The sequence below is a fragment of the Zingiber officinale genome, chromosome 3B (genome assembly GCF_018446385.1).
Source record: "Zingiber officinale cultivar Zhangliang chromosome 3B, Zo_v1.1, whole genome shotgun sequence".
Classification (NCBI taxonomy): domain Eukaryota; kingdom Viridiplantae; phylum Streptophyta; class Magnoliopsida; order Zingiberales; family Zingiberaceae; genus Zingiber; species Zingiber officinale.
Window position 1 is genome coordinate 12,509,745 of NC_055991.1, and position 72,089 is coordinate 12,581,833.

The 72,089-nt window shown below is 35.4% G+C and overlaps 5 protein-coding genes across 5 annotated transcripts; 1 reads left to right on the forward strand and 4 right to left on the reverse strand.

Annotated features, from left to right (window-relative positions):
* Positions 1 to 11,635: 11,635 nt before the first annotated feature.
* On the reverse strand, positions 11,636 to 22,110 carry LOC122055924 (probable protein phosphatase 2C 60). Its single transcript, XM_042617615.1, has 5 exons — positions 21,788 to 22,110; positions 20,865 to 21,266; positions 20,165 to 20,532; positions 13,698 to 13,934; positions 11,636 to 12,192 (listed from the first exon to the last, which is right to left on the reverse strand). Exons 2-5 carry the CDS (start codon positions 21,175 to 21,177, stop codon positions 11,938 to 11,940), a joined length of 1,173 nt encoding a protein of 390 aa, XP_042473549.1. The 5' UTR covers positions 21,178 to 21,266; positions 21,788 to 22,110; the 3' UTR covers positions 11,636 to 11,937.
* Positions 22,111 to 30,482: 8,372 nt separating this feature from the next.
* Positions 30,483 to 32,701, forward strand: LOC122054688 (aspartyl protease family protein 1-like). Its single transcript, XM_042616128.1, has 8 exons — positions 30,483 to 30,817; positions 30,902 to 31,468; positions 31,546 to 31,681; positions 31,789 to 31,862; positions 31,946 to 32,045; positions 32,146 to 32,215; positions 32,299 to 32,370; positions 32,447 to 32,701. Exons 1-8 carry the CDS (start codon positions 30,483 to 30,485, stop codon positions 32,674 to 32,676), a joined length of 1,584 nt encoding a protein of 527 aa, XP_042472062.1. The 3' UTR covers positions 32,677 to 32,701.
* Positions 32,702 to 40,814: 8,113 nt separating this feature from the next.
* Positions 40,815 to 45,143, reverse strand: LOC122055925. The gene is made up of 2 exons (XM_042617616.1): positions 44,793 to 45,143; positions 40,815 to 41,807 (listed from the first exon to the last, which is right to left on the reverse strand). The coding sequence occupies exons 1-2, from the start codon at positions 45,069 to 45,071 to the stop codon at positions 41,004 to 41,006; spliced, it is 1,083 nt and encodes a 360-aa protein (XP_042473550.1). The 5' UTR covers positions 45,072 to 45,143; the 3' UTR covers positions 40,815 to 41,003.
* Positions 45,144 to 47,209: 2,066 nt separating this feature from the next.
* LOC122055926 lies at positions 47,210 to 53,470 on the reverse strand. Its single transcript, XM_042617617.1, has 6 exons — positions 53,168 to 53,470; positions 52,900 to 53,054; positions 52,756 to 52,814; positions 50,901 to 52,676; positions 48,196 to 48,295; positions 47,210 to 48,116 (listed from the first exon to the last, which is right to left on the reverse strand). The coding sequence occupies exons 2-6, from the start codon at positions 52,988 to 52,990 to the stop codon at positions 47,503 to 47,505; spliced, it is 2,640 nt and encodes an 879-aa protein (XP_042473551.1). The 5' UTR covers positions 52,991 to 53,054; positions 53,168 to 53,470; the 3' UTR covers positions 47,210 to 47,502.
* A 9,326-nt stretch (positions 53,471 to 62,796) lies between these two features.
* LOC122055927 lies at positions 62,797 to 65,070 on the reverse strand. The gene is made up of 3 exons (XM_042617618.1): positions 64,683 to 65,070; positions 64,542 to 64,581; positions 62,797 to 64,426 (listed from the first exon to the last, which is right to left on the reverse strand). Exons 1-3 carry the CDS (start codon positions 64,970 to 64,972, stop codon positions 62,996 to 62,998), a joined length of 1,761 nt encoding a protein of 586 aa, XP_042473552.1. The 5' UTR covers positions 64,973 to 65,070; the 3' UTR covers positions 62,797 to 62,995.
* Between the last annotated feature and the right edge of the window lie 7,019 nt (positions 65,071 to 72,089).

The following is a 72,089-nucleotide window of genomic DNA, read 5'->3' on the forward strand; positions in this document are numbered from 1 at the left end:
TCTGAACCCGAATCGAGCCACGAGTCCGTACTCATTTCCGAAGGTTCCGAAGAGGTATTCCTAACCTTAAACCGAAAGTTTTTTAAAATTATTTCTTGCTTAAATAATAAGTTAGTTAAATTAAAAAATGAAAACAAATTGCTCCTGGAGGAAAATCAAATCCTCAAGGAACAAGTTGTAAATAATAAACCAACTCAAGATCTAACACTTAAGGAGGAGAATTCATCATTAAAATTAGAAATTAATAATTTAAAAAATATGTTAGAAAAATTTACTACCAAATCAAAAAATTTAGACTTAATCCTAAATAATCAAAAAGCATGTTATAATAAAACCGGACTCGGATATAAGTCGAGCTCAAATAAAACTTTTAAATCATTAATAACCCAATACAAATCAACGAATAAAGCCTGGGTTCCGAAAGCGTGTTTAACCACGCAAATAGGACTTAACCAATATTATATCCCGAAAGATAAAATATATTACGCAAAGTCAAATAAACCAAATCAAAAACTAGAATACAAACCTAAACCAAAAAATTTAAAATCTAAATATATTAGAACTCAACAAAACTTAAATTATCACCAAGTAAAATATAATTATAAAAGAAATAGACATAAACCTAGAACTAAAAATTAAATTAATGACCATTAATTCAGGGGGAGACTCCAGAATAGTTGGCACCTTCAAAATTAACCTACCCGGCAGGGTAACCCTAACCAACCTACCCGACAGGGCAATTAGGACCAGTTAAAAAGGGTTCAAGTTTAACTTGAAAAATGGTACTGGTGAAATTTTGGATGATAGTACGTTAAGGAAGCTTAGTCTATGCATGTCTAGGAAGATATGGCTTCGACCTGGTGCATTTGGCTAAGTGAAACTGACCGAAGCTACCCTTTATGGATCCTAACCAGTTAGACCAAGGTTTTGTACTAAGTCCAGTGGATAGGATTATTTGGAAAACCTCGAAGGCATGGTTACTCTAATGATGTCCAAGTGACTCATCATAGCTCAGAAGTTTATCCAGAGAACGCCTATTTGCTGAACCCAAAGCTAAACCTGAATCTAACACAAGTTAAAAACAAACCCTAAAATTGAACTTAATTCATCTCACAGAATTATAGGATTCCCTGATTGAAAATATAGATCGGGTGAGATGACTAAGGACTAAAATTAAAATTAAATTAAATTAAATTAAATTAAATTAAAATTAAAATTAAAATTAAAATTAAAATTAAATTAACTTTTTTTAACTTAAAATTTTATTTTAAAAATTAAACTTAAAATTTTTTTTAACTTAAAAATTTATTTTAAAAATTAAACTTATATTTTTTAAAACTTAAAATTTATTTTAAAAATTAAACTCAAATTTTTTTAAAATTAAAAATTATTTTAAAAATTGAACTTAAATTTTTTGAACTTAAAAATTTATTTTAAAAATTAAACTTAAATTTCTTTTTACTTAAAAATGTATTTTAAAAATTAAACTTAATTTTTTTTTAAACTTAAAATTTATTTTGAAAATTAAACTTAAATTTTTTAAAACTTAAAATTTATTTTAAAAATTAAACACAATTTTTTTTTAAACTTAAAAATTATTTTAAAAATTGAACTTAAATTTTTTGAACTTAAAATTTTATTTTAAAAATTAAAGTTAAATTTCTTTTTACTTAAAAATTTATTTTAAAAATTAAACTTAAATTTTTTTTAAACTTAAAATTTATTTTAAAAATTAAACTCAAATTTTTTTAAACTTAAAAATTATTTTAAAAATTGAACTTAAAATTTTTTAACTTAAAAATTTATTTTAAAAATTAAACTTAAATTTCTTTTTATTTAAAAATTTATATTAAAAATTAAACTTAATTTTTTTTAACTTAAAAAATTATTTTAAAAATTAAACTTAATTTTTTTTCAACTTAAAAATTTATTTTTTTTAACTTAAAAATTTATTTTAAAAATTAAACTTAATTTTTTAAAAAAATTTATTTTAAAAATTAAACTTAATTTTTTTTACTTAAAAATTTATTTTAAAAATTAAACTTGAATTTTTTTTCAACTTAAAAATTTATGTTAAAAATTAAACTTAAATTTTTTTACTTAAAAATTTATTTTAAAAATTAAATTTAATTTTTTTTTAACTGAAAAATTTATCTTAAAAATTAAAATTAAAAATTTTTTAACTTAAAAATTTCTTTCAAAATTAAACCTAAGTTTTAATTTTAAAAAAAAAATCGGAGTCAAAAACCAAGGGCGGGCGCCCCTAGTATACTGACCAGGGCGCCCGGAAGGGACTCCGGGCGCCCCGCCCCACTTGACCCCGGGCGCCCGGAATGGATCCGGGCGCCCGGAATGGATCCGGGCGCCCGGAACCCCCTATATATAGGGGGCAGGGGCGCCCCCTCCTTTCACACAACATATTTCTCACTTTCGTCAAGGCTCCTTCCGAGCTTTATTACGAGAGTGATTAAAATTAAAATTTTACTTCGTTCTGCGGTTAATACGATGTGCGAATAAACCGGGGTCGTCATTTCTAAATATATTCTACGATGACTCCTCGTTAAAATTCTTGTTTTCTAGTTAAATGCTTTTAAAATTGTTGCATGTCTGTTCTTTTAATTAGTATGTACTGTTGCTTTATAATTTAGGAAACGTTCTAAATCTGGTGCTGGACCCTCCACTCCTAGCATTGACCCTAGGTTTCCCATTGACGAGCTTAGGATTAAGTTTGAGTCGACCATCTACATGGCCATTAGGACTAAATGTGTAGATAGAGCGTTCTTTTTACGCTATTGCGTTCCAGCTATAGAGGCTATAAACCACTATAACTTGCAAAACCTTGTTGAATGTACTAGTCCAATAAACATAAGTTTGTGTGCCGAATTTTATAACAACCTAGTGAAAGTAGACGACCTTACATATACTACTAGGGCAGCTGGCACTGATATCACGCTATCCCCTACTACCATCCGGGACTTTTTGGAGGTACAACCATCTATCTGTCCCTTTCAGTGTTATCCTCCCAGGGATCTACCATTTGGAGATCCCTACTCGCATATTACTCTTGATACGATTTATTCGTATTTTTTTTGGGGGTGAGCGAGTACCCACTGTGACCCAGTTTAGGTCAGTTGCCCTTCGAGTCCAGGACTACGCCCTTTATAAGGTCTTAGTCTTTTGCATTCTACCACTGAGCACTCGCGACATCGCGATGATGCGCCCATTCTACTCTTTTCTTCTCTATACCCTGTGTCATAGGTTAGATATTGACATTAGCCTACATATCTTTTCCACCATTATTTACTCGGCCGGATACGTGACTAGTGGGCGAGTTCATATGCCCTACTGTCACATTCTGACAGCATATATGTCCTCTTTGGACATTGATGTCACCAGAGGTGATATCCGCTATATGACTAAGTTTGACGTTATAGGAGCTAGGAACTTTTCCCTATCTAGTATTCATATAGATGGTGAGAGTATCATGACTTGGCAGAGGGGGGCACAACACCAGCCTGACCCAGATGCCCAGCAGGAGGAGGCAGAGCAGGATGAATTTTATCTCGCACTGTTTCCTGACGAGGCCACTCCTGCCCCAGTACCAGCTCGAGCACCACGTCACGCTCCTCACACTCTGGTCGATCGAGTATCCGGACTAGAGAGAGCTATGTCGAGCCTCCAGCAGGAGTCCTCCAAGTTTCATCGAGACATACGATGAGAGGTCTCCGATCTACGATAAGAGGTGCGACAGGAGGTCTCCGATTTGCGATGAGATGTGCGGCAGGAGATCTCCGACCTGCAACGAGACATACGAGAGGACGACCGGACTCGTCACACTGAGCTATTGGCACTGCTTCGGTCGTTGGGTTCCGGACCACCTCTTTCATCATCTCAGTAGTCGTGATTGTTACATAGTTCTGTTATGACTCTATTACAGCTTTTGTAGTACATCTTGATCTATTGGTTTTCATTTCAGATCTAATTGGTTCTGCTCTAATTTAACAGACTAGGGTTTTTCAAAATTCAAAAACTATTTTAAAAAATAATTGTTTTAAATTCTAGGTTAAAATTGTTTTATTTTTTTCAAAACTTTTCTACTTTTAGAATTTCAAAACAATTTTAGCCTTAGACTAGAAAAATCCCCTTAGAAATCATGTTCCCCTAGGACTAGTATTTGAGCATCTCACCAACACTCTAGGTTTACCTTGCTTGTGATTGACAAACATAGAAAGGGGTGAGATGTATAGGCCAGTTGCCTGGACTTAAGATGCTTATGTCAGTGCATCGATATAAGTCTGGGTGTTAAATACAAAACATACATTGATCAAGTTAAGTTATTCAGTTTAGTCAAACACTAACTGATTATAATGCACTTAACTTGACTAACTAAGTGAAAGCTGCTATCTTCTGATAGTCAGTAAGTACCTAATTGGTTAGACAACTATTTTGAATGTGAGGTTTAGGGGAGGGTTAAATCAACCTACTTTTAGCACCAAAACTATTTTCTTCACTTTAAAAATAATATCTTTTCTCAATTTTTTTCAGTTTTGAGTTTGAAACTAAGGTTTTGAAATTTGAAGTTTATACAAACTTAGTGCTGAAAAATCTTAATCAGTTTTGCAAAACTAGACTTTTAAAACTTAGCTTTGAAAATTTGATTTTGAAAACTTATGTTTGAATTTTTTTTTAAATTAGCTTTCATAAACTAAGTTTTTAATTGGATTTATAAACTAAGGTTTTGAAAACTGATACTTTTACAAACTTATTTTGAAAATTAAAAAAAAAATAGATTTTTCAAACTCAGCTTTGAAACTTTGATTTTGAAAACTTGTGTTTGAAAAGTGTTTCAAAATTAAAACTCATGTTTAATTTCTTGAAACCTGAAACTTAAACACTTATGTTTGAAAATTAAACCATCTAAACATCCCCAAATTTATACTTGAATATTAGCTTTTAAAAACTTTTTCTTTGAGTTTGCAAATTCATCTAATTTTATAAAAAATACTCAAAATATACTAAGTTATGTTGCTAAATTAAATAATTTTTCAAAACTTAGTTATGTTACAAAAGTTAAAGTACTATATGGTGAAATTTAAAACTCCCCCAAATTAACTTGACATCATTTCTTGTAATTTTTACTTTGTCTGTATTCCATATTTTTGATTGCTTGACTTATGTCCTTATTTGATGAATGCCAAAGGGGGAGGGATAGGTGGTTAAGTTAGAGAAACAACAAAAATGTCAGAGAAACAAAAATGTCAAAATTAAAAACTAACTTAAACCCTAAAAATCATGCTGGTTTTGTTACGTGCATACTTTTTCACTAACTTAACTAGGTTGTCATTCCATCAAAAAGAGGGAGATTGTTGGTACGGTTAGCACTAACGATCTAACTCAGGTTTTGATGAATGAAAAATTAGGTTAAGTTAGGTTTGTCGTTATCTAACACTCTGACCGAGTGTGCACACGAAGTCCAAGCGGGTCGACGGGCTGATCGGACGCTTGGCACGAAATTCAAATGGGTCGATGGGCAGACTGGACATTTGGCACAAAGTCCAAGCGGGTCGACGAGATGACCGGACGCTTGGCACGAAGTCCAGCTAGGTCGAAGGGCTGACCGGATAGCTAGCGAGAAGTCCAGACGGGTCGAAGGGCTGACCGGACGTCTGACAGGTGAGTAAAGGTAAGTCACTGGAGGGGAGTGACGGTGAGGACGCGTTCCCGGGAAGGGAACATTAGGCGTCGATCCGGCCTAGATCCATTTCAGATATCTAAGTCGAGATCGTGACTAGATTCCGGACTCGAAAAGACGGAATCTAAGTCATACTTTTTATGTTGAACTTATAAACTGTGCTAACACTTTGTTTTGCAGGATATACATTATCTATTTGCCTCGGACTAACCTTGTCCTGCAGGAAAGATGTTCCCTGGAGAAAGGTGGTCCGGGCGCCCGGAAGGGATCCGGGTGCCCGGAGGCGAATTTTATCCTGATCGCGGCGTCGACACGTGGATCTCACTGGTTGGACCTGCTACGTCACACCAGAGCGCCTGGAAGGGATCCAGGTGCCCCGAGCATCATATAAAAGAAGGATCAAGGCTGGAGTTTTAAACAACAACTCTGAATTGAAGAACTCGCTCTCCTGTGCTCCTGCGACGCTGCAAAGCTCCGACAAATGCGCTGCTTCTTTTTTTAAGTCTCTTATTTTGTCGGTATTGCTTTAATTGTTTCATTAGCATTTTCTGTACTTAGTTTGTAATATCTTTCGAACTGCTAGTGAATTGCCCATCGAAAGTACCATTGTGTGCGGGTCTTGGAGTAGGGGTCGCCAAAGGCTCCGAACCAAGTAAATCCTTGCGTTCTCTTTGGCTTGTTCTTTTCTTTTCCGCTGCGCTTATTCGCTTCAAAATTTTTGTAATCGATATTCACCCCCCTCTATCGAAATTCATGATCCAACAAGAACAATGTTGGATGCTTTCATACAAGGCTGGAAAGAATACCTTCCTGCAAGTTTGGTGTGTGTTGTTTTATTTCAATGTTGCTCGAGCTCCTGGTTTCATCGTGATAATACTCTCAGGGGGTGTTTGGTTTAGAAGAATAAGGGTAGGGGATGAGAATAGCAATAATTGATTGTCATTATTAATGTTTGGATTGCAAGAATAGAAATACAAATAAGGGAATGAATCCTTATAATTGGACAATAATTCATTCTCGTGTCCCCCCCTTAAATTAGTCATTACTCTATTTTCAACAATCAAAATATTTTCTTATTTTAAAAATACCCTTGACCTAATACTAATTTTTCCCCTTAATATCAAATATTCTCGTGCCCCCTTCATTCGCATCCCTCAGTGCCGCAACCCCATCTCCTCTGTCAGTCGGTGAAGTGGAAGCCAGTCGGACTAGCTTCGGCGAAGGAAATCCAGCCTCTGAGTCAAGTACACCATGTTGCTGCCTCCAGCAGCAACAGCCGTCACCTGCAAAGTTGTTCCTAGACGATTGATTTATATTGATTCACATGCTTTGATGATATCAACAAATGCATGGGGAGAAACTCTATCTCTCATGCGTGGGTGCGTAAGAGGGGTGCAAATATAGGACTTGCATTGCAGTGAACCAAGTTGACTCGTGTGCGAGCATAACTTGCGCGCGCCGAAGTGGAACAACCAATATTTTGCCACATAAACTTTTTTGTTGCTTGTGTAACAGATGCATTAAAGAAAGATTAATACAGTCGAGTAAAATATTGGTGTTCCACAGCTAGTGAATAATGATCATTAAACGATCATTAACGTTATCCATTGGTCTGAGCTCTTATAAAAGGAGACTGCGAGCAAAAGGCTACACACTCAGAAAGTTAAAGTTCTTCACCTACGTTCCCCTTCTCCTCTGTCGTGCATCTCTTGCTCGACGGAGTGCCCGTGATAGCAGTCAGGTACCTCTTAGTTCGTCATGACCATCAGTGCTTGGTGGGAATCACGGTTCACCATTGTATCCGGAGAAGCAGACGGTCCGAGAAAACCTCGAAGCACAGCCAAAGGTGGGGTGAATATGTTTCAAGGAAATTGCGTATCGCAGGCCTCGGTTCACACGTTCGGCCACTCGCATCTCTCGCCCGGTTGCAGCGCCCACCCGACCTCATCACTCGCCCGACCTCATAGTATCCGGAGAAACAGACGACCCGAAAAAATCTCGAAGCACAGCCAGAGGTGGGGTGAATCTGTTTCAAGGAAATTGCATATCGCAGGCCTCGGTTCACACGTTCGGCCACTCGCATCTCTCGCCCAGTTGCAGCGCCCGCCCGGCCTCAACGCCCGATCGACCTCTCGCTCGACCTATCTACTCGCCCGACCGGCCTCTTGCTCGACCTGTCTACTCACCTGACCAACCTCTTGCTCGACCTTTCTGCTCACCCAACCGACCACTAGCTCGGGACACAAGCTCGACCTATCATCCTCACTGCCCAGTTGGTTGTTCTATCCGGTCGAACTTGCTCGGTCTTACTACTCAGTAGGCCTCTCTGTTGTGCGACTCGGATGCAGGGTTGATGGGTCACCCGCTCGGTCTAACTGTCCACTCAACCTGTTTGCCCGGTTGGCCAATCTACTGCTTGCCCACCAGATCTTTCAGCCCGCTCGAACTTTGCTGCTCAGACTCAAAGTTCGGTCTACACTCAGCAATTAACATAAATCAACCCCTGCTAGTAGTCTGAGAGTATCTACTCAAGTTATCTCTATAGATAAATTAAATTTAATTTATATAATTTAAATTCGATAAAGTCCTAAATATCTCTCGCATATTATTGTTTTTAGTCTATTGAAGGATAAAAGAAAGCTATTGTTTGTTGATTGGAATATGTAGTGGATCAGACCACAACAAGAGTGAATCAAGTAATGTTCTTTTGTGTTATATGATCTGTCATTTAGAAATAAATCATGAGTTTAAGGCTCAAACGTTTTTGCAAATGGATGATTAATGAATAAGATTGAAAGATCTTATACCTCTGACAGTCTGTAGCCTAAAAGAATAACTGATGCAGCATTAGATGCAACATTGTCTTCAGCAACTCACACATCCTGCAACTATATGACAAAGTTTTGGGGAAAAAAAAGTCAAACAGGGATCTCTATGGGCAATTTCTCATTCGCATCCGTCCAAAAAAAATAAAGTTAAAATATTTCATCTCTAAAATTCATGACATATGAAATCTATAAAAAGGGCAAGTTGAACCAGGTAAATAACATAGTGAGAAAATCTAGCTTTGTCATGGCAAGCTTCGTAGTGGCGAGGCGCAGTAGGAAAAACCTAACTTCATTGTGGCAAGAGAGGAGGCTCGGTGCGGCGAGGGAGACCGTCACGGCGAGGAAGGGCACATCGAGTAGAGAGAGCAAGTTGGACAAGCCAAATAACAGAATGAAAAAACCTAATTTCGTCGCGACAACTGAGTGATGCACGAGGACGGCGAGGGAGATAGTTGCGGCAATGGAGGGAGGCTTGGTGTGGCGAGGGAGACCGTCGCAGCGAAGGAGACCGTCACAATGACGGAGTGGTGACAGGCTTTCAGCGAGGAGAATGACGTGAGGAAGAATGATATATTTAATAAATATATATTTCTTAATGCAAGTATGTATATTAACATAATTAAATGTCTGGAATAAAAAAAATCATTATGCTCATCTCACGTTCTTCTTAGTTCATTTATAGATTATAAAAGAGAGATTAATTATGAGATTAATTTAAAATCGATCATCAAATTAATTAGGGGTAAAAGAAATTTTCTTATCTTATCAAACTGTGGACACCGGACATTAAATGCCTTTACACACTTTACGCAGATAATGTATGCACATGTTTTTTTTTTTAACTTAGAAAAAGGCCATCATTAATATCTGATATTGATAAAGCTCCAACAACACAAGTACATTCATTACACTTAACTTTTTAAAGATGTATACACTGATATTTTTTGATCAAATTGTAAGTATTTAATTCATCTTTCAATATAATAAGGTAGAGATATTTGTTACATGTATATCATTATCTTATGATAGGTCAATGTTTTAGAGAATGCACATGTTGTATTATGAAAATTAGTACTTTGGCATGGCGGATAAAATATCAACAATAAAATTTACATGAAATAGTAAAAAGTAGATCACATCGTAAGTAGTTATATTAGTGTTCATATGATTAGATAAGATTCTATAAGTCTAATGGTACATTCTTTGCTATACAATATGTTGAGAGCCTAATATACGATAGACCAATTGAATTTCATTAGGGAGAGATGCGAATTCAGTTACAATCAATGACAACTGATTGACAATGTAAAAATCTAATGGTGGCATAGATAAATGTAAAAATCTAATGGATATTGTGTAAGGAAGAGTTATACTTTGATTAGAAGAAAGCTTTTTGAACTACATTTGTGTGAATAATAATACTAAATGAAATCATTAAGTGATAAATTATATTTTTGAGTTGATATAAAAAAAAAAGAATGAAAATTCTTACATAGGTTGAAATAATATTTGATCTTATCTTAAAGCTGATAAGACGGCTACTTGGGAATGTGGCTATGGTGTTAATTGGAAGAAGACTCCATGTTGACTCTGGTGCTGACTAGAAGAAGACTCCACATTATCTTGCAAAACTAAGAACGTTAGTGTCAGGCTAAGGAAAGGGTGTTCGGCATTGGCCCTCTGACGTTCAAATCAGTTTTCGGCTCAGTGGAGAAGAATAGTAGAAATGAACAATAGTTTAGAGTGTGTAGAATAATGAAGCATCGCATACCTCCACCTGTGGATGGAGACCCTTTTTATAGTGTCACTGTAGTGTTTATGCACGCATCCCAAAGCATATGCATATTTTCCCAATTGTCCTAGGAAAAGACAAGTCAAAAAGTATGTCTGACGCATTTCCTTAAGCGAGCATGTAAATCTCTAACGTAACAGAATAGAAGCTTCTAAAGTATTGTTTGCTTGCTAGACATTCTCTGTTGTCAGCGACACAAACTTCCAAAAGAGTACGGTAAAATATGTATGTGAGTCCAGCTATAGGCCGACTGAAGGTTGTTCAGCCAGGACATCACCAGTTCGATCGTACTGAATGGAGCTATTGGCCTGTTCTTCACTCAGCCTCACTGTTGTCGGAGAGGCGTATTATGTCCGATCAGACCTGAGGTCCGGTCGGCCAGGGTGGTAGACCAGATAACTTAGTATTTAGTTATTAATCTCGACTGTAAGTGCTGGGACGGCCACTCGAACGATTAAGTTGGCCTTTTATGTCCGACCGGCTCTAATGGTTCGCTAGGCCAACTTTGCCTGATTCGTACTCCATGGTCTCACAATCCATCTGACCCTATGATTTTGACCGTTTGATTTTGATCTCCACGTTAATTGATCTTCACATTTTCTTGACCCATTTTTGGAAGATTCATCTTTATCATTGTATCAATTTCCAAAAGTGAAAAAAAAATAGATATATAACTTTATAATTAAATGTATCAATATTCAAAGTGAAAAAAATAGATATATAACTTTATAATTTAAATTTAGATTGATATAACATCCAACAAAAATAATAACTTATAACTTATGTAAGTTGTGTACTTGCATTTCAACTATATGGATTTTGTAGATAACGATTATATATTTCAATATTATATAACTTATAACTTATATCAAATTTTGCATTTTTTGCCTGTAACGTAAATTTTTAGCTACTTTAATCAGAATTACTAGATGAACAGTCTTAACTAATACCAAAAAAGAAGACAGATGAATTCTAAAATCGCTCTAACATCTATCAAATTACATTTCTACGCGAGATATTTTTGCTCAAATAATTAGTTTAAGTGAATAGGCATATTCTGAGAAACCGGTAAAACAGACCAAATTCGATCAATTGTACACAATTTTACTTAATATTTTTATAAAAATTTATTTCCACACTCAAACTTGTAACCTCAATATTATACAACAATTTTATAATTGCGTCAAGATATAAAATTGCGTCCAGATTTAAAATTACTATATGAGATATTACATGTCCACTATAATAAATAAACCCTTACGACTAGGTTTACAATCATATGACACGCCAAGAATAATGAACTAACTTTATCAAAACAAATTCTAAAAATGCAAATGATTCAATCTTTATTGATAAGATAAGTTAGACAACATTTGCATCCATAGGAATGTTTGGGCTCACTCGTGTAACTAATTTACTCATGCAATTTACTTATTAAAAAGGAAAAATACAAAGTAAAAAAGAACATTTCTATGCATGATAACAACGACAAGCTATCCAATTTGCGTGTATGGAGTTAATGTTTGCTAGAACAAAGCACAAATCAAATCTCCAGTCCTCCATTTACATCACTGAGGATCACAGTGGAGTATTGTTAGGGCATAGTTTTACTATCAGGTTCCGATTTACGGGGGTATTGTATAAGGGACAAGAGAGCTGACAGGCATGGTGCCCCCACCCCCATTTATAGACAGAGAAGGGCCTCGGTGTGAGCTGGCCCTGCTAATTAGGTTGATGTCGAGGAACACGACAACAACAGTAATATCGTCGTGGAAATGCCGGCGAACACCACGGTCAATCTTCTTGAGGTCTGAGTATCTCATCTCCCTTTTCTTGGCTGCTTCATGAAGTGCAGCTTTAACGAGTCGTCGAGCACTTCCCTGCAGGAGTTTATACTAATATAAGAAGCAACTCAACTCCAATGAAACACCAGTATCTTCATGCATGATTCATGAATGAAATTACTATTATACGGTATTCACAAGTAACAATGCCAAAATATTATTAAGGTTTGTTTTCGAACAATATTCTCTTTTTCACTTGTAATCAAATGGTTGGAACAAGGGCTGAAAAAGTTGAATTTGGGTACTCACACCCCTTGAATGAAAACATGCTCACACTCTAGGACCTGGTTACAACTTACAACTTACACCGATAACAACAACACCAACCAAACTTTATCCCACTAAGTGGGGTCGGCTTTAAAATTATTAGAATGACGCTCTAACCAACTGATCTAGTAGGGAAACAAAAAATTTTTAGATGTGTTCCAATGTTTGATTTCTGATGTATCATTGACTAGCTAAGGCAAACTAGAATAAAGAATTATTGTTCCTCAATTTCAAAGATGGTATTAACAGAGTTAGTGTAGCCCAAATATTGAATTAGAGGCAAGCATTTATATGCTTATAAGATTCTTTCTACATATTCTTACCTCCTACACTTGAGATCAGAAAATTGGAATCGTTATTGGGTAGGTTCCCAACCATATGACAACTGAGGCTCATTCTAATATGTGACTTGTAACATATTTGGTGGCTGAGCACTTCTTTGAAATACCAAGATTATCGGAAGAGTGTAGCATTTGTGCACTTTATAGTCAATGGCCCTCCTTATAAACAATGCAATGAAAGAAATTGAGGATCCGACTTCAGATCAGCCTAGGCTTTTGGGTTTGAGTCAGGATCAAGCCAGCAATCACCAATAATTTAGGAAATGGACAAGTGAAACAAAAGGACAATCATGCAAGTTTAAAGACAATGTCACATGGACATTGCTAAAAATACAGAGAACAGTTTCTGAAACAACGAAGGAAGAAGAAAGGGGATTAGTAATGATATTTCAGTAGCATCACTCCTTTCATAGCCAACAGTGGTGAAGGAAATGGCGGAGGCATCAAGAGGATATTCCATATGATGTAAATCAGGAAAATTTGAAATGGCATTGGAATACTGTGACCCATCTTGATATGACTGGGATGGGTTGGTGAACATTTTTTAATTACCAAGAATATTTAAAAAATTATTCTATGCTACCTGAGTACTCAGGTCTTCCTAGAAAATCCATAATCAATAAGAACAGAACTAATTGTCCCCAAAGTCATGATGACAAATTTTACCAATTGTAACACATCCAACCGGCGTATTACATACAATTCAAGATTCACGAGGAAGAATATTTTGTTTGTTACCAACAAGATAATTTGATCAAAAAATACAAAAGTTTCTGCAATAAGACAATGACCAAAAGAGCCCAGGGCAAAAAACAAAGAAGAAATAATCATCCAAACCAGAATTTGTATCATTTAAGGGAAGCAAATCGTTGTCTTCTCCTATGTTAAATGTTTGAAACGAATGCTAATGTAATTTATGGGTAGAAAACGTACACTGTGAGGGTTATTATGAACAATATCTACAGCTTCTTGGTTGCTAAGATGTTCCCAGAGTCCATCTGATGCAAATATAAGAAAGAGATCTTGAGGTTGCAATGGATGCACTGAAATGGATGGTTCCGAGCTGAGTATAGGCTTTTTGAAAGTTTCTCTTAACCGGAACTTGGCATATAATGGCTCCCGATTAAATTCTGCCTTTTTTAGGTAGACATCACCGATTGATCTAGAAACCTATATAACAAGGGAAAAGAAAGAACACAAATAATTAACAAGAATATAATTTGCAATAAACTGTGTTGATTACATAACATAGAAGATGTGTAGAAAAAAAATGGTCAAGTCAATGATTCGTTAATTGCTCGTGACAGCAAAGAAACAATAAAAATCATGCAAATGGCATAATCGCCATCATCAAGCCATGTTACCCTCAATGACTTGTGATCAGCTAAAAAGTATTAGGTGTATCAGAATATGTGTAATATTTGAATCATTAAATTACTTTTCGTTAGTAACAATATTTAGATTAAATTAAATCATTTTTCTTTACTTTGATCTCCCTCTACAGCTCTACCACTTTCAGCTTCACTTCCAAATCCATGATTATAACGTAGAGCACTATCAAAAACATAACTTTTTTTTTTCTTTAGTTATTTCAAAATAAAATGGCACACGCCTTTCTTCTAAGGAAAAGGGGTTACTAATATTGATTATTGAATGTCCATAGTAAGAGAATGTCATTGGAAGGTATATTGCTAGGTACAAGTAATGAAGTATTATATAACAGTTAATGCAAAAAAAAAAAAAAATCGAGGAAAAGCAAGAAAAATAACCAACATTTATTCTCCTCTAGTGACAGGAACTTTCTCAGAATTAGTATAATGTAATCAAACCTAACAAATGGCAATTTATAACCATCTATCAGCCATTTAAATTCTCACGGAGATATTTGATCTAATGAAGCTTCCACAGTAGTATAATTAACAAGTTGAATATTGTGTTATTGATGACTCCAAAAAATTACACATTTACACCTTTGCAGGAAAAGATGAGTAAATGTGCGCCAAACGGTGGAGAAAGGGAAAAAAAACAAATCCACCAGAACTTCACTATAATCAGTTTTGATTAGTTCTCATAAAATACATATAAAACAGTAATAAATTATTGAAACTGACAGAAACATAGAAACTGCCACTATTCAAAGCAGGATTAAACATTGAGACAAACAGCTTGAATTCTTCCAGAATATCAAGTCCACAGTAATTTTGAAAAATAATAAAGGATGTCTAAGGGAAACCAAAGGAGTAAGCCAAACTAAGAAAGAAAAACACCAATAAGAAAAGTGGAAGTATGATATATTACCAAATCCTGGAAGTGTCCAATAATTGGATTAACTACATAAATTATTGCCGAAGTTTCAATTTCGCACATATACTTCTAGGTTCCAATCAAGTACACAAAATTACTGGAGTAAGCCAAACTAATTACTCTTCATCTAGAGACTCCTAGTATTTGGAGGCATCAGCCTACCCAAAGTTTTAGTTTCACACATATACTTTCCTGTTCTTTCTTGCCTTGACCTTGTTGATCTACTTAACCAATAGTGGGCGGAATGCTCTCTCAATGCTCAACAAGACTAATGATCAGCTCATTGATAGGAGCAGTTATAGAACTACACATCTTATCATATGCTGATACAGTTAATACTAATAAATGTAACTCCCAGGTGGTTTGTTGTTCTCAATCTCACTCATGCAAGCCATTGCATGAACACAAAAAATTGCTGTCAACTACCATTTTCTGCAATGATGTTTTAGGCTCTTAAAAAGAATTAAAGTGTTATACTTGTTGAAACATTAAATTTCCTCATAATTCATGCATTTACTACAATGGAAATGTTATCCAACTTCTAGATTTTGCAGCATGTTGTATATGGAACCTTATTTTATCCTTATTTTCATCAATGTTGATTAATCTCTAGGCAAGTCAATATTGGCTGGCTTATCCCTAGATCCAATATACACTTTTTCAAGATTCACTAAACTTGTTGAGTAGGATGTCACATTAGGTAGATACCTTGAAGTGTGCCCTTGTCTACTTTTTGATGGCTTCTCACCTAGCCAGTCATATATGCTGGTGAATTCTCTCTCATTACCTTCAGCTAATCAATAAATTGGGCGACATAAGTTGAACTTCCAGCACTTCACAAAATCATCCAATACTCCCCTAATGACCACCCTTCATATATAATACAAAAGTCTGACACACTATATGTTTTGGTCAGCAAAGAATTCAAAATCTCTAACAACATAAGAACAAGGCCAAGCAAATGGTCTGTCTACAAGAAAAGCAGTCAGTCATAACCATAGTAAAGCAATTATAACATTGATATATTGTGTAACTTCTGTCTATATGACACAAAGGTCCACCTAGAGTTACTCCAAAATCTGAATCCCAAAGCTCCTTGCACACCAACTCTTTTGATGCATGTCTCATTACTGGTTGTTATCTACAATAAGGTATGATTACTGCCAAACATCTACAAGAATGCCCTTGATAAATCCACTGTCCTAATCATGAAAAGCATGATCACTGTCATCATTCTCATCACACTCAATAATAGCCTTTTGCTATACTTTCACCATCATAATTGTCACAATCACTTAATTGTTGGGCTCAGTTGGCTACGCTTCATCCTTAATTATTCCTGGTACTTTTCCAAGAACACACCTTAAACTTACGTCAACATAAGAGAGTGAAAAATAACAAACTCCAGCGTCTCAATATTTTGTTGCCCTAATCCACTGTCCTAATCATGAAAAGCATGATCACTGTCATCATTCTCATCACACTCAATAATAGCCTTTTGCTATACTTTCACCATCATAATTGTCACAATCACTTAATTGTTGGGCTCAGTTGCTTACGCTTCATCCTTAATTATTCCCTGTACTTTTCCAAGAACATGCCTTAAACTTATGTGAACATAAGAGACTGAAAAATAACAAACTCCAGCGTCTCAATATTTTGTTCCCAACACGATCAGCAGAGAATCTTGTAGTTGCTACCACATCTGTTACAAGACGGACAGAGAATCTGCTGATGGATCCTCCTCCTTGCATAGATTCACCAATTATTCTCTCCACTCTTTATTATGCACTAGCTCATCCACAAGAATGGATAAAGTATTAATCAAAGGTATGCTATTTTAATACAAACTTATTCACATAAAGTAGTAACCCTTGTTTAGGATCATGAAGAAAGAACTGTGGTATAATACACTATGGTTAGAACTTTGTGCAAAATTGAATGAAACTAAAATAAAAAAGAAACCAAAAACCTGAGTTTACAATCAGTTCCAGCATGCCATTTTGTGCATCCGCATGAGTTTGCTCATAATATTATATTGAGTGAGGCTAACTTGTCAAACAAATTTCAAAGAAACAGAAAGCTTGCAGCAATATAACTTCAGAGGATATTTTTATTGAAGTTTAAAGGAGCTCAAAAGAAAAAGTATAATTTAGTTAACTAAGCTGTTCAGAAAATTTTAAGAATTAAAAATATACCCGAAGAATGAAGGAAAAACCTTTTTTTATTCATTAAAGTTCTAGCAAAGAAATAAATATCTAGGCTGATGGAAATGTAATATAGGATTTTTAATGACTAGTGCTGCAACAACTAAAGTGTGACAACTGATGTTCCTATAATTATTCGATCTACATCAGGTGTCAGCAGCATTTATCTTTGTGCATTAGTATTGAAGTAACCTATTCTATTTTAAGATATATCTTCTTGATGCGTGTTATTTATTAATGATTTTCTGTCAATTGAGTGAGAAATTTTTTATAAAGATTTCAAGTTAGTAGAACTAAAGCTACATATGAAATATTGTTTCAACAAGAAAAGAATCAAAAGAATAATTAAGATGAATAGGCTGTTAGTAATAGTTTTAGATATCTTAAATATATTATTTAATAAGGAGATATTCGTGAAGATATCATTAATACGATAAGAAAATAATGTTTGAAATGGAGAGGAGCATCTAGAGTTTTGTGTAATCGTCGTATGGTGCTTAGTCTAAAAGAAAATTTTTATAGCACACACTTCATATTTTATAGATAGATTCTTGGGCCGTTAGAAGCAAACACATAAAAAAATGAGTATAATAGAGATGAGAGATTGGGATTACACCAATAGGCTTTGGTCTGAGTCCACCAATAGGGATTATGTGTTGGTTATCTCCGCATGATTTTGTTATGTTTTATGGAACTAGTTCTCCTTAGACTATACACTTCTTCTGGACCTAAGTTACCATGATTAAGCATATCAATTTTACACATGTGCCGCTAAGAGGATAATTGTAGCTTGAGAAATAATTAATTGATTAACTACTTCATAGTAATGTTGTTTATTGATATGATTACCTTCGTGATATTGCTTTAATACTACCATTTTAATTTACATAATATAATATAATTGAAAATTATTGAAAATGGTATACATTTCTCTTATTGAAAATTTTAAAAGTAAAACAACATTTATATGTGCCGCTTTAACTCTTATTGGATTAAAAAAAAAAAAGGTTTTCAAATGAGAGAGTTATTTTTCTCAATAAAATATCAAAACCTAGTGTTGTGTGTGTGTGTGTGTGTGTGTGTTACGCAATGTCTACTCCTATCCTACCTTGGTAACTTGATAGTCACTCATCAACCGTTTTGCTAATGTCATTTTCCCTAGCATGCATTAATCTTAGATGATTAAGAGGAAACATAGGGTGAAGAAAATTTGCTAAAGGTGATAACAAAGGGATAGAGAATGCGTAAAATTCATAATTTCAAGCCCATTGAAATAAGGAAATTTAACAATCATTGATTTAGATAGTCATGTCAATAAGCTAAGGGCGAAGTTGATGCTCCATCAAGTTAAATTGACAGATGCACTTAATTGAAAGAGCCTATGTAATTTAATTATTTGACTGGAATAGAATAAAAGTTTCAAGTATGGAATTAGGATTTCAGTTATAGTTCATTTATAATTGTTTTGAATTAACCCAAAAAAAATTGGATAAATTTATCAAAATTAAAAATGAATAAGAAATAAGATTTCAAGAGTATGCAAGAGACTTGCCTAATTTCGGGAAAGATTTACCCATAAAATTTTAGTTATGAATCATATCATTAAACAAAACTCTACTAAGAGATTCCCATTTTATTTGAGAGTTAAACTCCAATTTAGATTTTCATCATCACATTGCCTATAGAATACATGTTAACAAATCATGTTAATAAGATATGATACATTAGAAATAACACAAAGAAGTATAAAACAATCACAATGATTTACATAGAAATCCCAAGATAAGAAAATATACGAGCAAGGAATAGAAAGATCCCACTACAAATGAAGATAAGCCAACAAAAAGGGTTAAACAATTGTACTCATAGAGGATGATTGTGATTCATGATAAAAGGACAAATATGTTTTCTTCACAAGAGTGCTGCATATCTATAATGTTATTCTCCTCTCTATTTGGATGAATTTTCATGTGTGGTACAAATATATATACATATACTTAAGACAGAACCCTAGCAACCTAAGGACTCAAGTTTTAATATATGCATATATTTGTGAAGTTAGTAAGTTTTCATGCATTGTTTGATAGATTTCTAGTGGTGGAAAATAAAAAATAGTTAAAAGAAATTGGTTTGAAATAAGCAAAACCAAAACCAAATCAATTGGTTCAATTGATATTGAATTCAATTTTGGTTTGAAAATTTAAGTATGAAATTTTGGTTTAGTTTGGAATTTTCCTTGCCAACCAGCAAAATTGAACCATGTTCACCCCATTGCCAACTTTATTTTTTTGGCCATCAAGTTTGTTCGATGTCTCAACTTAAAAGAATTAGAAAGGTCTTATTTGATGTATTGTTATTGTTAGATGATGTACCAGTGGCACATGCACATTAGTCGCACATAGGGGATGTGTAGGGAGATTGGGCATGCATACATGAAAGGCATGGTCCGCTCCTAGATAGCCAGTCGGTATGGATTGGGCTTTGTCTAGCTTCATAGACTAGCATAAACATAATAAGCTACAATCAAAGTCGAGGTCACCCTTTTGGGACTTGCAAGGTGAAGTTTCAACTAAGCTCACATGATAAGTACGTCTCCACACTTCTGGATTAGCATGGAGAGGGATTTCATGTTGGGTGAGATGTCACACTCATATTAGTTTAGTGTGAGCTATGCAAAGGTCATTGGTGTGGGTGAGCAAAGAAGTGTCTCTCCCAAATAGTTAACCATCGTTTAATGGATTGGTCTCCACTTTGCTTCATTGGTTATCAGGGTCGCAACAATTTAATGCAAAGATATGAAAAATGAAGAGCCTAAATGCTATGTTAAATGAAACTCATGTCAGTACTTTCAGTAAATTAATTACAAAGAGAATTTTATTATGTAAGCACCTGGATTAAGCCCTTCACGCGCCAAACATTATGCTTCAACACAACAATTTGTTTATCTTCCGGGTGCACTGACTGCAACTCTTGTCTCATGGATTCAATTGCTACATTGTGTTCGGCTGACAACTGAACAGCCAAAACTTCTCCAGTTGCTTTGACAAGTTTCCCAAGAACGACACGGGAGTCACCAAGATTGGCAATGTACAGCATGCCACCAGTGACTACACCAACTAGACAACACGAGCCAACAGCAGCAAGCTGAGGTTTTGTTGACCATTGTGAGGCAACCAATGAGATAAAGCCTTCTTCTGTAGCTAGATAAGCCTTTCGTACTACATCCACAGATATCGATTGATGTTCGGTTGCAAATCCTGAAAAAAAAAAAAAGAACTGTTCTAAGATGTCTATGCCTGTAAAAAGGCAGAAGATTTTGCAAGAGACTCTGAACATTGAATTGCAAGAGCACATAAAGTGGAAGAAAAGACTATCAGAAAACATGTTATGAAAGGATCGTCCAAGTAAATTTGTCCTTCAACTAGTTACCCCAAGGAGTAGAAGACACTCAATTTCTTTAGTAAGAAAACAACATTTTGAGTTATGTGAAACTTAGCATTCAAACATATATTAGTAATTCAACAACATTATTGAGATAGAAGTAGAAGAATCTATGCCAAAGCTTTCAAGATGAAACATTGGAACTTACTTTTAAGATTCTGAAATAGATGATCATTGATATAACGGGATGTTTCTGGTCCACCATGACCATCATATACACCAATAAAGGTGCCATAGGGACCAGATTCACTTAAGCTCAGTGACCCAGATTCAATCTGACACTGGTCCTCGAGCAAGTTGTTTGCTTGGACCACTGCCATAGAGAACTCTCCATAAACATGCTGTCCACTGTCCTTATACCATAGAAGCCCATCCTGCCTGCCTACATCCGAACCTGAATAGCCATATCGATCGGATGGCAGCCAACACGAACTCAGCAGGTTCATTAACGTTGCAAACATCTCTCATCTCATCCAGGCTGCCTTCCAGCTCTAACCATCTGCTAGCGATCTATCGGAACCCAACACGTCTGAAATCCAGATGTTTCCTCCTGGAATACGAATTGACATAAATCAGTAGCGACTACAAAAGAGATGGACAGCTCGAACCAGATATCCAACATCGAAGACTATCAAAAGGTCCCAACTTTCCATTCTTGAATAAAAATTACATTACTTACTTCTTTTGGGGGGCAGGTAAAAATCAGCGACTTCAGAGCGAGTAAAGTGAATAGCATAAAAATAAAAGAATAAAATTTTCTATTATCAATAGATCATCTTAAAAGAGATGAATTCATGGGAGTTGGAAATCAAACAGGTCACAGATTCATAGCTATAAACAAAATCAGAACAAAAGCTAGTGGTTGCATCTTCTAGCAAGGAGTCACAGAAGAAAAGTGACGAAATAAATCCTCTTAGTTTCTGACACGGGATAGAAGATAAAGACCAACCAGAGATTATCAACATGATCTATCTACTCATAATTCTTCAAATCGAATATTTAATCAAATCCGATCGTCCCTCATATCTTCCATCGCAAACCAGATGCGATAACAAAAAAAAGGAGCAGCACCTTTGGAACAGGATCCACTCCGATCTGAAACGTTCAGCTACTCTCGGATCTCAGATCTGGAGGCGGCGACAGGATTGTTCCCGTAAGACTTCAAGAAGGGTTGCGCTTAGCTTACAGGCCGCGGATTTGGAGTGGAGGGAGGCCCCTTTTTGGTATCCCAACGATGGTTTAACAAACAAAATCCATAGACAAAAGAAAAAGGCAAAACCAGAGACGAACAGGATCAGTGATGGGCTCCACCGCCAGCGTCACCACTACCACGCCGGCCAACCGAGAGAGAGACCGTGGCAGAAGAGGAAGGTGGGAGATCAGGCAGACTCGACAACACAGATAAGTCATGGGCAACTCATTAAAAAATATATATCTATTTATTAAACTCATTTAAAATATATATATTATTTTCTTATATATATATATATTCCCCCGTGACACATACTCGTATGGATCGGTGCGATGGATCGATCTAGCAGGTGCGAGGAGACGAAGCGGGCCAGAATCGGCCGCAACGCTAGCAGACGCAGCGCCGTCGATTCTAACCGCGATCTGGCCGGAATCCGATCGTGGCCAGATTCCGGCCAGATCGCGACCGGATTCCAGCCAAATGGCGGTCGAAATCCGGCCGTTTCGTGGCCAAAATCGACCACGACGCTATCAGACGTAGCGCTGTCGATTCTGGCCACGATTCGGCCGGAATCTAGTCGTGATCCGGCCAGAATCCGGTCGCGATTCGGTCGGAATCCGGTCGCAATCGGATTCTGACCGAATCGCGACCGGATTCTGACCGTAGGCCGATGACGATGGAAGGGCGCAATTGGCACGACGGGCGCGAGAAGACAAGCGGGGCTGAATCGATCCATTGATTGATTCAGTCCCACTGGATCGATCCAATACTAATTTTGATACGCGTCGCACCAAATCACACAGAGCATGCTGCAGCCAATATCTCAACTCTTTTGAGTTGTCATCTCTTTCTATCTTGAATGACTTTTAAAAGAAAAATAATTAGTCATATTAACTTTGGCATCAAGGCATTGCTAAACCTAGAGACATTAGCCTAAGGAAGGTTGCATCATTATATTCCAAGAACTCTTCTAAATCTAATCATATTAAAATTCACTAGATCATTTTTAATCATCAATCAATAAATTTTGATCAAACCTTATTAATAAATCCAAACAATATAAACTTATCTTAAATCTAATCACGATCGATCAATCTTTCTTGTTGTCATCCATTTCAGCCTTGAATGACTTTTGCAAAAATTAAAAAAAAATAAATAACACTTTTGACATTGTCATTGTCGGACTTAGACACATTGATTTACTTGAGAATTACACCATTATGTTCCTAAAACTCTCTTGAATATGACTATATCTAGATTTTTTTTATTCTAAATATTTTTTAACCATTAATAAGTTTTGATCAAAACTTAGGATATTCATATCAATTTTTCTATCATCATATCTAAAATTTAAAGTAAATAACTCATTTTATTAAATTTAGATAATCACTTTTCACTACACATTATATTAATTATCCTAAAATTTCTATCATCCTTAATTTTTTATTATTTTTTTTATCTTTCTTCTATTTTTTAATTATTATATTTATAGAATGAGTAGAAAGAGAGACATCAAAAAAAATAAATGGAATGAGAGAGATTAAAAAAATATTATTTTATTTTTAAGATAGAAGTTTCATTATCTAAATTTAGAGAATTGCTATTCATCAAATTTAAATTTAAAAAATAGATAGAGTAGTTGATGTAAAAAAATTTTAACTATTCTATTCAAAATTTAAAATAAAATTTTTAGATAGGATAATTGATATGGATACTTTTTAGACCATTCAAATTCAATTTAAAACTAGACTATTATATTTCTGGCACTCTAAAGTTTTACCATGCTCAAACTTTCTTGACTTATGTCCCCTTTCAACTTTTAACAACTTTTGGGAGAAAAAACTCAATCGTCTTCACTTTTGGCAAAAAGTTATTACTGGACTTAAATACATCTGATTCATTTAACGATTGCATTATTATATTTTTGGAGCTCTCTAGTTTGACTATGCTAAAAAATTAAAATTTTAAATCATTTTTAGCTATCATTGAGTTATGGATCTAAATAATTCAGATTCACCCAAAACTTGATCATTATCTCCTAACACGCTTAATCTCACCATGCTTAAACTCTCATGACCTCTTTCAATTTTAAAGGACTTTTGAAAGAAAAAATTCAACCATTTTGATTCTTTATCCCAGAGCCATTGTTGGACTCTGTACACATCTTAATATCTTATCAATGACTGCACCATTATGTTCCTAGAGCTCTCCCAAGTTGACCTGCTAAAAGTTTCTAATTCTAGACTTTTTCAATCATAAATGAGATTTGACCATGCTTGGACAATTTAGATTCACACTAAACTTGCACAATTATCTTTCTAGTACTTTCTTGAGTCTCTCTTGATTCATGACCCCTTTCAATAGTAAATGACTTTTGAGAGAAAAAAAAATCAGCCATCTTGACTTTAATCAAAATTGATGTCTAGATCCAACTTTAAACCAAAGCTTATTGGTAATCAAAATGGAATGAAAATCATGGAATTTAAGTATGGTTTAGACTCAGTTGGTGCAAATTTTGAGTGAATTTAATGAGTTTAAGTCCATCAATAACCTTTCCATAAAACCCATTAATGACTTTAAATGCGATTAATGACTTCAGTCATTGATGAACTAAAAAGAATTTGCAAAAAAAAATATGAATAAATTTAGAGAATCATTAAAAGTGATTAAATGTGATTAATGACTTTAAAAGTGTCATAAACAAATATTTGCTTTAAATGCTTCTTTATCACTTTGGATTACCTCTTGATGGTAGAAAATACAACAAGACTTTGTCGCCAAACCCTTAAGAACTAACGCCTTCAAATGATTTCGAAATCCTTTTTTTATAGGATTGCATTAAAACTAATTTCCATCTAACAATTATACCTTCACCAATCGATTATCATCGAATCCGACCATTCAAATTTACAGAACAAGTCTTTTTTCATCTTATCAATTGATTGCTAGAAGTCACCAATCAATTGCCAATGAGCAGTTGAACTTGCCAGTCAATTTCGTAATATTCTATTCGCTGCTACAGTACTACCAATCGATTGTTAGAACAAAGTAGTTGATTGGTAACCATTAGTTCAACAGACCAATTCAATTGGCCAGTTCAATTACAAGCCTTCTTTCTCACCTCAAACCCTAAATTTGGGGTTTAGGGTTAGTAATTAATTGATACTTCCTAGCAATCGATTGCTACCTTTGTTTTAGTCTTTTTAAGGCTAAACTCTCGCCTCGCCTCGCCTAGCATCTTATTGACCTCAACCTATTAGAATTTTTTTTTACCCAACATCCGATTAACCTTGACTTTTCGGGACTTCGTCATTACCTTGCATTCAATTACTCTTTACTTGCTAAGATTTTACCCATGTGCCAAGTATCCAATCCTTCATGATCCACTTGAATTTCACGTCTAGCCAATTCCTTATTGGACTTTTCCCATTGCCAAGTGTCCGGTCCTCCATGAACCACTTAGATTTTCCTCTTACCAACTTCCTATTGGACTTCCGACCAAGTGTTTAATCAATCATAATTCACTTAGATTTTCCTTTCACATGCTAAGTGTCAGGTCAACAATGACTCACTTGGACTTTTGTCATCTCTAATCACCAAATGTCCGATCAAATTTGATACACCTAGAGTTTCCTCTTCCTATCAAGTATAAGATCAACTTGACTTACTTGACTCTTTACTCAAGCATACATCATTTGCTCAACCATGCTCATCATGTCAAGCATTTAATCAACCTTGACTTATTTGACGTCTTACTTGACCACTTAACTGTTAGGACACTCCGGCAAGCTAGGGGTGATTAGCTCCAATCGCTTTGTCAATGATGAGTTGCAGTGGAAAACACTCGAAGCAATGCTAACACCTGGATTTATTTAGTATCCATCTCAACAAGGTGACTAATCCAAGGGTTCACGCAGAGTATACTCTCCACTATGAAAATACTCTTTCCCGGAGGTGGAGAAACTTCGTACAAGCTCACATACAAGAAATACAATACAAATAAGAAGAAAATACACAATATAAATAAAAATCTTGCTTGCTTTCTTATAACTTGTAAACGCCTCTTGATATGTTGGAAAGTGTAGCAACACTTGTCTTCCAAAGCTCAAGGATCGACGGTAAAGAGTGGAGAAGAAGAGTTGTGTTTGAATCTTCATAAACACCTTTATACCGCATGATATAGGGTTTCTAATTGATTAGCTTTATCTCCAATCGATTGTCACATGAGATCCGAGCGCATCTAGTCATCAAATCTCGCAACTGCTGTTTTCCTCGCCTCTCAATTGATCACCTGATTGATTAAGCTCCTCTTGATCGATCACCTAATCAATCATGCTCTCATGAGGAAGCTACTGTGTTTAATGACAAGAACACGCCTAATCGATCTCAACTCAATCGATCAGTGGATCGATCCAGAAGCTCTATATTTCTCAATCGATTACCCAATTGATTGGGTTCAAGGTCAACCAATCATCTAATCAATTCACCACACTTCTATGTGTCGCGAAGAAAACGTGCTCAATCGATCCACTGATCAATTGACACAACTCTCAATTGATCAGTGGATCGATTGAGAATGTCTCTGTGTTGCAGAGAAGTGTAGTCAATTGATCCGCTAACCGATCGGCATAGTACTCAATCAATCACTTGATCGATTTCTTAATCTAACTTGCTTAACCTAAGTCTATGGTTCCCTTGCCCAACCTCTGGTCAACCATGACCTATATTGGGACTTCTCAATCAAGTATTCGGTGAACCTTTTTACCCACTTGGAATTTGTCAACTTCCTGTTGGACTTCCGATCACCAAATGTGGTTCTCTTTATTCTACTTGGATTTCCCTCTTGCCCAACCACAGTTAGGGTTTTCCTTTGCCAACGTGCGATCCTCTTTGATCCACTTGGATTTGCTTACTTAACCGTAGTTAGAGTTTTTCTTTGCCAACGTGTGATCCTCCTTGATCCACTTAGACTTGCTTGCCTAACCATAGTTAGACTTTCCATTCTAACGTACGGTCCTCCTTAACTCACTTAGACTTCCCTTGCCAACGTGTGATCCTCCTTGACTCACTTGGACTTTCCTTGCAAGTGTACGGTCCTCCTTGACCCACTTGGACTTTCCTTGCCAACATGCGGTCGTCCTTGACCTACTTAGATTTTCCTTGCCAACGTATAGCCCTCCTTAACTCACTTGGACTTTCCTTTGCTTAATCGCAATTAGGACTTTCCTTGTCAACGTGTAGTAGTACTTGGCCGTAGTTGGGAGAAGTGCTAGAAGAGGGGATTGGACCCAGAACTTGAAGGGATGATAGTTGAAACGAAGATGTGAAGGAATATCTCCCCTTAGATCGCTCCTTGGGGCGAGAAGGAGGTAGAGGAGCCGCAGGCGATTGCTGGCTTGAGGAAGGAGGAACGGAAGCTGCGGAAGTCCCGGGCTGGCCTTCTACTCGGGAGGAGGTCTTCTCATGGAGAGGGGTAGGACAGGAGAGGAAGTCGCAACCTCCAAAGAAGCTGGAGTGCTTTCCCAAACTGGAGTTTTGGACTTGACAGACACCTGTTATAAAGGCAACCGCTGGGGGAAGATTAGACTGAAAGAGTCACGCGTCACCTCTTATGTTCAAGACACAAGGGGCGCTCAGCCGCTGGAGAGGAAATCCTCTCACTGGATGCAGCGACGATCGAAGGTTATGCGGAGGGGTGAAATTCCTCTTCAAAAACCTCATGTCCTCCCGATTGTTGGGAAGAGGCTCCTGCTAAAGCGCTGGCCAACGGAACCTCCTGGCCAACCATAATCTCTCTTCCGCGATTCCTCAGGATATTGCTGGGCATTGCGGAGGAGTCGAGGGCGAAGGCTCTGAACATGATGACTCTTATAGGTAAAAGAAAATACCTCAGTTAGTGAAGACATAAAAGGGCAGTTATTTGATCTTACCAAAAGGCGCAATCAGAGGCGTCCGGATAGGGCTCAGCCCGAACATATACAACATACTTTCTCATAGTAAGGAAGAGAGTTAGAGTTACACTCCATCCAATTTCCCATAAGCGGTGAAACAATCTGGCCGGTGCTGATGGTCACCTAACTCAATAGGAGAAAGAAGATTTGGATGCCATTCAACAGGCTAACTCACAGACTCAGGCAACTGTACGTAGAAGAAACGAGATTTCCAGCATTTATTGGAAGAATGCATCCCTTCAAAGAACTTATACCCGGTTCTAGATTGCACCATAAAAACACCCGACTCTGATAGTTTGAGAGAATAGAAATGATGAAAGATTTGATGAGTTAAGGGAATCTCGTACAGACGACGTCAAATTGATCCTATCCAAAATCTGAGTAAGACGAAGGCCGGCGGAAATGGTGTTGGTGCTGACGGAGAGGCGACTTTGACATACTTAGCGTATGTGCCACGGAAGAATGAACCCCCACGTGGAACTCAAGAACAGTGGTGAAGAAATCAGCGATACTTAGGCTCTGCACACACTCAGACAAAATCACGAGCGTTAGAGACCAAAACCTAGGGAAAAAGTCCTCGGCCAGGCCTTTTGACATTTAAGTTAGGTACTTTTTCCTCTGTATAAAGGGAAAAAATATTGTAGAAGACGTATGCGAATGTGTACGTACCTTCAAAGCCTATATGTTGTCAAAGAATGTCACATCCCCTTGACTTTTGACTGTCATGTCCCCTTGACTTTTGACTGTTCTTGACTGTTACGTCCTCTTGACTTTTGACTGTCGGACATTATCGGACCCACCTTTATACACCATATCAACTAACAACATATATTTTTATATGAATTCATGACTTGAATAGAATTTTAGTGAAACCTATGCATTGGAGGAGAGCTTGGGCTTGATATAGATGTGTTGTATTATCATTTTTACAAATTACAATGTGTTATACCATCATTTTTAAAAATTACGAGATGCTAAACCTTTAGTCCAATTAGTTTCCGAGATGGACAGTCTAATCTCATAGATCAATCATTAGATAAATTTAGAAGCATGAGCGGCTCCTCACTCAACCGCCAATGTCCCCAAATTTTTATTCTACTATAAAATAAGTCCTACAATATATTGTAGCTGAGATTTAAATAGTGAATAATTAAAAAAATTACTTGAGCATCTCGTCTATGTACCATATGAGTAATTACAAGATGGCTCTTGTAATTTGAAAGGATGTTCTATGATTTATTTTTTAAAAAAATTAATGGAATTTTGAAAGAAAAGTTTTAATGAAATTTGAAAATGTAGTACAATTTGATTTGATGTTCTCCTAACATAATGGATTTATATAATTTTTATTCACAATAACTTCTTTTTATATATTATATTATTGAATATTATTTGATGTCATTTTTATATTTATTCTTTTAAATTTATGATATATATTTTAAGGATAAAAACAAAAAAGATGCCCTAATTTTATAAACTACGAAAACAACATTCATCTTTTTTTATTTAAAAAATATTCTTATTCCAATATTATTATTATAGTAAAGCACAATTAAAATTTGCTCGCATGAATTGGTCAAATCAATTCCAACAACTTTTAATATTTTTCTAATATAAATGTTTTTAAATTTTGTTGGATTGAGTATAGGCCTCTCACGATGAGATCTTTACCCCCATATTTTAAAAAGTCATTCAACTAAAGTTTATCAAATTATTTGGGTGCCCAATGTAACAATCCTTTTCATCAAAACAGCATATAAAAAATAAATATATTTAATTCAATAAAAATTATTATATATAAAATATCATTATATTAAAATAATATTTATCAACTCATCCAACTTACTTGATAAATTTTTTTTCAACTTAATAAAAATCACTTTTAAATTATTATATCAATTATGTCATAACTACTATAATTATTGTTAAAAACTGTTATAAATTGTAACACCTAATGACGTAATAGTTATAATTGTATAATTGACAATAATTATTAGAGTAGTTATGATTTTGATAAGTTAAAGTCATTTTGATTAATTTTGAGTAATTTTAATTAAATTGGTAAAAAAATATTAAGTTTAAGCAATTTTATTTTATGATCGTAATAGTATAATAGTATTAGAATAAAAATATTTTTAAAATCAAATAAATATATTCTCAAAGTTAAATTACTTTAGTATTTTCTTTTTGAAGGAAATGAAAATAAGTTCATTGCTCGCCTGTTCTTCACCTTATTCAAGTCTCCTTTTATTTTTTATTTTTTTTAAACAAGGTTTTAATTTGTTTTAAAAAGTCAACCCGTTGACCTAACAACTTTAGAAGCTTTAACGTCTCCTGCTTTCGTATTCCAACAGCAGGTCATTCATTTCTACTTTTCAATTCATACCCCCAAAAACACCTGAACTAACTCGGCTTTCCGGGCCGTCGTTGAAACCTCTGTGGCGATACCACGTGGATCGGTGTAGTTGTGGGGGGATAAATGTAAATATTTGATTTTCGATGACGATTTATAAATTCATTTTTAATTTATTTAAAAATTACGATGAACTAAAAACAAATTCAAGCAGTTGCGGTATTTATTTGAATCCCCTGCATCATCGATTCCGTTCATCCAACGCCGGCAATGTCTCCCTCCGCCGTCTTAAATCCCCTCCTCCTCCTCATCGCCGCCGCGCTAGCGGCGCTGACGGCCGTTAAGCCGGCTGCGGCCGACACGATCAGCTTCGAATTGCACCACAAGTTCTCCGCTCGCGTGCAGGAGTGGACGGCGAGCCGCGGCGGCGGCGGCGGCGGCGGAGACCTGCCGGCGAAGGGCACCGCCGAGTTCTACGCCGCGCTCGCCCACCACGACCGCCGCCTCCACGGTCGCTTACTCGCGCCCTCCGACAACTCCTCCGCCGAGCTGCTGGCCTTCTCCCCATACGGCAACGTAACAGCCAGAATCGACAGTCTGGGATCGTACTAACTACCTCCTCATCCTTCTTCTCTTCTTCTTTATCCTTGGAATAAGAGATTTTAATCTGTGCAAAATTAAAACTGCAGTTTGTACTATGCATTTTTGGAGGTAGGGACGCCGAAGCAGGAGTTCCTGGTGGCGCTGGACACCGGCAGTTATCTCTTCTGGCTGCCATGCGACTGCCTGCAGTGCGCCCCGAGCTACAACTCTTATTTAAACCTGACCCTCAACACCTACAGCCCCGGCAATTCCTCGACCAGCCAGTCGGTGCCATGCAGCAGCAGCCTCTGCCAAGCCAGCTGCCCGGCTAACTCCAGTTGCCCGTACGAAATGTTGTACGCGGACGGCAGCACCACTTCCGGAGTGCTCGTCGCCGACACCTTGTACTTGATGACGGAGGGCGGCGCAGCCCCTCGCTCCGTAGAACCGACCGTCGTATTTGGGTGCGGAATGAACCAGACCGGTGGTTTCCTCACGGCCGGATTTGGCCTCTTTGGGCTCTCAATCAATTCACTCGCCGTGCCCAATATTTTGGCTAGCTACGGACTCATTTCAAACTCATTCTCCATGTGCTTTTCGGAGGACCATCTAGGCCGACTCGATTTCGGCGACAAAGGCAGCCCGCAACAACAAGAAACTCCACTCGTAGGGAGGTAGTACTACGTACGCACCTATCTGAATTCAAACCTAACTCGAATTCAATTCAATCAACTTTCGAATTCCCGCATAGGAATTACTATGCGATCAAGATAACGACAACAATTGTGGGGAACACTACGACTGCGAGACCGTTCACAGCCATAGTCGACTCGGGCACTTCCTTCACCTACTTGGTCGAACCAATATACTCAAGTTTTACCAAAAGCGTAAGACCCATCTTCACCTTTTAAACTCCGCATCCGATTCGTGCACCGGGCTGCACTTTTGTTCTGATTCAATTGACCTAAATCTTATTCGTCGGGTTTGGTTCAAGTTCGATTCGCAAGTACAGGAAAGAAGGATCCCACCCAGCCAGGACCTGCTATTTGATTACTGCTATTATCTCAAGTAAAGTTTAATTCGATTCATAATTAAATTCTATATTTTGAATACCTGTTTATTATGATTGATGATGTTTTGATTTCATTCAGCCCAAATCAATCAACTATTCGGGGTCCTATCACTCTTTTTGTTACGGAAGGTGGAGGAAATTTTCCTGTGCACGATCCTATTGTTTGGTTAATTGACAAGGTAGATAAATTCGATGTTAATTAATGTGGATTTTTTATTGTTTAGCTGCTGCATAATTAATAGTTAATTATGTTAATTACATGATACATGACATATGCAGCGATCTTCTGCTCCTGTTGCTTATTGCCTTGCAGTGTTTAGTACATCCGAAGCATTAAGTATTATAGGAGGTAATTATAATTAGTTTCTAATTTTTTCTTTACAGAATAAAAATCGATTTAATTCCGTGTCTTATATTTATCAATATACATAGAGAATTTCTTCACCGGCCTTCGCATGGTCTTCGATCGTGAAAGGATGATTTTAGGCTGGGAGAATTCTGATTGTAAGTATATTTCTATACTTGTAGTTGAGTTTAAATATATAATTAAGAATTATGGTTTATTATTTCTTAATATTAGGTTATAAGAGCATTGCATCATCGACTATTTCACCTTCTTCTTCTCCACCATCGGCAAGGCCATCTTCACCGCCATCGTCCCCACTGACGCTGACATCCTCACCGGGTAATTCACCATCAAGTCCAATAGAACCGAGACCCATCCAAGGCGGAGGTGGTTCGTGCTTGAGAGCCGGGAGGAGCATGCTTCTCATGGTGCCTATTTTCTTTGTGGCAATGACACTCATCTAATATGCTCAATGCTTGATTGCTTATCCATTTGGTGATTCAAGATAGTTTGAGAGTGAAATTTATCTTTTTTTTTTTTTTAATTATATAGTTATAATTTGTGCTTAGCTTGTTTGTTTGTTTTTTTTTTAAATTCAACAATGTTGTTTTTGTAATGATGATGCTACGCTAAATAAATTAAAATCGACATTTAATAAGATAACCGAGTTAAATCTAAAATTAATCACGTTGTTGGAATGATTGTTTAAATTTGACTTAATTTCTTTTTTACAGGCTTGAGTTTGGTTAAATTTAGTGATCATATCCGAAAGCAGAGAAAAGAACTGGTTGGGAACGTGTCTCTGATATTGACTCGATAAAGACTCCTCGCGGTCATACATGTCACATAAAGAGTTAGTGACTGGTGCAGGGAAGGGATCCCGGCGTTGTCCTTCCGATGCTCAAGTCAATTCTCTATGGGAGGCAATAAATAGTAGTATGAACAGTGGAGATTGCATGATTTAACATAATGTGAGTGTACCTGTGCCGGTAAATGGAGACCTTCTTTTATAGTGCTATTATTTATCTGTGCATAAATCTCAAAGCGTTTCCATAAAAGGACATACCATAAGATGTTTTGACAGTGTTGTCAGAAACTTGTCTCTCAATCGGCCTATTTGCCTAGCTACAGAGTTCGATCAGACAGGGCATCTAGTCTATTCGATCGGACCGCAGTTCCAATCGATTGGACAACTCGACCAAGCTAGTTAATTGTGCTATCTTAAAGAAATCCTAGAACTATTCATCCATACTTAGAGGCTTGGCGTTCGATCGACTTTATGGTCTGATTGGCTAACCTCTTGGCCCAATGGTCCGATTAGTCCATTGGGACGTACGGTCGGATAACCTCTTGGTTGCGAAGATTAAATGTGCTAGTTTCAAGGGTTAATGCTTTCCTAACTTTGACCGTCATGTCAATCGACTTCTCGGACTTTGATCCGACTTGGAGCTCACATTAATCGCCGCATCACGTAGCTAGTTTGATTCTTTTAGATATTAGGAACTTTTTAATTGTTTAAAAATTTTATAATCTTATTTAATTGGTTATTAGTGTTAGATTATATATATTTATTTGTTTATAGTTTTTAAGGCAATTTGGTTATTTTTTCTTTTATATTTAGAGTTTAGGGTTTTTTTAACTGCACTATATAAACCTTTATACTTTGTATTTTTAAGTATTAATTTTGGATTCAATAATATGCCTAATTTTTTTCTTTTCTTAATTTCTACATGGTATCAGAGCAGTTCTCCTTCTTTAACCTAATTTTTTTTGCCGCCTCCAATACTACTCCTTGTTGTCGTTGTTGTCTCTTACTGCTGCTATCAATTTCGGCACCGACATTTTTTTCTGTTGATTTTGGCGCCGACACCCTATGCTGCCGATTTCAGTGCCGACGTCTTGTCCTGCGAATTTCAACGCTAACTTTTATGTTGATTTCAGCACCGACACTCTTTTCTGTCAATTTCGGTGCCAACTCTCTTTTCTGCCAATTTTTGGCACCGACGTCCTATGTTGCCGATTTCAACGCTGACGTTCTTTTCTATCGATTTCGGTGTCAATGCCCTGTGTTATTGATTTTGACACTAACATCATTTTCTATTGATTTTAACACTGACGCCCTATACCGTCGATTTCTACATTTGACATCCTTTTCCACCTCAGATTCTTTATGTGACCACGGGTCATCCTAACATTACTGTTTACGGATCGTACAGATGCATATCCTTAATGTTTAGTTATTCTGAGAATTATTCATTCTGTTATCATGCCTGGTTGTGCATATGCTTCATGAAAATATGATCCGTATATATTAGAGCAGTTTCAACAGTTCCTTGTTTCACAGCCCTCTGCCATGTCATCTTCCTCTCATATAGGTTTGTCATCGTCTGATATTTCAGGTATATCTTCACCTTTGTGGATTTTGGACTCTGGTATCTCCCATCATATGTCATCTAATTTAGCATCTTTTATTTATTTTTCTTCTCGTTCATCTATATCTATTGTGATTGCTGATGGTACTCATATATCATTAGTAGGTGTCAGTTCAATTGTTACATTTTGTTTATCTTTTACTGATGTTTATTATATTCTGAGTTTTACTTTAAATCTTGTTTCTGTTAGTTAATTATGTGAGTCTGGATACCTAATTTCTTTTTCTTTATCCAATTGTTATGTTCAGGACCTACAATCTTAGAGGTTGATTGAGACAAGCCGTAGGCAAGGAGGACTCTATGTTTATATCAACTCAAAGTACAAAAAGTTGTAGTTTTGAGTGTGGATTTATCATCTTTTTATCTGAGTTGTTCATCTTCTGATTTTTAATTGTAGCACTCTCGTTTAGGTCATGTTTCAGCGTCTTGTTTGTAGTTTTTAGCTTCTACAGGAGTATTAGGACATTTAAAAAGTTCTGATATTTTTGATTGTAGTGGTCGTAAACTAACCAAATTTTCTACCTTACCATTTTGCAAAAGTCTTTTTTTTTTCTTCTGCTCCATTTGATCTTATACATTCTGATGTGTGGAGACCCTCTCCTATTCCTACAAAAGGGGGAGTCAAGGTATTATGTTTTATTTATTGATAATTGCACTCATTACTCTTGGGTCTATCTTATAAAGCACATGTCTGATTATCTTACCATTTTCAACAACTTCAGAGCTCTTGTGAAAACTCAACATTCTAGTGTCATAAAATATTTTCGTTGTGATTTGGTGGGTGAATATACTTCGAATCATTTTTCACATTTACTTGCTTCTGATGGTACTATTCATCAAACCTCTTGTATAAATACTCCTGAACAGAATGGTGCGGTTGAATGAAAATATAGGCATCTTGTTGAAACAACTCATTCATTTTTATTATCTGCCAGTGGTCCTAATACCTTTTGAGGGGAAGCAATCCTTTTACTATTGCTCACATGATTAATAGAATTCTAATCTCACACATGCTTGTTACCTTTTGAAAAAATATATAGGCATGCTCATCTCTATTCCTCTTTGCGTATTTTTAGTTATACTTTTTTTTTTCATCCACATGTCGAGCGTAATAAATTAGCCTCTCGGTCTGCTCTTTGTGTCTTTTGGGGTTATGGTGTTACTCAAAAATGATATCACACGCTTTTTTAATGCCATTAGTAAAAAATTGTATCTCTCGTTATGTTGTGTTTCTTAAGCATATTCCATTTTTTTCTATTCCAGCTAGTTCGCATAATATGACAAAGTCAGATTTATTTTGCATTGATCCTTTCAATACCGACACTAAGGAAGTTTCACCCATAGCTCCTACTGGTAGCTCAACTGAATCTGATAATTTAATCCTTAAGATATCCATTCCACATGCTCCTCCTTCTGCCACTACCCAATCATCTCCTGAGATTGCAGATGATTCTTCTCTCCACCGTCATCAATCCACTCGTGTTCGTAAGTTTACTAAACTGTCAGATTTTGCTTACTCTTGTTATTCTCATTCTTTTGCTTCATTTGTTGCATCTATTCATTGCCTTTTTGAGCCTGTATCCTATAGAGAACATGTTTGTAACCCACTTTAGCATAGTGCTATGGCTGAGGAACTAACTACTTTGCATCAGACTCATACATGGAATTTGGTTTCGTTACCACTAGGAAAATACACTATTGGTTCTTGGTGGGTATATAAGATCAAAACTAAATCTGATGGATCTATCGAACGATACAAAGCTCGTCTTGTTGCTAAAGGTTATTCTCAGGAGTATGACATAGATTATGAGGAAACATATGCTCCTGTTATAAAAATGACGACTGTTCGTACTCTAATTGTTGTTGCTTCTATTTGTCGATGGAGAATATCTCATATGGATGTCAAGAATGCATTTTTAAATGGTGATCTTTATGAAGAAGTTTATATGACACCTCCTCCTGATATTTCACACCAACCTGGTGTAGTCACAAGTACAGGTCGTATTCTTTTATCATTATATGTTGATGACATAATTATTATTAGTGATGATTCTGAAAGAATTGTTTCCCTGAAGTCTGAGTTGACTCGTTGTTTTGCTATGAAAGACTTGGGTATATTACGCTACTTTCTAGCCAATGAGGTTTCTTATTACCTGAAAGGTTATCTTTTATTCCAATCAAAGTATATATCTGATCTATTTGAGCATGCTCGTCTTACTGATAATAGAGTTGTTGATATTCCTATTGAGACTAATGCTCGATATTCTCCATCTGATGTCTCACCTTTGTCGAATCCTAGTTTGTACAAGAATATTGTTGGAAGCTTGGTTTATCTCACCATGACTTGTCTAAATATTGCGTATGTTGTTCATGTGATTAGTCAATTTGTCGCTACACCAACTACAGTTCATTGAGTTATTGTTCTTCGTATTCTTAGGTATCTTTGGGGCACTCAATTTCAAAGTCTTTTATTTCCTTCTACTTCATCTCTTGAGCTGGTTGCATATTCTGATGCGGATTAGGCTGATGATCCTATGCACCACAAATCTACCACTGACTTCTGCATTTTTGTTGGTAATTTCCTCATTTCTTGGAAGAGTAAGAAGCAAGCTATTATTTCTAAATCTTCCACAGAAGCTGAGTATCGTGTCATGACCTCAACTACTTGTGAGATAGTTTGATTACGTTGGTTGTGTGAGAATATGGGTATCTCTCTTCATCAACCTACTCCATTATATTGTGATAATCAGAGTGTTATTCAAATTATACGTAATTCAGTTTTTCATGAGCGGACGAAACATATTGAAATTGATTATCACATTACTCGTCACCATCTTCAGATTGATACTATTATATTATCTTTTGTTTCTTCAAAACTACATATTGTTGATATGTTTATCAAGTTACATTCTGATTCATGTTTTTGTTTCTTATCTGATAAAATTAAATCTCAATACTTCTAGCTGTAACATCATAAGTTTGAGGGGGATGTTGAATTATATATATATATATATATATATATATATATTTATCTATAGTTTTTAGGGTAATTTGGTCTTTTTCCTTTTATATTTAGAGTTTAGGATTTCTTAGCTTAATTATATAAGACCTTATATTCTGTATTTCTAAGTATCAATTTTAGATTCAATAATATGGTTAGTTTTTTCTTTTTTCTTAATTTCTATCGTATTGATTGTCGGTTGGCCAATGGCGGCCGACACGATCAACTTCGAGTTGCACCACAAGTTCTCCGCTCGCGTGAAGAAGTGGGTGGCGAGCCACACCGGTGGCAGGGACCTACCCTTCAAGGGTACAGCCGAGTTCTACGCTACGGTCATCCACCATGACCGCCGCCTCCACGGTCTTTTACTCGCGTCCTCCAACAACTCCTCCACCGTGCTGCTCGCCTTCTCCCCAGATGGCAACGTAACAACCAAAATTGACAGTCTGAGATTGTAATAACTTCTTACTCTTTTTCTTTTTCTTCTTCTTCTTCTTCTTTTTTGAAATACGAGATTCTGATCTGTGTAAAAATCGCAGTTTGTACTACCAATCTACAACTCTTATTTTCAACATTTATAGCCCAACAATTCGTCGCGACTAGCCAGTCGATGCCCTGCAGCAACAACATTTGCTCAGCCAACTGCCCGGCTAACTCCAGTTGCCATACAAAATGTTGTACGCGGACGGCAGCACCACTTCCGGAGTGCTCGTTGCTGACACCTTGTACTTGATGGCGGAGGGCGGCGCAGCCCCTCACTCCGAGAACCGACCGTCGTATTTGGGTGCGGAATGAACCAGACCGGTGGCTTCCTCACTACCGGATTTGGCCTCTTTGGGCTCTCAATCAACTCACTCGCCGTGCCCAATATAATGGCTAGCAACGGACTTATATCAAACTCATTTTCCATGTACTTCTCGGAGGATCATCTAGGCTGACTCGGATTTGGCGACAAAGGCAGCCCACAGCAGCAAGAAACTCCACTCATAGGGAGGTACTACGTACGCGGTACGCACCCAAATCTCAATCGAAACTCAACTCGACTTCAATTCAATCACATTTCTAATTTCCGCATAGGAATTACTATGCCATCAACATAACGATTACATTCAGCTCAAATAATCAATGCTTCCTATCACTCTTTTCGTTACAGAAGGTGGAGGAAATTTTCCTGTGCATGATCCTATTATTTTTTTTTAGCTGATCATGTACATAAATTCCGTTGTATATTAATGTGAATTTTTGATCAATTAGCGACTGCATAATTAATTGTTAATTATGTGAATTACATGATCATACATGACAAGCAGCGATCTTCTACTCCTTTTGCGTATTGCCTTGCAGCACTGCTTAATAGGGTTGTAAATGAATCAAGTATTCGTGAATAAATTTAGTTTTTAACTTGGTAATAATTTGTTTATATTCGTTCAATATATATAAAATTAATTAAACAAACTAGCTTAAACAGTTCGTTAAGCTAAACAAACAAGCTTGAACACATATGTGTTCAGCTCGTTAACGTTCGTGAACAACGTTCGTGAACAATGTTCATGAACCATATTCATTAATAGAACTCTTTTCAATATGTTAAATAAACAATAAAATAAAATAAATAAATTTAAATTATCAAGCTCAATACCAATCAAACAACTACTAAAATTTTTAAACAATCGAACAAGCTTGAATTGAGAGCTTGATAACATCTAAACGAACCAAGTTCGAATCAAGCTTAAGCCAAGCTTGAATTGAGAGTTTGATAACATCTAAATGAATCAAGCTCAAGCCAAACTTCAAACAAACTCAAGCTCATAAAAAATAAACAATCCAAGTTTGAACACTAATTTCAAAAGCTTGGTTCATTTTAAACTCAGCTCGGCTCGACTTGGTTGTCATATCAAATAAACTTAAACACCCTAAATCTTGGTTCGGCTCAGTTTATTTACCGCCCTAATGCTTAATACATCTAGTGTATTTAATATTATACGAGGTAATTAATTTCTAATTTTTTATTTTACACAATAAAAATAGATTTAATTTTGTGTCTTATATTTATCAATATTCACAGAGAATTTCTTCATTAGCCTTCGCATTGTCTTCGATCGCGGAAGGATGATTTTAGGGTGAGAGAAGTTTAGTTGTAAGTATCTAGGAACTCTGTAATTGTAGTTGACTTCTAAAATATAATTAAGACTTGTGATTTATTATTTTTTAATATTAGTCTATCAGAGAATTGGTTCACTGTCTTCTTCTCCGCCATCATCGTCGTCGGCAAGGTCATCATCACCACCATCATCGTCACGGGCACCGACATCCTCACCGGTGCTGACTTTCTCACTGGATAATTCGCCATCAAATCCACTAAAACCAAGACTCATCCAAGGCAGTGATGGTTCATGCTCGAGTACCGGTAGGAGCTTGCTCTTAACGGTGCCACTTTTCTTTGTGGCAATGGTACTCATCTGAGTATGTTCGACACTTAGATTACTTAGGGATTTGGTGATCAAAGATAGTTTGGTGTGAAATTTGTCTATTTTTGTAAATTGATTATAATTTGTGCTAATTGTTTTAATTACATTATTATTATTTTTAAAAAAATGAACAATCTATTATTCGACATGGATGGTAATTTTTTAGAATCCGATGGAAAATCTGATATTAGATCCAAATGGAAAGAATACGAAAAAACTATTGATATATGATATTCAGACCTGAATACAAAATTAAAAGAATTTTTTTAAAAAAAAATTCACTAATTATTTTCATTGATATTTAGAGTGTTTACTCTATTTTTTAATATGATATTAATTTTTATATATTTTTATTAAATGATAATAGTTTGATAAAAAAAATAAAAATTATTAATATTGAAGATATATGATCTTTTAATAGATATAAATATGAGGATGGATATCTATTAAATATGAGGATGGATATCTAATTCCCAATAGGTATGGGATGAAAGATACAAAATTCAATTTAAATTCGACTCACTATCATCCATAATCCATCATTTACCATCGCACCACATTCCCGGGGTATTTTTTTTTATTAGAGTTTCGACTGCAACTTAATTTACAATTTTGTGCCATCCTAAGTTGATTTGCAAATCAGTCTAATGTTAAAAGAGTAAATATTTTAACCATTTTAAATTTGTCTACACCACCAGAGAGACACAACAAGAATTTCATTTTATAAAAACTGATACACATGTAGTTGAAAATCTTGAGGCTACAGTAAATAAATTAAAATCAATATTTGCTGAAGATCTGAAAGCTAAAAACTACTGTCACACCTGATTCTTGGATGTGCTTCTCTGTTAAGATTTTGAAATGCTAGCAAAATGTAGATAAATGAAAATTCAGTACAGACTGAAGCCAAAGAACTGACTTGTTAGGATAGCAAACCCCAAGGATATTGCTAGAAGAGAAGCAGCCCATGTCAGTTTCTCCGTGATCTTCGGCACCCTTTCTTTCAGTGCTTCTGTGCATGAACCGATGAATACTGTATAGCTTCCCATAGCAAACACGGTGCCGACGAGAAACATGCATAGAAAAGCAGCGCCAGCCAAGCGGGACGGAAGTGCTAGTGCGGGCAAGACCATCATGAGCGCATCTGGCTGCAGACCATGGACAATGCCGGTTGCGAAAGTCGCAAATCCAATTTTTTTCTTCCCGGCGGAGCTAGCAACTGATGGCTCAGCTATGTACTCCCCGGTCTCGAGGGCTACATAGGAAGTGGGCACCTCAGAAGCTTCTCGGATTCCCATAGAACCTATCACTAGAAGGGTTAAACCAACGACTCTAGTTCCCCAAGTGCGAATGATCTCGATGTGTAAACGATCCTTGAGCAGAAGAAACAGCAAGCCGAAAATCATTTGACCAGCATCGTGGCCACAACCCCAAAGGGCTCCAACGATAGCACTCTCTATCTTTGATCTTCCAATGGATAAGGGTGCTAACGCAGCCAGATGGTCGGGACCAGATAATGTATGCAGGCAACCGGCAAAAAAGCCAGTCCAAGCACTGCTTAATAACTCAGTTTTGACGATGTGTCCGCCTGACTTGGTGACAGACTGGATTATCGCAAATGCTGGTTGTGTTAGAAGAGGAAGGATTACTGCAAGTAGAATCACAGAAAGGGCGATTACAGCAGAGTGTAGAACCTGGAAAATTGTCAAAAGATAAAATATGTGAGAAAACAATGTTAAGACAAACAATTGTATGCATCTATAACAAGTCCCTATGAAACACTGATTAAAATTAAACATAGTGCAGATCTATTTATATCATACATGCAGTATCGTGGAGTGAAGACTGAGGTTAAGCCATGCCTAAGCTTACACAAGTTTGACTTCGAGTGATAAGAAAAAAAAAGGGTAATCAGGAACTGATCCTTGTAAGCACCCAACCGAGTTTGTTGGATAATACAAGGTTAGAGTTACCTACATTAGTATCATTTTAATCCCTTGACAAGATTTCATATCTTGTGATACATAAACGAATTGGAATCGCCAGAGAAAACAAGATCACGTCCCAAACTAACTAGGAAGCCAGTAGTTCTAAATTCTGTCTTGGCGACTTAATTGCATCATCTTGGAGGCCTATTTGCGCAACTATTCCATTTGAACAACTGAAGTGTGCTTTCTTGCTTCATGTTTGTATGAGAAGCCAAACCCAGTTTAGGTCAAAAAGGAATATGAAGAGGTAAAAAGGAGAGACGATGAATGTTGAAGCAACACTAGAAATCATGGCCTAAGCACTTAACAATAGAGTATCTTGTCTGTTGGGAGTTGCAGTTATTCACAACACTCCAACACCACTCTCACGTCATGTAAGTATTTGATGATAAAATAGAAAGCATTTTCAAGTGTACAGCCATAATTGTCTTTAAGGTACAGAGAAACTCAAAATCTTAGTCTTCTATCCATTAAACTGTAGGTCTTAAACCAATTCATTTTGGCAAGGTTTGAACTAACAAGTTGCAATTTTAGGTAGCGTCCAATGAATCATCTTAATTTGGCAAGCCCTGAGGGTAAAAGAAGCTTCCATGTGAATTATACAATTGAGATGTCTTAGATTAAGAATACACATACTATGTTCAAGGTCACCACAAGTTTGACAAGCCTTGTAATTCTGCAATTATAGAAGTCTGAAATCACTTCTCCCAATAATTTTCAAACCCCAAAGTAAGACTCCTAGCAATTCATACCGCGCTTTGTGATTATTCAACTAAATATGAAACGCAAACACTAGGAAAAAGAAGTGGAAGAATGACAAACTTAGGTCAAAAAATTTTGATAAAAAAATGAACAGTCAGATGTTTTGCACTACCATTAAATTTGTTGAAAAAAAAACACTCAGAATAAGGTTTGTCTATATATATATGGCTCTGTGTTTTTTTTTTCATTTATGAACTACCTTACTTACTAAAGCCCAAATTATGAAAACCTAATTTTAAAGAGAATCAATATTTCGGTGATCAAGGTAAAACCACTATTTAAGACCTTTGGATTCAAGAATTCTTCACATGGTACAAAAGCATAACCATGATGAATATAATAGAAACATTAATTTTAAGCAGGAGAGTATAATCATTTAACTTGAGGAAAACATAACATAGTAGTAAAGTGTGATACTCAAACGCAACTAATTGATGTCAATAACAAGATATAATACTAATCTACAACATATACAACCTTCTACAAAATCAAGATTACACCAAGATCTATGTGAAGTGAGAGAACGAGGTTGGTGGTTCAAGAGGGAAACAAGACAATTAATACATCCTCAAGATCAGAAATTCATAAAAGATGCTTTACAGCTTATTTTAAGAAGATATGCCTATCAAAACATACTATAGTGTGCAAATAGCTATGTTTTAGTTCACCACTCTGCTTACAAAGTTATTTCTATTCGATTAAATGGCTTCAAAATTAGTGTGGTAGTTCACAACATATCAGATTCATCTACTACTCATTACAATGAGGACTTCTGACTTGAAAGTTATGTGCATAGTCATGATGAAGCTGCCTAAAACAAACAAAGAACATCCAAGATAGTCAAATATAGCAAACGAGATTTAGTATTTCCATTTGGTGCAACTCTACAGTTACCATTCCAATTAGTTTGCTATTGTAGTTTGGTATAGCAAAATCTTGTGATGGAGAGAAATTAGAAGGAAGTTAAACTCAACACAGCCCACAAATATGTTTGTTGAACTGATAAGCGTCATCAAGTACTTCAACTGGTTTAGAAGAATTCCAGCATTATGTCTGTAAACCAAACAAAAATTACAAGAAATTATAGAGAATTCCTCATAATGTCAGTTTTCCCTGAGTTTACCCATAAGATTGAAGAAGTGATGACCTAGATCAGAATAGTACATGCCATATAACTTGTAGATCAAGACGGGTGCCATGCGAAAGTTTTACAAGGTCATTATTGATCTAGGAACGTAGTATCATGGATTCTTGATAGCGAGTCACATTTTTCTATGGATCAACGTAAGTGAGGGAGACAAACCAAGTCATATACATACTGCATCAGAATCTAACATTTATTAGCTTAAAAGTAAGTTTGCCTCATCTTAAATGAAGTCAACCAATTTATTCTTTCAATCCAGTTATCTTCATACATCTCATATATTATAACTATGGCACACTAGTGGCAAACATAACCTCTTGCGCCCCGCTAATGTAGATTCGTCCAAAAAAACAAAGGAAAATGACAGCTATGTCAATTCAAGCATTTAGTAAACTAAGTGTTATTTTGCAACCCTAACAGATGTTGCAAATATGTCACAGCATCCATTCGTTTACGAGCATGTCTATTATAATATGCTTGTGTAAAATGTTTCTAGATTTTTAAACCTCTTAGTAGTCACCAATGCCTGGCGATATTCTCCAATAGGTGCTCTCTTCTAACCACCGTATCCATCCTAACTTTTCCTTTGAAATTTTTTCCACATACCAAGCCACGATGCCTATAACTTATGATTCATATGATCATATCTAACATATAACAAACATAATTTCAGCACAAATTTTACTTTCCAGTTAAAATCAATCTTCGGCAGAGTTAACTTGTTCCAAGCAAGTCCAACTCCATTCCAAGTTTTATTAAAGAAAAATGAAGAAGAAAAATCTCACCTTTGGGACAGAAATCCCACCCAATTTTGCTCCTCCTCCGCGAACTTCCCCCTTCGGCCGACAAGTAGGAACTCCCGAGGCGTCGGGGAGGCCAGGAGGCGGCCCTTCTGGTCTTGCGGCAAAGGAGGCTTGGATTCTGAGAGGCCGACGTGGGGTCAACCAAGACCCGAATTTTAGGTCGGAGGGGGGTCGAAGAGGAAAGGAAGGTCGAGCCCTGGAGAGATGGCGCAGGGAAGGAGGCGCCCGTGAGGAGGGGGAGGAGGAGACGAGACTATCCATGGACGAGGAAGAAAGGGTTGAGGCGAAAGCCCGAAGCAGATAGAGTAGCCGAAATCGCCCAACTGCTATACAACGCCATTTCACTCTTTTAATTTAATTTAATTTAATTATTTATTTATTTATTTACTTCAGTTTGGGTAGGGATATCCCAGTGCTCTTCTCAGCGTATTAGGCAATAATAATAATAATAATAATTAATTGAGCATAAAAAAATAGTTAAAATAATATTATTTGAGATATCGAATTTAATCTGATATATTTTGATATTCCATTTAAAATATAATTTGGGTGACACAATAAAGATGATTATACCTTAAATAATTAAAAAGAATATTATTTTTGCTGATCCGGTCAAACATCATAACCAAAGCTCTGTCAAACGGCTGCCTTTCTTGAATAGCCACGTGGCGCGACTCGCATGGAGCGTGACTTGCTATTGCCGGTGTGGAGTTGCCCACAACCGGCCACGCGGTAGACTTGTGTAACAGCTTACGTGGCAGCACACGTGGCAAGCTTGGTTTCTGGCTGCCGCATGGGAGCACGAGCAAGGGCATATCCTTTGGCTCTTGGCTTTGACTAACTATATGAGGTCAACTTGGATTTTGACCGTGAATGGTCGTTGGGCCGGCGAGTCGCATCCCACTTACTAGTTTTTAATTTATTATTAGTAAATCTTCTTAAATAAGAAATTAGAGGATGACTTTTCTAAAGAAGTTTGTTAAGTAACTTGATAGACATCAAAGGGGTGTCTAAACTACCTAAAAGGTAATATATTTATGAGAAGTCTAAATTATTTGACATGTGAAAATAAAAGAATAATTATAATTTTTTTATTATTTTTATCAAATTTGATCTGTTTAGAATATTTTAGATTTTTTACTTAGTTTTTTTTTTTTTTATCAATAAGGATCCAAGCCCTCAAAATTTGTAATTCTATTTTTAGGGGCATAAGTCCTCATAATTTTGTACTTTTATTTTTGAGGTATAAATTCTCATGATTTTATTTTTTAGGCTCTATCCAAAAGATCTCATACCAATAAAAATATGTTTCTTTTATAAGTTCATGATCATTTTCATATATTTTTAATGTGAGATTTTGCTTACAACCATTACAACCCAAAAGTTGTCTATCTCCAAGTATTTTACAGAATCAATAGGATTTAAAAGATCACTTTTGGCATTCATGGATGAATCAATAGAACCAACAATTATCCACTACGTCACAAAGTACGCTTAATTCCTAGGAGGATTGTAGCAATGAAAGAGTTGCCTAGACTACTTAAAGGGTTAAATCTTAGTCCCACGGATATAATCGAGTTGATATTTGAATGGTAGATTACCACATGAACAAAGATTGAATCCCCAGAGAAACAATCTCTTAGAAAATAAAAATCTCGTCCACCTAGAAAGGTTGCTCAGTCATTATAATTTACTTTCTTCATCTCACTATAGGATCGATGATGAGAGACGCTTAGGGCATCTCCATAAGATGTTTTTCCCAACTTTTTTTCTCCTTCTCTTTCATATGTCATCAAAATTAAAAAAGCTAGGTTCGATTTTTCGAACTTAACTTCCGGTATGTTTCTTCATTTTTGATGGACCACACAAAAAAAAGCTAAAAATAATTTCTACGGTTGGAGATGCCCTTAGGATGAGTAAGTCACTTTTTACCACGTATGTCTTCTTAAAAGCGTGTCTAAAATGTGGTAAAAGGTGATTTACTCATCCTAGGGTATCTGCCAACTCGTCCATAGGTCAACACTAAGGAGGCAAATCATGAGTGACTACTAGTCATTAGTACAGCGAATAAGGTATGAGGGAAGACATGCTCAGACGTGCCGAATTTCTATCCCATGACCTAATGTGATAATATCTCATGTCTTAATCATCGTATCGTTCTAAGAACATGCCTAAATTACTCTAAAAGGTGACTACTTGAAGAGGTCTCTTGACTACCCGAAGTTATTCCTTGTCTGCCCTAAGAGGTATGTCTGCCCTAAGCTTAGTTACCTTAACTTAATACAAAATTTTGATTTATCGAATTATAGAAACTATAACTTAGAGGGTGTTGCTAAGCTCACGTTCTATGTCAAAGTTGAAGACACTAGTTGACAATAGAGATTATCACTTAGAGGGTATTTAAAACTAAAGCACAGTGACTACTATTCGAATAGTGGAATTGTATATACAACATTGCAGGGAAAGAAAAAGAAATCAACTGTACATATTAAGCAAATCAAAAGTAGGAACAAAGATTAAGCTTGTTCCCTCATTTTTAGACGGATCTAGCACGAAGGGAGCTTCACACTAAAGCACATAAAGCTCTTCTTTATAGCCTGCCAATCAAGGACAGCTATAATCTTGATTCGTTCGAAAGGGAAAGACCGAATGTGAAGCTCCTCTTCATCCCAGTTTATTTTTCACTTGTTTCTCATAAGAATCCAGCAGCAACTTCCTCAACCAGGGAATTGAAAAGCACTGATTCAATCTCTACTCCTGCTTCGAATGCTTCGATTTCATACTGAACCCAAGCTCCTAAGTGACTGCTCATGTCTCCATTCACTAGTTCATCCACCAACCAGTCGCCAACACTGCTACTCCAACCTGAGATCTCCTTGTAGAGTTCATCTCCCAAATTTTTCGCAGCGACAGCTACTCCTTTCGACCATGACCGGAATCCAGCTCGGAAATACTGACTGCATTTCCTGTCTAAGCATTCATTCACAGAGTCAAACAATATCTTCCTCCTCATCCGGAGCCTTTTCTCCTCAGCTTCATTCGGAGTTGAGGTTCTAGTCTCTTCCAACTTGTCAAAAAGAATTGGATCAAGTATCTCAAAAGAATGGTCCACAGGACAAGGAATCAGATCCTCGAACATAAAGCCTGTGTTAATAATGATCTCATTCACATATTCAAGTTCCTTGCTGGATGAACTAGCATGACTACCTTCGCTGATTTCAGGTACAAACTTTCCACCACTATTTTCAGTAAATTGGGAAACTGAATCAGATAAATCAGGGCATAAAGTGGAACTTATCTTGTTTCCTGCAAAAAGAAACATTAAATTGTTTACTTGTTGAACAAAGAATCGAGTGAAAGAATGTGCTAAACAATCTGATCGAACCATGGACACTGCTGCTTCGAATTGAGTGGCAGGATGAAATGCTCAGATCTTGGTGGTCATTCTCATCCACCTTTCTGTGAGATCCTCCCCTACTCACTTCCTGCAGTGAATCAAAAGTCGATCGAATGTTTAACAACAAATAATACATAACTTTATCCAATGATATTTGAAGTGCTAAAACATAAGGAAAACTAGCATTGTAGTTCATAACTCACAGTTCTAATCTAGGGATGTTTTTTTGTTAATGTGCTATCTATCTTGATGTGCAATGGTAGAATATAACCGAAAAAAGGTTTATGTAGGTGTGTAGATGCCTGGGGTAACACAGGTCTACATCTAAATATGGAAGGATACAATGGAAATGCATAGAATATATAAAAAAGACAGTCCACTTTTCTTATCAAAGAAAGATTTTCCAATTCAATAATAGAGCTCTTAGTATTAATAATGATATCACAAAGAAGCTGAAGAAGCTTCAACTTAGTACAAATCATAGGTAACTTTACAATTTGGTTTTTTCATAACAATTAGAAGATGAAAAGGTGAAGCTACAATTAGCGGAATAGATACTTGCTCACCAGAAACACGATAGGGTTACATTCTATGATTGTGCTAGAATTATTTTATCTATTTGTTATAGCACTTCACTGAGTATACATCTAGCTGTAGTTAATATTTGTTAACCAGGTATGGAAATAGTTAATGGTTGAAGTGAATCGCCGAATTGCTGCTGTACTTTATCAAAAATTATGTCTTCCTCCATTGAGTCCACAAGTATATTACAACTTATCAAAAATTGATCTTTTCCCCCATTCAATTTCCAAGTCAAATTGCCATGAACAGGAAATCAGAATATAAAGTCATTACCAACAAGCTCCAAAGTACTGCAATCTAGACTGTTCAGCAAAGTTACCATCAAAATCTCAATTTACTATAAAACAATGAAGCAACTACTTCATCACGATTTCCAATTTCTATATCAGCCGCTTTTATGTAGATTTCACATTCTTTAGATCTGATCTGTTTGACAGGTTAGTTAACCATTATGAACGCTCTTACTGTCTCGCGCCAGCAATGTAAGTAGTTGTCATTTTGGTGATCTTTGACCTCCTTATACATTAAAGAGAATTAAGCAATAAGAGAGAAAGAAAAGGGCACTGGACTAACAAACGAGGTTAGAGGCCCATGTTTTAAAAGTAGTCCTTGTTTCAGCATACACATGCATAAAGGTTCTCCATATCTCATTTATACAGTCAGATTCAATGCAATTTGTGCAAGCTCTATAATGCATTTGTGGTCACATATCCTTTGTTCTTCAATCAGTCCAGCAGACTAAACTAACTATTAGGTTAAAGAAAACTAAATATTGCAAATAGGAAACACATGTAAAAGATTGTTCACCAAATTTTTATTTAATTCAATAAGCTTTTTTGAAGAACAACAAATTAAGAAAGGAAGAGATCCCTGGACCAAAAAAGAATGAAATGGAAGAACTAAATGACTAAACAAAGAAATAAGCTTGGAATGGACTTGACGTGAAACTTAATTTCAGAAATCTGACGAGTTGATGGATAGCAGCTGCGGACCACTAAAAAGCCACTTTTTCATTTGTAGAGTGTAGAGTATGATTTTACCACAAGGATTGCAAATGATGACTATGATTGGATGGTAAATACAGTTAATACCCTACCTAAAGAAGATTATCAAATTTTACATTGACTTTGAAGCTTCTGAAAAGATACAACAACTTTTGGTTATGACTACACATTTTAAAATTTGGGCCTTAGTTTGCACTTGTTAAACCTTTATTTTTTGGTCAGAAAATACACTTACTTTATGAATTTCTTGTATTTGCAAAGTTTGATAACAATTTAAACTAAAGGCTTTATGAATAATCAAATAAATAATTATTTTAATAAGAAGTGTGTATGCTGATGCATATAGCAAAATCCATTCAAAAATCTTAGGCATATAGCGTGAATGTTCATGGTCCCTAAATCTCCCAAGAAGAGACTTCATCATGTATTCATGTGACCAGACAATATATTGCTTGCCAATGTTGTTAAAAGCCTTAGCCAGAGACACCTTTTACATACGCCACAAAAAACATAGTAGACATACTCCGACACTAAACTAGTGCACCTCGGACCACCACCCTCCCACCCTAATAACAGACATGGTTTCATATGCCCAGAAGCATGGGAATAGTGCTAATCTGGTTGATGATTATAACGAAGTGAATGGGAAAGAAACATAGTTAGAATTCACTAGTTGACCCTCCTTCAGATTAAAAAAAAAACCTCAAATATTTTGAAACCCGATTTAAGTTTCATAATTCTTTTTGAAACCAATTATTCTATAGATTAAAAAGACAATTTTCATAGTGAGCCAATTTCACTGTACCCAATATGTATTAACAAAATACAGCTACTGGTTAATTTTATGACAAATTTATCTTTCAAATTTTTGAAAGCAGCAGGCTACCTTTGTTGCATAAGAAAGAGAACATGCAAGGACTTAATTTCATCATGCCAAACCCTTACTCTGAACAAATACTGGCAGGCATTCTTTTTACTGAAGAAAAGAGAATTTTCCAGATTGACAACATCCATCGCGTGATCATGTCAGGTGAGTTATTTTTTAAAAGTCATATATTAGCAAGTTTGCTAAGAAAACAAATAAAATAATATCAAGTAGCAATCTACCTGTAGTCTGAAGCTTATGTTGCATTCTGCTAAATCACTAGCTAATGAGACTGATTTATTGGACGAAAATATGGTTTTCCTCTTGTGCTCAGCACTACTTCCATTAAAAGCAGAACCTGAATCATCCATAATTGATCTGCAGGCTGAAACACTGCCTCTTTTAAGTAAATTAAAATAAGGTGATTGAGCTCCAGTATTTAATTCTTTCAGCTTTCTTTCTAAAAGAATGCCTAAACAATCATCTTCTGTAACATTCTGTTTCATGTGGGATAAGATTCGGTTATCTGAGCATATGACATCTTGGTTTTTCTCATCACAATACTCATTCTTTTTAACCTGATTTTCCACCTTGTTGCAGGAAGAAAGTGAAGTTCTCTTGGGCTTTCTTATGTGTGAGGTGAATGTAAAAGATACAACATCTGTATTCTTTTGCACATTGCCATACCTGCATTTCAAATGTTCGTCCAATACAAAATTATGCTGAACCAGGGCCCCAGATTTACCTGGGGGAACCAGAGACTTCTCATTAGAAGAACTTGTTTGAGAAGATGACTTTGGATATACCAAAATATTCTCCTGCAAGAAGTTCTGGCAACCCGATGGCATTCCCTCTTTGTTGGAGTAAGTAGTTCCTATTCCTTTCTTGTAACCCACTTTATCATTACCTGGAAACTCATTTCCAATCTTTCTTTTCTCAGATGACATATGTCTAGTAACATTTTTGGTCCCCTGTTGCTCTGTAACTGATGACTGCAAAGTTAACTTGCTTTTACCGAGCAGATATTTGTGCTTCTGATCACGTCTCTTCAGAACATGGCAACCATTTACAGATGAAACACTTTTATTCCAGTTACTATTTTGGTTATCCGATAGACTGTTAACTGGTTTGTTTGAGCTGCATTTCTCATTCTTGTTTCCCAATATTGTGCTTCTCTTCAAGCTTGCACCCTCCTTCAGGGAGTTTACCTTTACTTTAACTGGAAAGGAACCTGAATTGCCTTTTGCACCTAAAGCTTGGGACTTATCTGCACTTGTATTCAATAGGCCGCCTGTATTATCTTTCGAGCTCTTTGAACTTTTTCTCAATATCTGTCCTCCGAGAGATGCAGAATCACCTGTCTTCGTAGTACTTGCAGATGATTCTATTTGTGTTGATATATTTCTACTTATTCCTATCATCCCATTGGATTCACTATCCTTCAGAGATTTCAGAGGCGACCTGAAAGAATGAACTCCACCCATGGTAGTTCTGTGAAATTCTGGTTCAAGAATCTTTGTTGCAGCTTCAATTATATAAGATGCACTACTAGGGGAGATGAAACCGGGATTTGCAACAGGAGACAGTAATTTATGGTGGGCAATTGAGACAGTTTTAGCTCCTCTAGGAGGGAGCATTTCTATTTGAAATTTCTCAATCGGGCTGCTCGGCATCCTTTGAAACTTTGTTTCTGTATTTCCAGAATAGAAATTATTTATTGTAATCACATGATATATATCATCATTGGGGTAACAACCAGCATCTCTTTTCTGACTATCATTGGAATAATATCCAGCATCTTTTTTCTGATTATTGTCACCCCAAAGAGAATGTGAGTCATGTAAGGGTGAAAAATCAGGTTTAGAATTGCCAGAGGCTGGTATGGAGTCCAAACCCATAAGCCTGGCTACGACCCCTGGGGTTCTAAATCTACTTTCCTCTTGATCACTTGCGGAATTACCATAATATTTACTGCCGAGCTCGGTGCTTGCTTGTCCACCCAACTGATTTTGATCAATCTGTAAAAGAGAAAACATATCAAAGACAAAACTACAAGCCAATTGGCAAAAGGAAAGACAAAAGAGGTTTAAAAGGCACCTTGTGTAGTTGTGTGTTTGTCTTATTATCGTCACACATATTGCCTTCGATTGTTTTTTCTGATGGAGATATTGTAAATCTTCAGCGTCTGAAGAAACAAATGGGCTGATACCAACAAGGATGGAAAAAAAAAAAGCAACATACCAGAATAAGCGCCTCCATAGTGGAACAATTTTTTTCGCGATTTCCTGTTCCGATCAAACAAATGAAAGAAACCTCCACCCTCCGAGACCATCTCGCGTAACCCCCCAACGTCAAGTGCTTCTAAAGCTCGAAAGCTAAACTGCAACCTTGTAAACCTAAAAGAAAAAGAAAAAAAAAACTACAACTTTTAACAAAATGCACAGCAGCAAAGGAGCACGAACCAGATCTTAAAACGATAAAGGAATGAGCTTTACAGTAGCCACCGTACCTCAATCATTCGGAGAGAAAACAAACCCGGAAGAGCAAGCGAAGCTGTGAGATTGACTCGAGGCCTGGGATCCCAGGCAAGTTTGTTCGAGTTTTAGGCGAGATTAGGGTTGTAAGGTGGGAAAGGGAGAAGGGGCGGGAGAGGCATTGGGATCAGGGTCCTGAGATAGGCGCAGGAGGAAGAGGAGGGAGGGAAGAAGAGTAGGAGCGAGTGGGACGAAGCCATTAATGCAGAAGGAAAAGGAAGGAGAAGTGTAATGTCGTGGGTTGCAGTTGAAGCCTGTGCAGTGGAAATATTGAATTCGAAGATGGTGATGGATGCCTCATGGAAATAATAAAATAAATAAATAGAAATAATAATCGACTTTTAATTAAAATACTTATTGTTAAATTAAATATTAAATTTTTTATGTATAATTAAATATTATAAGCATGTAACTATGTTCAGCATTAATTAAAATTTTAAAAATATATTAAATCTTAAAGAGCACTTAAATATAGGTCAAGGTTTGCACACTAGTATTTTATTTATATACTTTAAATTATAGAGGGTAAAATGTAACATTCTTAAAATAAAAGGTTAGGCAAAATGGAACTTTTCTTTTTGTAAAAATTAAAATAACACCTCAATCATCCTCTTTTATTACAGTGGTAAGATATTTTTACAATAATAAAAATAAAAAACGTCCCTTTATTTTTTATCCTATGACACGTCATAATCTACATGTAGACAATATTAATGAGTATTAATTTCAACTCATAAATTTTGTACATGGGATATTTATTAATGCATAAAAATAAGCATAATTATTGATCATTAAAATAACTAATATAATATTTTTTAGAAATATGTATATGTTTTAATTTTACCTAATATAATAATAATAATAATAATAATAATAATAGAAGAGTGAAGGACCGAATGGGTGTAATGAATCCAAGTGAGGTGCGCTGGACAGCGTGTGACAACTGAGAAATTTATTAGCAACTGCCATGTTCATCGGCTCTCGATTGAGCACAAATTAATTTCGGCATTTTTTCAAATGGACACTTAAATTTCTGAATTTTTCACCTCTTTGTGTCGATTGATCAAGTTATCCGTGCGGCTAGATCGCTTGACTAAATTTGACAAGGTAGTCAGATTCGCTCATCCAAGGGGTCACCCACCTAAGGCTATTGTATGCTGTAGAAGAATTTTTTTATATAATTTTTTAATAAAAAAAGGTATTTTAGAAAAAGAAATGCGTTTTTTTTATAAATATAAAAGTGTAATGTAGTATTTGGAAATTTTAAGAACTTGGATGCGTCCATTGAAAAAATAGGGAATTAATTATATGGAGAAGTTGACTGAAGGGCAAGACGACGACTTCCCAACAACTCCAACTTGTTTCTTGTTTTTGCTTTTCTGTACCTCAGTCCTTCCTTCTTGGTCAAACTCATTCGTATGCATCAATTTAATTTAATTTGATTTTTAAAATGCGATCGTCACTTTCATGCACGCACATGAGAGATGAGACCTCAGCAGCTAGATGCCAAATTTTACAAATCATATCTCTGATTTCATTTTATTTCTGTAATGTTTCATATTTTGTTTTTCACGTTTGGATAACGTTCTACTGTTTAAAGCCACCTCCTTCGTTATTTTAGTTGACTTAGGGTTAAATCAAAAAAATTCTATGAGGTTTTTTCATCCCTTTGATTTTAATAACTTTCATTGCGCCTTGAACATCAACTTTTGATCAACTTAACATGTCTAAGGAGCTGATGATAGAGGTACGATCTGAACACAAATAGAAGGATGGCCTTGATTTGGAACGCCGACGAATGAATCATCGGTGAGTTGGTGTGGATGTCAACTTGACGTCAATAGCCTAACGACAATCAGGATCGAAGAGGAGATTTGCTAGAGTTTGGACAGAAGAAAATTGAATAAAAATAGTTAGGATGATGGCTAGGGTTTCTCTGATATAGTCATTCCGACGCACAAGTTAGCTTTCAGCAATGGTGGTGGAAGAAGAATGGAGGAGAAAATTAAGATTTTGATGCGTACGTGCGTATACCTGTATCTATTAGAGCAACGACGATCCCTATGTCCTCCACGTGTCCTCTCCACCTGCGAGATTGTTATTTGCTTCCTAAAATATTTTGAAGTCTGAAATCCATGCAAGTATTATCTTTTTTCTTAAATAGTCCTGAATCCCAAAATCCATACGAGCGTTATTTTATTTTATTTTTGAAATAGTCCTGAATCCTGAAATTCATGCAAGTGTTATCTTCATCCTGCAATAATCTTGAATTCCAAGTTAAGTCGCCAAAGGGGTGAGGCATCGATCGAGGAGACGGGACACCAAGGAGACGAGGGCACCTAGGAGATGAGGCACCGTGCATTATCTTTTTCCTAAAATATATTTGAATTCTAAGTTGAGTCGCCAAGGAGACAGAGTATCAAGGAGATGGGACGCCAAGGAGAAGGGGACACCTAGGAGATGAGGACGCCACAGAGTCAAGGTGTTATGGAGTCAGGGCGCCAAGAAGAAGAGGGCACCTTGGAGTCAAGGTGCCATTAGGAGTGTAATAGAACTGAGCCGAGCCGAATATTAAGAGACATGAGCTTGAGCTCAGTTCATTTTACCTAAGCTTGAGCTCGATTTAAGCTTTAATTCTTAAGCTTGAGCTCCATTCAAGCTTTAATTCTTAAGTTTGAGCTTGACTCATAATGAAATTAAATTGTTCAAGAATGACTTGAGCTTGATTCGAAAATGACTCATTTAATTTTTATATTCGAACTCGGTTCGAAAATAGCTTGTTTAAAAGTTAAACAAGTACACACACACACGATGCCCTCTGAACTTCGTTCGCAACAATGGTCGAGGCGTCTAGATTCAATCCAGGTGCCTCAATTAATTCAGTAGCCTTTTTTTAGTCCTAGGGTTAAGCCAATTGAATTTTACCTTTATGACTTAGGAGTTAGTTTATAGTATTCAAGTTAAAAAAAATTATGTGATCAAGAGGTATATATTTAGGATGCATAAATTAGATTTTATCTTTAGGGTTTAAAGATAGGTTATAGTGTTCAAACTAAACTAAAAATAAAACTAAAAAATTTTAGATACTCAATAGGTATAATATATGTATTTAAGATTTAAAATTTAGGAAAATGTTAATTTTTAAAAAATAAATAAAAAAAAAATCAAGGCGTCTAGAATAATTCCAAACGCCTAACCACTGTGGTCATGAACCATTCTACAACGAACGGTCCACAGGGTAACAAGAGCCTATATATATAGTTTTGATATCTTGCACAGGCGTATCATGCACACCTAGTGCACATCCAAAAATAATTTTTGATTTGAAAATATTTTGTACTTAATAGTATAACTCAACCCCTAAATCTTAAAATCAAATTTTATTGGCATGCATAACCGAAAGTTTAAAAAATAAACAAAAAAAATCACCGTGAGCGGCACACTGGGCACCCTCCTGTAATAACCTTGTTATTTCCTCATGTAAGCTTGTACCTTATTTATATAATTTTCTTATGTAAGTCTATAACTAAGTAAGTTAGTTTGTATACTTTCAATTTTCTAGTTTGTATATTTTCTTGTAAAATTTATATGACAGCTTAATAAAAAGGTTTTATTTTTGTCTCATGTCTTTAAAAGTTAAGATATGTCTCATGGTTTAAGCATGTAAAATTTGTGCTGACTAAGTTGGATAGTAAAAGTTACTGAAAGCTCATTATAAGACCTACAAAAATCAGACTGAAGCTTAAACAATAAGATATAACTATTGAAAAGTAATGAGTGAAATATCCTTCCAAAATGTCTAGATTTAACAATCAATGTTTGAGATTACTATTCACAATCATTGTTTGAAATTACTCTTCACTTTTATTGTTCACAATTACTATTCACAATTATTGTTCACTTTTCATTATTGATAAATCTTAAAAATCTCCTAAAAACATAACTTTGACAAGAAGCACATAAAAATCAAGTATTATATACACAAATCTCTTAATGAACATATTCGTGAGCATCTTAACGAACATGTTCTTGAGCCTTTTAACTAACACGTTTGTGAGCCTCTTGACTAACATGTTCGAGAGCTTACGAACCAAATACTGTTAAGCTCGAGCTTGGCTTGATAATATTGTTGAGCTCAAAATCATTAATTTAATTGAACCAACTCGAATGATTTTTTTTTCGAACCAAGACCCCGAATAGCTCATGAGTGATTTGGCTTGTTTACGTCCCTAAGTGTCATGCAGTTGGGGTGCTAAGGAAATAAGGGCATCTTGGAATCGGGACACCATAGAATTGAGGAGGCTAAAGAAACAATGCACCAAGAATGCTCCGAGATCAAGGTTGATTCAACTTTTTTCCTGACCACTTTGGCCAGACTATTAATCTCTTTTATCCATGTGACATTCTTATATTACCTTCCGAATCAATGGTATAACATTGTTTAGGCAAAGTCAAGGTTAGAATTTTTTTAAGATGAATTTACCTGCACATAGTCCTCATGGAATACGACAACGACGACGATTTTTATCTTACAATAACAGTACTATAAATCACAAAAAACTTCAAATAAAAATATTTCTTAAACTTTCCAGAATGCAAGAAAGGATGAGTGTGTAATGTTAACTCTCTCAATTAGATTGACTGATAGTACAAACTCGTGAAGGCCGTATTTATACTTTGTGAAAGTTTAGAGGAATTTCTTAATTTAATCAAGTCTGTCATCTATCTTGAATCAACTCAGATCACATTCCATCTAAAGGATCACAATTATATCCTTTCATCTAGGCGATCCTGATTTTAAAATTCTAGATAGCATCTCATTTGAAGGATGATAATTATATCCTCTCATCTAAATGATTATGATCTATCCACTTAATCCCACGATCAAGATTATGTTTCATGTGAAAGATCATAATAATGTCCTCTCATACGAATGAACTTAATCAATCTATCTTGAATCCAATGATCTAGACCGCACCCATTCACAATATCTGTCTCACCGAGTCTGCTCTTTTGGATTGTGTTGTGTCATCAATCCACAAGCTCCTCAAGCTCCTTGCAATCGACGATGCATATGTGCTTAGTGTAAAGTGCACCCTAAAGCACCCCCAACACACTAACGCAAGTGTGGGCTCAGGCTCAGGCTCAGGCTCAGGCTCAGGCTCAAGCTCAGGCTCAGACTCAGGGCTATGCACTTCCCTTGTAGGATCAAGTATAGGACAATTTTGTGCCCCTTCGCTTTTTTTTTTTTTCTTTCTATAATGGGTTTTTACTTAGGCTCATTTTAATAATGAATTTTTTAATCATCTAAGAAGTTAAATATTTAAAAAATATATATATGAATCATGGATTTTAATTTTCTATCAAATTTTAATTTTAGCGAATAGAATCCACTTGAATTATTTTTCAAAGTTTATTATTTCAAAATTATGTTCTCCACACAAGATCCTTTAAAACTTAGGGAGCGTTTGGTATGAGCATGGGACTGGGAATCGGAATGGGAATCATTGTATTGTGAAATGAGAATGGGTATGAGCATGGATATCATTTTTAAAAGCAATGTTTGATTAGTTGCATACTTTCTATTGGAATAAATCAATATTTCCTTTTTTACCCTTAAAGGAAAATAAGAGAAAAAAATTAGATGTGAGAGAAAGATGAATGTGAGAGAAAAATATGATGAAAAAGAATGATGAGAGAGAAATTATGATGAGAAAGAATGAAGAGAGAGAAAGTGTGATGAGAGAAAATGAGAAAAGAGAGTGTGATAGAAGAAAGCACGATGAGAGATAAAATATGATGTGAGAGAAATTATGATGGGAGAGGATGAAGAGATAGAAAATGTAATGAGAAAAAATGAGGGGAGAGAGAGTGTGTGATGAAAGAGATTGAGGAGAGAGAAAGTATGATGAAAGAGAAAGTGTGATGAGAAAAAAAGAGAACAGTGAGTGTAATGGGAGAGATGATGAGAGAGAAAGTGTGTTGAGGAAAAAAAAAAAAGGGAGTGTGACAAGAGAGATTGAGGAGATAGAAATTGTGATGAGAGCGAAAGTGTGATGAGAAAAAAAAAGAGAAAAGAGAGTGTGATGGGAGACATTGAGGAGAGAGAAAATATGATGAGAGAGAAAGTATGATGAAAAAAAGAAGGAAGAGAATGTGATGGAAGAGATTGAGGAGAGAGAAAGTATGATGAGAGAGAAAGTGTAATGAGAAAAAAGAGGAAAGAGAGTGTGATAGAAGAGAGGAAGTGTGTGATAAAATGATGAAAGAGAAAATACGATGAGAGAGAACAAGGAGAGAGAAGTGATATGAAGAAAAAATAAATAAATAAATTTTGATATTTGATATTAAGGGAGAAAATTTTAATTTTAGGTCAAGGGTATTTTTGGAATAAGAGAATATTTTGATTGATGAAAATAGGGTAATGACTCATTAAAGGGGAGGTACATGGGAATGAGTTATTGCCCAATTTCAAGGAGTCATTCCCTTATTTGTATTCCTATTCCTATAATCCAAATATTAATAATGACAATCAATGATTCTCATTTCCATTCCCCACTCCTATTCCCCTAAACCAAACATCCTCTAAGATTGTATATGCATGGTTGAATGGGTGGTCCTATGATCTCTTTGATAGGCCCTCTTTAGCTTAAGATTACGGAAACCTTGAACCTTATTGCTGTGATTAATGGTTAATCACATCTCGGCGTTAATTGTATTTAGCTACAAGAAGCTCTAGCAAATTGTTAATTATCATGAGGTTTTGGCTGACAATTGTTGTAAAGAGTAGCTCGTTAACCGTGAATGTTTAAAGATTTTGGATAAGAGAGAGGAGTGAAAAGGGTAATTATTTGTATAAAAGGAGAAGAAGAGAAATGGATAAAAAGAATATTAAATTAATATTATCCTTGTCCTTCCACTGATGTTACAATATTCGTTATTCAGATATTTGAGAAATTAAAAAAATATTTTCTCACTGTACCATTACTCCAGAGATAAGATTGAAATTGATCAATATGTTAGTTGATGAGAGAAATGTCAAGAAAAACAAAAGATTATTAGAGAACAAGATTATTGGTGTAATAGATTTTAGATTAAGGTTGTTCCATTGGTTGGTATAGTTAATATTTATATGAGTATTTATTCTAACATATAGTATGATTAATTTTTAATGCATATAATATATCTCGTGATTTAACTGTTGTCCTTCCCATTCCAAGGGGAGCCGGGAGGAAGAGCAAAGTGAAGCAAGTGATGGCGTCGCCCAAGCTCAAGAAGCTGCTCACTGCGAGCGTCCTCACGTACGGGAGGGGCAAGGTCCGGTTCGATCCCAATGAGGTCAACGAGATCTCCATGGCTAACTCCCGTAAAGACACCCACTTTCCTTCCTCTCTCTCTCTCTCTCAACTTCCGGAGTTCGATCTTTCTCTTAAACATGATTTTCACGAACGGGAAGGAAAACTCCGTTATCAGATTTTTGTTAACGGGGTTCTCGCTTGTGCTGAAATTGAGCACTTTCTTTTCTCATCTGATCCCCGTGACTATAAAATGAAAGAAAGGATAAAAATGATTTCTTGATAGGACTGACCTGCGAATGCGAAAGGTTATTACACGATGGTTTTATCATTAAGAAGCCAACTACAATTTACTCACGTTCTCGTGCAAGGAGAGCTTCAGAGGTGATGTGGAGATGGATAAGAATCACGTGGAGAGGAGAGATTTTTTTCTTCCTCCCTTTAAGAAAAATATTTTTTTAGACGTCTCTTCCTCTTTTAACAGAAAACACCTCTTAAATGTTTCCTTCCCTTCCACCTTAATGATATTTTTTCAATGGGATACAACTTTTGATCTTCCCTCCAAGAGACACACCCCTTAGCTGGTCCCTCTAGGCTCTATATAAAGGTTAGAGGAGGGGGAAGAGGAAGAGAGAGAAAAAGGAAAGAAAATAAAAGGAAGGACTATTTATTTATTCTATTCTAATTTCCGACCCACGAATCATTCAGCCAGAGAGAAACTCTGTCAGACCAGTTTGAAGCTAAACGTGTGAAGAGCAAGGCTAGCAGAGGAAGCAAAGAGAACAGGCTTCTCTTTGCTTTATTTACTTTTGCATTCAGCTTGAATTGGCAAAAGGGAAATCTTCTTAAGCTTGTTCTTCTATCAGGTCCCTTGAATTGGCTATTATATAATGAGTTTGAAGACATTTTTGTTGGTAAAAAAATATTAGAAGAGTGCCTTTTAATTTATCCATAAAGCTAAAGGGAAGTTAAAAAATATATTAAAATAATATTTTATTTATAATTTAATATTTAAAATATCTTCTAAAATTTCACCTTTAAGCAACTTTGATTAAAACCAGTCGGCTTGCTAGTAGGCGGTGAGTTCATGGCTGGAGGTTGGACTTGTGGGTAGGTAAAGGAGGGCTGGTGATTGAGGAAAGAAAGTTTCATTGTCTCAATTTTGGGCCCATAAAATTATGGCCGAAAGTGATCCCCAAAATCGATCCTTCGTGGCATTCTCCATCTAGTAAACGATAGATTGAGGTATCAACTTTCGTGCAATCCACTCCTGTAATGACCTATCATCCTAAGTAAATTGAGCATTTATTCTCTTATTTAAGATGTTAATAAGAGTTTTATCAATATTATTTACAAATATTGTTCATGCTATTCATGAATATTAATAAACTAAACATTTGGACCGTAAATGAATCAAATTTTATGATGTTCAAACTTATTTGATAAGACAATCGAGTCAAGCCAAACTTAAAATAAGTCAAATCGTTAAAAATGATTATTCAAGCTTGACTCACACTTGACTTGAACTTGACTTGAACTTGATTTATTTAGATGATATTGAACTCTCAATTTAAATTTACTTTGAACTCTCAATTTAAGTTTACTTGATCGTTTGAAACTTTTATATTTTAAACTTATTTACCTGGTTATTGACTTTGATAATATTCGATAAAATTTTTTATTAATGAACATGATTAAAAAATACGGTTCATGAACATTATTCACAAATATTATTCAAGAACATATATACGTTCAAATTTATTCGTTTAGTTTAATGAATTGTTCAGACTTATTCATTTAATTAATCTTGTATATATAAAATGAATATAAATAGGCTCTTATAAAGGCGAACATCAAGTTTGTTCATGAATGTTCGATTCATATACAACCTTATGAACATGTATATGTTTAAACTTATTTGTTTAGTTTAACGAATTATTCAAGCTTATTCAATTACTTGATATTGTATGTATTGAACGAATCTAAACAAACTCTTGTCAAGTTGAACATCAAACTTGTCCATGAATCATTTATAATCATCCTACATAATAGTCCAAGCGAATGGTCAAGCCAAGTCAATAGGCAAACTAGGTGGATCCAGCAGATTAGATTTCTCATAAGAAAAATATTTTCCACTCTACCACAAACATAGAAAAAAAATTCCAACCAATTTTTATACCTCATCAAACAGAGTGTTTTTCTTCTCCTTCTTCCTCATCTCTTTAACACAAAGTTATCATCGACACTGTATCTTCACCATTAATTCTTTGGGGTTTTTGTTAACTCATAACAAAAAAAAATCCAAAAGCTTCAGACACAAATTGGTACCTTGGAATAATTTCTTGGCTGTAAACAGAGACATTACGTGATTCTGATGCAAATAACAGGGCAAAACTATGCCAAGAAGTAATTTTAGAACCAAAAAATTACAGCTATATTTTCTGTAAATTCTTATTAGAGGGACAAAAGGACCTGATAGAACCGATAGGGAGGGCTGGTGAGAGAGCTTTACTGGGAGCCATCACTGTTCAAGAAAGAAAGAAGCACTAATGTCAGTGCCATCACCAGCAATGCCACTAGCAATCTTTCAGGAATATCCATTAGGAATTTCTCTAATATCACTGCCTTCTCTCTAATTGTCATGAGCTTTTCTGCCATCATATTTTCTGTGATCTTCTTCCTCCCTTCAATGCAAGTAGCAATGTTTTTTTCTTCAATTTCTTCTTTTTCTAGCTTTGCATCATTTGAATGTTGCTCATTTTGCGGTTGGCTCATCTCCACCTGAGATGTTGTCTCTTCTTGAAGTTCAGTTGTTGATGGTTTGACCTCTTCCCCTCCATCTTCATTCAGTGATAAACACTCTGATTCTGTCAACATTTCTGAATTGGACTCAATCATCTGGATCTGAGACTCAGATGACTCCTTTTGTTCATTGACCGAGGAAAGCTCCGACTCCTCCAAAATCTGATCAGTCCTTTCCTCCAAAATCTGATCAGTTTGGCGACGGTTAATCTCAGACTCAGATTCGGCAAGCAATATCTCTTCAACATTTTTGTGGTTACATTCGTCTAAAAATTGTTCAGTCTGCTCTTGGTTTATCTGCAACTGAGAATTTGTCTCTTCAAGTACACCTTGTGGTGCTGCCTCTTCTTGTTGTTCATCCATTACCTTTGCTGCAAACGGCTCTAATTCTCCTGAGACATTAGGTTTGCTCTCAGCCATCTCAAACTCAAATTCTCTGGGTGAACTTTTCCCTGCAAAAACTAAATCTTCTTCGTCTCTCTCTACCATGATAGCTCCAACATTCTTGTTTGCCATGTTTATTGTATCGCACTTCCTCATTTGCATCAGTTTGTGCTTCCTTGGTGAGGTCTCATCTTCTTTATCTTCATTGCCCAATGCAGGTATCAACCTCTGAACAACCAGCTCAGTTTGGCGATGATGGTTCATTCCATGTTCCGAATCTTCTTGATCATCTTTTTCTCCATGGATTAAAGCGATCTCATGTGCATCTAAAAGCTCCTCAAATTGCTGCTGGCTCATCTCTAACTCAGATTTCAGCACTGACATAACTTCTACTTTTCCTACTTTCCCGACATAAACAAACTCTGTTTTCTCCAAGACTGATACTCTTTGGTTTCTCACTACATCCATGTGATAATCAACCAATATAGGCTCTTCTTCGTCGTCGTCTTCTTCTTTGGTGTCATCTACGAGAACAGATTCAGAGTTTTCTAAGATTTGCTGAACTTGTTCTTGAGGCTCATAATTTCCACATTGATCAGTTGAGCTAATATCTTTTTCCCCTATTTCATTATGCAGTGCCAAGTCTCTTTGCCTCAAAAATTTATCACTGAGGTGGTTCATCACAGGCTTGCTGCAAATAGGAAGTTCTTCATCATCCAAAAAACTTTCCTTTGGTTTGACAGAATCATCCTCCTGTATGGTTAAACTACATATCAAGGCTAAACAATTGCACTAACATTACTAATTTTAAGTAACAACACTAACTATTTCCAAGAACACAAGAATTAATCGATCGAATTATGAGTACCTGGACGCTGATTGATCTATCAATGTCGCCCTTTCCCTGTCTGCATAAGGACCAAAAGAGAATCCGAATCATAAATAAGCATGTAATCAGATAGATAAACCCTAAGAAATCCACATCTAAGAAAGAGCGTGATGAACTCACATTTCATCGCCGTCCAAGCCCTCACCTTTCTCATTCGCCGATCGCTTTGATTGCGCTCTGCGAGCGACGATGGCGGCGGCGGCGGATGCGACGAGGAGTCCGCCGAGGATGAGGATCCATCCTCCCCCTTTAACCTCCACCGTCCTCTCCAGAGGCTTCCTCCTCACTTCTCCCAGTTCTCTCTCCTTCTCCTCTCTTGGTTTCTCCATGACGATCTGCTCACGGGATGACGGCGGCGGCGGGGGCGGCGGCCGCACCAAAGAGGCAAGTGATGCTACGATCTGCTCCATCGAGATCGCCGGCTGCCTAAATCCGCCGCCCCTGACGCGGAGTCAATTAAATGAGACGAAGAGTGAGAGGAGGGAAGGCGTAGCATAGAGGTCGCGCCAACGGCGGGTGGTTTAAGGCGTCGACCGACTCGCTCTGTACGCCCGGTTCGGGTGAGCGGCAGGACACGCGGCTGTCGTCAGGATGGCGCAGGTGAGTTGCACCGACACGTGGCAACAGGATAGGTTTACTTTTTGATTCCCGCGCAACGACAATGGCGTGGTCGACCGGGAGTCATTCTTATTACTTTACTATTTTGCCATTTGTCATTTCGATAAAAGAAAAAAAAAAATTAGTCGCAGGATAACCGTCGTCCGTCGCAAGTCCTCTTCCTAATTTTTTAATTAATATTGAGTCTAAATTTTAACAAATTAATAAATAAATTTTATTTAGTGTACAAAATATGATGCTCTCAAAGTTTAATATTCATATATTTTTTATCAATATAAATATAATAATATTTGAAATATGAAATCTAAGAATAAAATATAGATAAAATATATCATCAAAAATAATGTCATAAGCAAATACTAAAAAAAACAAAAAAATCCAAACAAAATATAAAATTCATGTTCCGAACTAGTACTAATTTCTCAATAGATAATATAGCTAACCCATTTAGTTTTTCTTGCGATATAGTTGATCGAAGATAAATTTTAATCAACTTCAACTTGAAAAAACTCCTTTCGGCAGATGTAACTATAACTGGTACAGTCAACAAAACTCAATAAACGATGTAGTCATTTGAATAACAACCATCCATTATTTTTAAATAATTCAGCACACTAATTGCTCTTGTTGCTTCTCAAGATAATGAATGTCTTAATAACTCTAATTCTAGAAATAAATCTGATCCATCAATATCGAAACACCCATCATGTGTTAATGAATTTTGAAAATTGACATATGAGCTCAAGAGATCATCATCATCAATAGACAACTTCTCCAAACTAAATAAAAATCCAAAGGCTTTTTCGTACTTTTGAAATTGCTCAAACCAAATTTCAAATGAAGAAAGAGCTTGATCAATTATAAATATGAAATAATTAATTCAAAAAGATTCTTTAGAAGATTGAAGTACCTTTTCACTGTTGATCTTATCAAATTGTTTTTTTTTTTTTGAATGATGCACTTTTCTAAAAAAATAGGTTCAATTCCTATTTCACTTACAATATGTTCAACTACAACCATGTTTGGATCAAATCTAAATTTTTTTGAACTCTTAGAGAAAAAAAATAAGCTCCTCCCTCTCTTCGACGTGTAAATGTTTGATGAATCTGTTGATTTCTTCTCTCTTATTTAACGTTTTTTGAATAGGTCAATTTCTTTTCTACATAATCACGTTTAAACCTAAGATAGAATATTTTTTGGGATACAAATTTAGATATGACTTATTTATCAACTAATACTTATGAACTTTTTAAAAATAAGAACATATAAAACTAATAAGTTTTTTAAAAAAAATTGGTGCTGAAGACGAGCGAATCGTCTTTTGCCACTTGATTTAGCATGCAGTCGATGTAGGATCGGATTTATTATCTCAAAATTAGTCACTTAAGTTAGACTGTCTGATATCAAATTAAAAAAATAAAAAAAAAAATTGTAAAAAATTTTAACCCCTACGCTTACTCCCAAGCGTAGATCGTTAAAAAAAATTAATCCCTACATAAAAAATTAACATAAAATCAGAGAGACAAAATAGAAAGAAAACAAACTGTGGTCGGACTCACGATCGCAGAAATAAAAATATAATAAAAATGTTTTTTTTTATCATTTTTATCATTTTGCTTTTATTTCTAACATGTAGAAATAAAAATTCACTAGTCTTAAATTTTCTTTAAAAATTTAAAATTATGTTACAAATTTTATTACAACTAAATGAGAAGTAGAATAATAAATATATTAAATAATTATTTAATTATATCATTAAATATTTTTAAAATTTTATAAATATTATTATGTATTTTTTATTAGTGTGAAAATAAATACACATTGGTATTATTAGTATTTTATGAAAAATGAATATAATAATTATCTATATTGAAATAAATTTATAAATAATTTATACAATAAATTTCAACCTGAAAAGTTTTTATATTTTATTCTATAAAATTTATAAAATCTAACCTATTATTCTATTATATAGGATCTGACTACAAATAAAAAAATAATTTAAATTAGTCTAATTCAATTTTTAAAAGTTTTTAATCCATCTTGCATATATATAAATTTAAAATAACAATTTTAGATTATTCAATACTTACATTAAAAATAACATTATTAAATGATACTAAAATATTTTAGAAGTTAATTAATTGATATATGTTATAAGTGTGTGTTTATCAAATACTTGATATGCAAGTAAATATTTTTAGATTGTCAAAGAATTGTCAATTTAATAGTAAATCACATTCATATATGAATGAATTTGTTAACTATCATTCCAAATATTCTATATAGAGAGAGAGAATGAATATTTGAAATGGAGAACTTGCACAAATGAGATTGAAAGAGTAACTTTCTAAGTAGTTTAGTAAAGATATTCTCAATTTTTTGAGCATTTGCTGAGGTAAAGATAATAGAAATTTGACTCAATCGAATTCTTTCCCTAACCATATAATAATTCATTTCAATATATATTGTTTGCTCATGGAAAATAGGATTTGCTGTAATACATAGTGCTACTTTGTTATCACAATGCAATATGGTAGGACCCAAATTATTAATTTATAAGCCCTGTAAAAGGCATCTCAACCAAGTTAGCTCACATGTAATTGTTGTCATCGCTCTATACCCTGCCTTTGCATAAGAACGAGAAACGATTGTTTGTTTCTTAGTTTTCCAAGAAACAAGAGAGGAACCAAGGAAAACATAATATTTAGACACTGATCGCCTTGTAGTAGGACAACTTCCTCAATTAACATTACAATAACCAATTAACTTAAGGTCATTTTTGCTTGAAAGAGAAATACATGTCTAGATGTTCCTTTTGTAAGTACTCAAGGTAAATTTTGATGTGATCAATCGGATTAAGTTAGATCTAATTAACTATACCCTCCTCGTACTTTCAACTCAATTAGTGCAATAGTGATAAATTAATAAAGCAATAAAAACTAAATAAAGAAATACAGAGAAGATCAGGATTTTAATATGGTTACAACCAAGAAGGTTGTTAATCCAGGGCAGTAGAAAAAGCGCAGTAGAAAAATTCTCCTTCTCTGATCCAATAATCTCCCCCTTTTTGATGTGCATCAACCCAAGTTCAAGTTAGGATTAAAATAGACATAAAAAGTAATTTTAAAGAAAAATTATTAAACTAACAAGTATAATTTTTACAATTAGTAAAATTGCAACAAAAAATAGAAAAAGAAATTTAAATTTTAAATTTTTTCTAACTCCCCCTAAACTTGTACTTTTCTCTCCCCCTTTGATCACAGCAAAAACAGGGTTAATAAAAATAGAGAGAATTATCCAACAATATGTTAGGTAAAATAAATGGTTCAAAAATATTCCAAGTAAGAATGAAATTTTGAAAAATTTTCTAGGTAAAATTTTGCAAGTCAAAAAGTTTCCACAAAAAAAATTTCAAGTTAAAAAATTTTCCAAAAATTTTTAGTAAAATGAATTTTTGAATTTTTCAGAAGAATATTTAAAAAAAAATTCTAAGTTAAATTACTTTTTAGAATTATAGAAAAGACTTTTAACTTAAGCGAAAATAATAATTTTTTTTATTATTATTATTAAAACAAAATTCATTCTCAAGTTATTGCCATTTCTCTAACCTTATTATGATATCTAAATTTCCACTTTAGTTTATCATAATTTTTTAGATTTAAGGAAAACAATATTAAGTATGCGAAAAATTGTTTTGACAAAATAATTGATAAAAGATCTTTTGATAATTCGTTCGACAAATTATTTTGTAACTCACAAGAATCTTTTGGCAATGTTTTTAGTTTCAGAAATTCTTTCAACAAAATAGTTGGTAAAAAATATTTCGACGGTGTTTTTAATTGGAAAGATTCATTCGACAAAATTTTTTCTAATCCAGAAAATTCTTTCGAAGATTTAATTTTTAATTCGCAAAAATTTTCAGGTACTTTCTCGATTAATGTAATTAATTGTTCAGAAGTTCTTTTGCGCTATTGTACTCTCCGACTTTGTCGAGATCTTCATTTGGTATTGTGGTTAGAAGATGAAATTCAGCCCGCGCATTTGCCATCGACTCATCACGTTGCTTCTCGTTCCAGAGGTATTTCTCGAGCTCTTCTCCGTTTACTTTCTTTGGTGCTTCATAACCAGATTTCATTATTAAATAAATACCAAAATCAGACTTAAGGTATTGTTCCTAAGCTCCTGCACACTTAGACACAGGGATCAAACACAGCAGGACCTAACCAATTTGGTTGATCACATCAAAACTACCACGGGGTCCAACAAGATCTTGTTGTATTTGATCCCTATGTCTAAGTATGTAAGAATGTATGAACACACTTTCGAACGAAAAGGACATGCGCGATACTTCTGGGACGAGAAGCTAGATAAGCGGAAGTCTACTCGAGGAGAAATCCGGAGTTAGATTTAGATGAGCACAACTCTAGAAGGCCAGAGAATCATCTAAGCGACCGGAGTGGAAGACCAGATAAATCAACACTGTATTGACTTGTCCAAGCGCCCAGACAAGGATGAATTTTTATTATTACACCATTAAGTAGCCATTACAAGCAAATAAGGCCCACAGTTGGGGGCGCCTGGACCGAGTCCAGACTCTCAGAGATGCCACATCATCAAAATACCTAGTTCGACTAGTATGCTATAAATATAGAACCCTGGTCCTCTTCATTTAGCATAACACTCGAATACAAACTCTGTGTTTTCATTTGTTTTACCGTCTTTATAATTCTACGTTGTCAATGTTGTAAGAGGCTACTTCACCTTTGTCTAAAGGAGATTTATTAAGTGGAGCTTTCACTACCTTGGACTAGCAATCTTCTGATTGCAAACCAAGTAAATCTCGTCTCTTTTTCAACTAACGTATGTTATCTCTGCTAAAGTGTGAAAGAAAAAGAAACTTTAAAATTTCTTGACAGGGCAATTCACCTCCTCTTGTTGGCACACGAAATCAATAATTGACATCAGAACTCAGAACTACTCTAAAAGGACTAACCGTCATCTAAAGCACAAGAAATGGCCGAAGCTAACATTTACCCACCAATGTTCAAGGGGGAGTTCACATTTTGGAAGAAATGCATGAAGGTATTCTTTAAAACAGATTTCAATATTTTATTAATAATGAAATACGATTTTGAAGCACCAAAGAACAAGAACGGAGAAGAACTCGAAGAACACCTCCGGACCAAAAAGCAGCACGACGAGTTTATGGCAAACGCTAAGGCCGAGTTTCACCTTATAAGCATATTATCGGTTGAAGAACTCGACATAATCGGTATGTACAAATCTGCCAAAGCTCTCTGGGATAAGCTTCTGAAACTCCATGAAGAACCAAAAGAACAAGAATCCGACTCGTTGATGGATAGTAATTCATATTCAGAAGAGTCTGAGACCAAGAAGATTGTCGGAACGTCACTCATAGTTGAATATTTACTTGAAGATAATGAAAACTCGTCCGAAATGAGCATCGATGAAGGGGGAACGTCAAGAAATAAGGATAACATGGTAAGTGAGGTATGTTCCTTACCTCTCTAGAAATTGTATAAGTTCACAGAAATACTATCTAGAAGTCTATATATAAAGAGGACAAATTATGAAATGTCAAAGAAGACTATGCATTCCTACAAGAAATTTTTAACAAACTTAAGGATAAAAATGAAAAATTAAAAATTCAACTAGAAAATTTGAAAAGGACTCTACATTACTAAATTTATTTTTTTTCATAAATTTCTAAGTTTATAAATTATGAAGACCTAAACTGGTATTTTAGATTTCATAAGCGTCAAATTAAAAAAATCTTAAAAATTATATACAACAAATTTTTTTGATAAATTTAATAGGTAGAAACTTATTTTGGGTTCCTAAAACAAGTTTACCTTGATTAAAATTAATGTACATGTATGCTTGAATTTTAATTTATTTTAAGTTTTAATATTGCTTACAAAATTAATGGGACCGGATCCTCTGGTCCCCTTGTCCATGGTGCGCTCCTGGACCGGGACAAGAGGATTGGTGGGAGGTAATGACCCCCACCTGTTAATAGGTTGGGGGACCATTGCCCCCCACTAATGTAAAGGTTGTACCATGTATTGGTCCAACCTTTGCGAACTAGAGGATCCGCCCCCAAAATTAATGACTTCATATATCTACTATTCTATTTTGTGTTAAATTTATTTCTTGTGGTAAAGGATCATAATATTGGTTAAAACAAATTTTTGGGGGGATTTTTTTGATAATCATATAAATATTTATGATTTATTTATCAAAACTTTAATTTAAAATATAAAAATATTTTGAAGAATTTTAAAAAACCTAATTTTTTAGGAAGTTAATGTTATATTTTGGATAATGAGAAAAATCAGCAAGATTTTTAGATGATAATTTCTATTTTTAAAAATTTTATTTTTAAAAATAATTCTATCTATTTAAAATATTTTCTACTGTTAAAATAAAAATGTTATATACTTAAAATTTTTATTGTGGTATCAAATTAGTAAGATTACAATTGACAAAAAAATTCAAGATTTTTTACACTTTAAAATAATTTTTAAATTATTTTTAGACGAAACTCGTTTTTAATTTTTTAAAAAAATAGATATTCGAAAAATTATTCTTGAAAATTTTCTCAAACTAGTCACTATTTCAGAAATTCAAAATTTATAGATTTTTTTAAATATATGCCCTTATTTTTTGATGTGATCAAAGAGGAAGAAGATTATGTTTAAGGCGAGTTATATTAAATTTGCAAATTTTGTTTACTTATTATAAATTGCAACATTTTTGTAGTAAATTGTAAGTTATGTTAGTTTGCTTTTATTACCATAACTTAACTTGGGGTCGATGCACATCAAAAAGGGAGAGATTAGAAGTACCCCCGGTAAGATTTGATGTGATCAATCGGGTTAAGTT

What these genes read in the sequence shown, in the direction of transcription:
- LOC122055924 (XM_042617615.1), bottom strand. Translation starts at nt 21,177, where the DNA reads ATGTTTGCAACGTTAATGAACCTGCTGAGTTCGTGTTGGCTGCCATCC. An exon ending in TCTATTTCAGAATCTTAAAA is followed by an intron (nt 20,533 to 20,864) that starts GTAAGTTCCAAT and finishes TTTTTTTTTCAG; the next exon opens with GATTTGCAACCGAACATCAA. An exon ending in GCGTGAAGGGCTTAATCCAG is followed by an intron (nt 13,935 to 20,164) that starts GTGCTTACATAA and finishes CTTGTTATATAG; the next exon opens with GTTTCTAGATCAATCGGTGA.
- LOC122054688 (XM_042616128.1), top strand. Translation starts at nt 30,483, where the DNA reads ATGTCTCCCTCCGCCGTCTTAAATCCCCTCCTCCTCCTCATCGCCGCC. An exon ending in GATTACTGCTATTATCTCAA is followed by an intron (nt 31,863 to 31,945) that starts GTAAAGTTTAAT and finishes GATTTCATTCAG; the next exon opens with CCCAAATCAATCAACTATTC. An exon ending in TTGTTTGGTTAATTGACAAG is followed by an intron (nt 32,046 to 32,145) that starts GTAGATAAATTC and finishes TGACATATGCAG; the next exon opens with CGATCTTCTGCTCCTGTTGC.
- LOC122055925 (XM_042617616.1), bottom strand. Translation starts at nt 45,071, where the DNA reads ATGGATAGTCTCGTCTCCTCCTCCCCCTCCTCACGGGCGCCTCCTTCC. An exon ending in GTGGGATTTCTGTCCCAAAG is followed by an intron (nt 41,808 to 44,792) that starts GTGAGATTTTTC and finishes ACAATTTTCCAG; the next exon opens with GTTCTACACTCTGCTGTAAT.
- LOC122055926 (XM_042617617.1), bottom strand. Translation starts at nt 52,990, where the DNA reads ATGGTCTCGGAGGGTGGAGGTTTCTTTCATTTGTTTGATCGGAACAGG. An exon ending in CAAACACACAACTACACAAG is followed by an intron (nt 52,677 to 52,755) that starts GTGCCTTTTAAA and finishes TCTCTTTTACAG; the next exon opens with ATTGATCAAAATCAGTTGGG. An exon ending in ACATAAGCTTCAGACTACAG is followed by an intron (nt 48,296 to 50,900) that starts GTAGATTGCTAC and finishes GATTCACTGCAG; the next exon opens with GAAGTGAGTAGGGGAGGATC.
- LOC122055927 (XM_042617618.1), bottom strand. Translation starts at nt 64,972, where the DNA reads ATGGAGCAGATCGTAGCATCACTTGCCTCTTTGGTGCGGCCGCCGCCC. An exon ending in GGCTTGGACGGCGATGAAAT is followed by an intron (nt 64,582 to 64,682) that starts GTGAGTTCATCA and finishes GTCCTTATGCAG; the next exon opens with ACAGGGAAAGGGCGACATTG. An exon ending in ATAGATCAATCAGCGTCCAG is followed by an intron (nt 64,427 to 64,541) that starts GTACTCATAATT and finishes TTAACCATACAG; the next exon opens with GAGGATGATTCTGTCAAACC.